General features: G+C 31.8%; 5 protein-coding genes and 1 pseudogene across 5 annotated transcripts; 3 read left to right on the plus strand and 3 right to left on the minus strand.

The window, feature by feature from the left end:
- Positions 1 to 8,316: 8,316 nt before the first annotated feature.
- On the minus strand, positions 8,317 to 15,020 carry LOC107930755 (ribosome biogenesis protein BOP1 homolog). Its single transcript, XM_016862477.2, has 19 exons — positions 14,904 to 15,020; positions 14,718 to 14,808; positions 13,049 to 13,113; positions 12,704 to 12,820; positions 12,475 to 12,629; positions 11,957 to 12,074; positions 11,761 to 11,862; positions 11,400 to 11,556; positions 11,205 to 11,313; positions 11,006 to 11,108; positions 10,730 to 10,880; positions 10,491 to 10,623; positions 10,255 to 10,358; positions 10,100 to 10,170; positions 9,917 to 9,977; positions 9,422 to 9,649; positions 9,232 to 9,316; positions 8,843 to 9,021; positions 8,317 to 8,717 (listed from the first exon to the last, which is right to left on the minus strand). The coding sequence occupies exons 1-19, from the start codon at positions 14,985 to 14,987 to the stop codon at positions 8,632 to 8,634; spliced, it is 2,199 nt and encodes a 732-aa protein (XP_016717966.2). The 5' UTR covers positions 14,988 to 15,020; the 3' UTR covers positions 8,317 to 8,631.
- A 3,444-nt stretch (positions 15,021 to 18,464) lies between these two features.
- LOC107921003 (protein trichome birefringence-like 18) lies at positions 18,465 to 19,455 on the plus strand. The gene is made up of 3 exons (XM_016850857.2): positions 18,465 to 18,574; positions 18,670 to 18,922; positions 19,015 to 19,455. Exons 1-3 carry the CDS (start codon positions 18,465 to 18,467, stop codon positions 19,453 to 19,455), a joined length of 804 nt encoding a protein of 267 aa, XP_016706346.2.
- A 129-nt stretch (positions 19,456 to 19,584) lies between these two features.
- Positions 19,585 to 20,651, plus strand: LOC121224601 (protein trichome birefringence-like 1). The gene is made up of 3 exons (XM_041108095.1): positions 19,585 to 19,691; positions 19,993 to 20,055; positions 20,131 to 20,651. Exons 1-3 carry the CDS (start codon positions 19,663 to 19,665, stop codon positions 20,642 to 20,644), a joined length of 606 nt encoding a protein of 201 aa, XP_040964029.1. The 5' UTR covers positions 19,585 to 19,662; the 3' UTR covers positions 20,645 to 20,651.
- A 3,325-nt stretch (positions 20,652 to 23,976) lies between these two features.
- Positions 23,977 to 24,957, plus strand: LOC107930737 (vignain-like; annotated as a pseudogene).
- LOC107930730 (protein OPI10 homolog) lies at positions 24,038 to 26,694 on the minus strand. Its single transcript, XM_016862448.2, has 2 exons — positions 25,924 to 26,694; positions 24,038 to 25,386 (listed from the first exon to the last, which is right to left on the minus strand). Exon 1 carries the CDS (start codon positions 26,635 to 26,637, stop codon positions 25,948 to 25,950), a length of 690 nt encoding a protein of 229 aa, XP_016717937.1. The 5' UTR covers positions 26,638 to 26,694; the 3' UTR covers positions 24,038 to 25,386; positions 25,924 to 25,947.
- A 37,901-nt stretch (positions 26,695 to 64,595) lies between these two features.
- On the minus strand, positions 64,596 to 67,914 carry LOC107930713 (protein indeterminate-domain 12). The gene is made up of 3 exons (XM_016862424.2): positions 67,212 to 67,914; positions 66,739 to 67,135; positions 64,596 to 65,568 (listed from the first exon to the last, which is right to left on the minus strand). Exons 1-3 carry the CDS (start codon positions 67,387 to 67,389, stop codon positions 64,824 to 64,826), a joined length of 1,320 nt encoding a protein of 439 aa, XP_016717913.2. The 5' UTR covers positions 67,390 to 67,914; the 3' UTR covers positions 64,596 to 64,823.
- Between the last annotated feature and the right edge of the window lie 4,175 nt (positions 67,915 to 72,089).

A 72,089-nucleotide genomic window follows, 5' to 3' on the forward strand; every position in this document is an offset into this window, starting at 1 on the left:
TCTTTTCTTTTTCTTTCCTTTTTGGACCTACCAAGGGCCCAAATTATTATTATCATTACTACTATTATTATTAAATGTTATTATTATCTTTTTCTTTACAAATAAGCAAGATTGAAAAGTAGTATATATACATGAAATGAAATGAAAGGAAAAAAAAAGAAAATAGGCTTTTCACATTTTGATCCTTAAAAAAAAGGTAAAAAAAAAACAATAACAACAACAAACATTCTGTAACAAGCCAAATTCATCAAACCCAAACCCCAAAAAAAAACCAAAAACAAGTCAATTAAGAGTTCATCTGCTAACCTAGCCCAAAGCCCAATTATCGAAGCCTAAAGCCTAAAACCCTAAAAAATTTTAGAAACCCTAGCTCCCCCTAAAGTCTCCAACCATCGCTCCCCTCGCCTTGCCACGTCAGCAAGCGTACCATTTGAGGCCTAACACCTCCTCGTCCTTGCCACCACTACCTCCAAAAAACAGAGAAAAAGAAGTAGAGAAAAGAAAGAAAAAATATAATATTATTTTGTAATATATTTTAGTTATAAAAGCCAAAAATAGTTTGTACCCAAAAAAATAGATTTTTTTATAGAGAATACAAAAAAAACCAAGTTAAAAAAGGTGGTCTTTTTATTTAATCTCTTATTTTTATTTTTCATAGAAAGCATAAAAAACAAGGTTTAAAAAAAACTTACCTCATCGCTTCATCTTCCACCACCATCGGCGGTGGCTCTCTGCCGATTCGAAGGGTCTCGACGGAGAAGGGGAAATCGAAATAAAATAAAAGCAAAAAAAATAACAAAGGTAGTTCATTTTTTCAGTTTCGTCTAAAATATCAAAAATATTAAAATATATAACAAAAGATTCAAGTTTTTTTTGTTTACTTGTTAGTCGCCGTCGTGGGAGGTCCCCTTTCGATTTGAAAGGTCTTCGAACCCTTAGGGTTCATCGAGGGCCTCATTGGGGACGAGGAAATCGAAAGGTTCCTCGCCTTCTAGTCGGACTTCGACTGGGTTTTTAGGGATTTGAATCTTAGATCTAAAATCTACGCAAAAAAGGCTTGAAAGGAGAGGTTTTGGTGATATCCGACCACTGGAGGCAGCAATCTTCGTCGCCGAGGATCGGCGGCTACGGCGGAGACCCATCGTCCTATGGCCGGTCAGAAAGGGGGTTGAGAGAACATAGAGAGTTTTTTTTTAAAAGGTTACAAAGGATTTTTTTTAAAGTTTTTTTTAACTTTTATAAGCCCCTTAAAACAGCGTCGTTTTGGGCTTCGCTTCATAAGCCCAAAATGGCATCGTTTCAAACCTGATCTGAATATTCAACCCGACCCCTCCTAGGATCCACGTGTTTTTGAATGGAGGGGCTAATTGCCATTTTGGTCCTTCTGCCTTTTTGCCCCCTTTTTAATCTCGTCTTATTTCCTTTATATTTGTTTTAATTTTACCCCTTTCATTTTATTTTCTTACATTTAGTCCCTTGACCTACTATTGACCCACTAAGGGTGATACGTGTTCTGGGGTTGGGGAAAATAGCACGCTAGGTACCTATATTTTTCCATTTGGTTTTAATTTAATCATTTATTTGTTTATTGGTTTTTTATTTTATTGTAATTCGGACTTCAAAATTTTTTAGGGTTTCAATTTAGTCCTTATTTTTAGATTCGATCCCTTTACTTTATATTATTTAAATTCCAGCATGTTTAAATTTTTATTTATTATTTTTGCCCTTTAAATTACAAAATTTACAGTTTTACCCTTAAAATTCTCGATTATTTCCTTTGTCTTTTATTTACTTCTTTTTTTTTAATTTGTACTTTAAATTTCATCTAAACTTCAAAGCATACTTATTTCTTTTTAATTCCTTGTATTTTTTATCTTTGTTATTTATATTTTTGCCCCTTCAAATTGTATAATTTGTTATTTGGTCCTTTATTATTATTATTAGCTCTAATTAACATTTTTTATAACATTATTATTAGTTATGATATATTGCATTATTTATGTTCTTATGACATCATATAAAATATTTAAACATATTCGTGTATCTCATATAATGTATTATGTTCGAATAAGTCCATAGTATGTCATATTAGAAGCTTCATTTTCATACATTGTATATTTAGCAATTTGAACCAAGGTGGTGTTCTTTAATTAAGGGATTCGATAAATTGCGCCTCTAACTTAAAGAGTACGATTTCTCTTTGAACAGAAATAATTGAACGCCCCTCCTTTTTAAAAAAAATTAAAAAAATAAATAAGATTTGGGCAATAATTAAACGATGAGCGTTCTTATTTGTAGAAATGGAAATAAAAATGGGAAGTGAGCTTATGAAGCTCAGTGTGAGTTCAATCACAAGAATATTAGTGCAAACAGTAGACAAATCGTACAGACTATTAACTTATATAATGAACACAATTGAATAGCAATTCAGAATATTGGTATTTCAAATCAACTCATCACCATAATATCTCAATGTTCACAACTATGCAAATGCTTATTAATGCAATAAAATTTTAGTTTATCAGAAAAGGTTCCTACCCCACCGCTACTCACCACAATAAGAGTTCCTCAGAACTCCTCTACCTTTACACCACGTTTTGGATGAACCACTAATCATTGCAGATGAACTGCTAATGATAAAAATATATTGATGGATGAATCATTCGTCTGTGCAGATAAAAGCTACTAATACGTTGTGGATGACCCACTAGTCAAGTAGATAAACTTCTGACTAAAATATTGGTGGATGAACCATTCGTTTGTGTATATAAAAGTTGTTAATACGTTGTGGATGAACCATTGGTTAAACAGATGACTACCGACTAAAATACGTGGTGAATAAGCCACTGGTCGAGCCAATAAACTGCCAACTACTTCCTCCGTTCAAATCATCCTACCCCATGTAATGCAACATGACATGCTATAACATATCAATATGGTAGCAATAACAAGCTCATAACAAATATATATATAGTAGCAATTATCATGCTTATAACAGATCATGACAATAGCAAAAAACTTGCTTAACATGAATTTGGTTTAACGATAATAGTAGGCATGTATGTCATGCATTCGGTAACACAGTGATATGGAAAACATTATCAATTTATTAGAATTACAGTGACAGTAAACATGTAATATTTTTATATCATGAATATACAATAATAATTCAGCCAATTAGATCATGGGTTCCAACATTATTCATATTATAAAGGACTTAATTGAATGAAATAAAGCACTAAAAAAATTCAGGGACTATTTAAGGACAAAATTGAGCAATACATAAATTTTTGGGTAAAGTTGTAAAACAAAGGTCACACGACCCTGTGAGGGGGTTGAAGCCATGTGGATGGGTTACACGGTCGTATAGCAAATGCAAAAATGAACCTACAAGGGAGGCACGACTATGTGGCAGGCCATGTGGAAGGATCTTGGTCGTGTGCTTCACGAACTAGCATAAGGTTTCCAGGGCACATGGTTGTGTGGTCCACCCAAGTGGGAGACCCTGTGATCTTAATTCCTAGACACGGTTTGCCCCGATTCGCTTGTAAAAGAACACACAGCTTTCATCGGGAGTCTGATTGTTGTTCCTCACACCCGATTCTGATTCGATTCTCCTAAATTTGATCCTTAAAATGATATTTACACATGAATTAATGGTTGATCTCAATATTCATCTAGATTATCGAGAGAATTGTCAAGAACTGAAAAAGATTGTTTAGTTGGGTTGAAAGATTATTGTCGAGTAAAAATACTATAAAAATTTGGGATTTATTCATCGGGATTGAGATGTGTTTACCAATTTTTTTGGCAAATATAGGAGTGTGGTTGACGTTAATTACAAGCCGATGGAAAAACGTTAGAAAGGTGAGCGGTTTGATTTGAGAGAGCAAAATAGTTTTTAGATTTTAGATGAAAACTTGGTGTAAAGGAAAAGGAAAAGAAAAGGGAAAAAAAAGAAATATAAAGAGAGGATGGAAATGAATTTGACTAAAATCGAAAAGAAGCGAACCGAATTCTAATAGGAAAAAGATGGTTAAATAGTTAGGGTTTGAAAGGGCGGCAAGGGTAAATAACCCAATATTTTGGGGCCGAAAATAAAGAAAATGGAAAGGGGAAAAGAGTGGCTCAAACTTAGGTCACTTAAGTTGAAAAAGTATGCTCTTAACAGTTAGGCCTATGATCTATTTCTTGTTTAGTTTTTACTTTTAATTGTATTTATTTTAGTGTGGTTTTCATCGTGTTTGCTGAAAACCAAAGGAAAATAAATGGAAGGAATGAGTTTTGAATTTAGGACTTCTAAGAAGATGAACTAACAAACATTTAACCTTCAGCCTATGTCTTATTTCTTATCTATTTCTTATAACTAACCTTGTATATTTTGGGGCGTGCAATTAGAGGCTTACACAAAAATTGATTTTTCAATGGCTTAATTGATAACTTATATTTGACCAAAAGCTCAATTGAGTGTTGTTTTCGATTGAAGGCCAACATCGGGTTGTTGCAATAACATAAAGTTCTGACTTTAAAAAAATTAATGTATAATTTTTTAAATAAATTATTTTAAAATATAATGCTTATAAAAATAAAGTATATTTTCAAAAATAATAATAAAATAAATTTACTTGTCAATTTTTTTCAAATATATTTTCATTATAATTTAATTATTTATTAAAATAAATAATAAATATGTGAATAATTTTGTAATATTTCATTTATAATTTTATATGTATTTCAAAAATAAATTTAGATATAATCTTTTAGAAGTAATCTCAAAAGTTTTATTTTAAAATAGTTTTTTTTGTTAAATATTTATATATTTTAAAACATTCTTTTAAGTTTAAACCATGAGTTATTTTCATTATAATTCTAAATTATTCCTTTTTTTTTCTAAATGTTTCAAAAAACTAAAATAATATAAATAATATTGTTTTTTAATTTTTTTAAAACGATGCTATAATTTTTAAGAAATAAATTTTAATTCAAATTTTAATTTAAAAAATGAAAAATTTTAACTATATTATTGTATTTTAATATTATTTATTAAAACAAGTGACTCCAAAAGTTATTTTTTAGAATACGTTTTGTTTAGGGATATCTCGACACGTGTGAATGTTGAGTTAATGGTTTTGTCGAATCACCATGAGCCTGTGTCATGCATGTCAAGAAATAAGTACTACAAAACATAGTTTACAATACCTTTACACTCATGGTGTTGAGTTTAGGGCTTTGAATTTTGACTAATGAATTTATTTGCTCATGACCCCAACCAACTTATTTAGGGTGGGTTTGGATGGGTAATTGGGTACGGTGCGGTGTGTTTAGCTTACTTTTTGTCTCACGCTACAGTATCGCTACAGTATCTAATCTCACCGCCACCTCCGTTCTTACACTAACCGCACCGCCCATCTAAACTCACCCTTAATTAGCTTGACATAGTTAACAATACATAGTTAACAATACCTTGACACGTGTCTATTTTCCATATATATATATATAAACAAGGTATATAGCTTATATTTGTGTTAATTGCCGCACTCTCAATTTTTTTTACATTGAATTATATTTTTATTATAATATTTTTATCAATTTAAAAAATTGTTTTCATTTAATATATAAGTTTTAAATATAATTAAAAATGTAAATATATTGAAATTTCGTTAATTAAAATAATTTAAAACTTCAAGTTTAATCTCTAATATTTTAATTATTTGTAACATTTTTTTAAATAATATATTAAATTTCCTATAATTAATATGTTATTTAAATAATTAATATATTATCATAAAATGATTTAAATATTTTTTTCTCCACTAGAAATAATATATCATTTTTTAGAGAAAATAATATATAAACAAGAGATAAAAAATGTAAAAAAAAAAGAAGTTATGTTAAAATATCATTTAAAAATTATAATATTTTTTTTCTTTTAAATGTTCAACTTTGATAAAATATTTTAAAAATTATTAAAAACCGTAAAAATAATTTATAAATCAATATAAATTAAAAATTAATTAAAATCAGGAAAAATAATATTATATAATGAAAAATAAATATAAATTATTTTAAAAATATTTAATATTTTAAATGAAAGATAAAATTAACAAAATTATCTACTAAAATTTATCATTTATTTTAATTCTTTTAATTGTAACAAGTGTAGTACAAATACAAATACAGTAATCATAAGTATCAAACTATTACAAAAAAAAACATATTGTCCAAGTAACCACCAAGTACAATTAAACTATTACAGCATAAACGGACTAAGAACCGATATAGTCCAAACTAAAATCAACTAACTGGGACTAATTGGACTAAAACTCCCATACATGATCGGACTTAGAGACCAACCTACGCATATAATTTAAAATTTACTGTTATTTTAAAATTTAGTATGATAATAAAATATTATATAAAAAACTAGTCATTAAAATAAGATTCTAAACCAATATTTTTCTTATTTTTAAAATTTTAAATTTAAATTTTAAACTTTGAAATCAAGATAAAATATATCATTGGTGAAATCTAAAGTTGCTTATCCTCTCTATACATTGATGTTTTAGAATTATTTTTACTTATTCTAGAAAAAAAAAATCGTTTTTTGAGAAAAAAAAAACTTTATTCTCTTAATTTTTTAAAACATTTTTTTAATCTATTAGATCTTAATTTATTATATTCTTCATCCATTCATGCTTACAAGTTTTTTTTAATATTAACTTAATAAATATATATATTAATTTTATGATTTTACAATCATGTCAAAATTAAATTTTACAAAAAAATATATTTTAAATAAAATTATACATTTTTAAATACATTTATTCTTTTAATCAATAGTATATTTTATTAAAGGGCACAATTTTTATATTTGTTATTTACTCTTTTTAATTACACATTGTTTTAAAAAAAATTCGCATTTTCATCTAGACCACTTTATAAATGTGCAAAATATGTTCTTTTTTTTCATTGTTTTGTTTTTCTTTTTGAATTCACAGTTATTTTCTTAGTGTTCTATTGAAGATAATCAAAATATGCAGTATTAAAACATTTTATTATTGCTTAATAATTTTTTAAATTTTTTATTTTAATTTAATTAAGTTAATCAATTATTTTAAATTCTATTAAGATAATTTTTTAGGATAATATATTTTTAATTTATTTTCTCTACTTTTATTTATTAATAATTTTGAATGAAATAAATATTTCATTTTTATAATTTTAAAATCATAAAAAGATATTGATTTTCATTTATTTAAACCTATTTTTATTAAGGTTTTATTTTAAATGGCTTTTAATTTTTAATTATTTATACTTTTTTGAAAATATCATTTATATAATTTTAATTATCATTAAATAGTGTAAAATTTTAAAATTACAAGCATGGAATTAAAAATAATTTTGTTGATATATGATTTCTTTATTAATATAAATATATATACATATCTAATGAATTTTTTTAATAAATTTCTTTTACACTATTTTTACACAGAAAAAAAAATTGTTCTGTGAAACTCAGTATTTAGTTTATTTTTCATTTTAACTTTAAATTATTTTGACCATTAAGATAAGATGAAAGTTTATAAATTAATATAATTTTAAAAGTTTAAATAAATAAAACATTAAAATTTTTAATTATTTGAAATTGAAATTGAATTTTAAATTAAATTTACTTTCAATTATTTCACAATCGTACCTGTTTCTTATATTTTGATTCGATAATAATTTATTATTAAATTTATTTTCTTTTTTATTCTTAAGTTAGATTTAAAATATTTTATTATACTTAAATTATAACTTAATAATATTCATGATGTATTTTTATTATATTAAGATAGTATTTTATATTTATTTAAAAATATTTTAATTAACTTATTTTTATATATTAAATAAATAAAACCGCATATATAATATTTTAAAATTTTAAACACAATCTAGATGCAAAAACAAGTTTTTTAATATACTTCTTAATCATTCATTAAACATACATTACACGGGCATGAATTCCATTCGGATAATCCACACCAAACATTAATGGATTAGCTTTTGCTAAGCCCATGTTAGCAATATAGTGGGCAACTCTATTATTTTCTGATCCGGAAAGATACAAGTAACTATAACTTGATGACACATTACTCATGCAACAAAAATAATAATGAATAAAAATTGAGATACCAAATCATGTTAAAAATTAAAGTACAAAAACTAGGGACCAAAACTAAAATTTGACCATTGTTTAATCTAAAAAAAATATAAAGCAAAAAAGCTGTATAATTGTACACCTGTCATGAATGGACTGCCTCTATATACCGAGTATAGAAACAATAACTAAATTGATATTTTTGGTCATTAAATAAATGAGATTGAAATGGAAAGTGTAAATACCACAAATTCAAATCCCACGTCACAATATAAATGAGATCGTCAACATTTATCATACTTAAATCTACATGACGCTTGCGCGGCCCAGCACTCATCAATCAAAATTGCATCAAACGGAAGACAAAGCTAATTATAACAAAATTAAGATCTTACCATAGGTTTTGTAATGAGATGGGGTCTTCTCTAATTAACTGATGTGTACTCAACTTTCTTTTTCACATTGATTTGCATTGCAGTTTAAATGTAATCCTAGTGGCAATAGAGCTTGATTGATGAATCAGCACCAGCAGTGAATAACCAGGGCTGCCTTGGATGGAACTTACAGTCCATTACTCCTGCAATCAACACCACATTTACTTACCTACTGCCCATACATAACTTCAAACAACAAACCAAGTATATGTGCCTAGATTGTCGTCTTAACTTGATATCCAAACCCAGTAGTAAAAGTATAGCTTACCTCTTCCATCATAACTAGTATGCCCTCTCAGAATTTCCAATGGTACAATTAGTGGATTCTGGTTAAGATCTGCATAAACCATGCCATGAAAGATGTAGGCTGTGCAATCATCCGAGCATGATGCAAACAGCGGGTATGAGCGATGGAATGCCACTTTGGTAATGTCTTTAGGATGACACCTGAAATGCCCAAAAATAAATGTGAAGTATAAAACAAAGAAAAAAGAATAGCCTAAAAATTCTCAAATGGTAAATCTAAAACTGCACACTCGCTATAAATAGTCTTAGCATATTGACTTTCCTTACTGCTACCAACTATGATACAGTTAGTTAAATAGTCTTACAGTTAAAAGCTATGTTTCTAGTTTCAAAAGAATCATTGTCACATACTTGAGAGTTTTGTAAGGTTTTGATGACAGATCCATATCAAACCAACACAATTTTCCCTCTTTGCTCCCCACAATTAAATTATCACCTACAGAAGAAACAGGCATCATATATTATTTTAAGAAGACAGCTGATAGTAGGGGGAAAGAAGGAAAAGAGAGTAGCAACAAATGAAAGAGAAAAAAAAAAATACCAGCAGGATGAACAGCAATTGATGAAACTTCACGCAGTTGAGTCTCAAGCTTTTTTATTAGCTTTTGCTTCAACAAGTCATACACACGAACATTCTTCTTTGTTGCAACAAAAAAGATAGAACGAGTAGGATGAAAAACTGATGATACTGGGAGGCCATGGAGCTTAAAAGGGAGTCGCTGAGTAAGCCTTTTAGAGAGCTGATGTATGAGAACTGCTCTTGATTCTCGTGATTAACAAGTTAAGAAACCAAGGAAATGACCAAAAGAATCATATGGGAGCAAAAATCTCTTATGTGCAGAAGCAATATCTTAAGATAAAAAGACCTTATCAAAGATCAGCAACAAGAAAGAAATATATGCAAAAGAAATGAGAAGACTTCAGGAAACACCCCCAAATTTTCTTTTCACAATGACTACTACATATATGACATCAATTGATGCTTAAAATAAACCAAAATTATAAAGTTAATAAGATGAGATAAAAAAAAGGATATCTGCTGGCATCACTGTAGAAAGATAGTCTCCTTTACGATGCCATTCTATTGAAGATACAGTCTGCAAAACCATATCCAAGCAAATTGTTATCATTTTCCTATAAAACCTTCCAACTGATCTCAATTTCAGCATTACCAGATAATTTTGAATACACCTAAAGAGGAAGGGACAGAACCAAGTACCCTATAATGCCTTAGTCTGATGCAGTCATACTTTTCATCTTGAATCCAGCTTAAGAAAGATGACATATCATCTGTGCATTAAATTGACATTTTCCAGAGTCAGACCATATCCGTTTTATTACATGCATGGGAAAGAATATATGTTTCAAACAGACCAGAATCATCAGTGGTAGGTGTTCCAATATGCAGAAGTTCCTTAATTCTTTTCTGTTCCTCCTCATTCCCAAATCCAGTGTTCAAAATAAGTACATCAGCTCCCCTATCAAATATTAGTGTATTAGCATAGAACGCATAAACACTGCTTCGTTTCATAAAAACAGGTAGTGAAAAAGAAGATACAAAAAGCATAAGAGTGAAATCAATATTGCAATTACTATCTAATCAGTCTTACACTGAAGCTGCAAGAACAGGAAGCTCTGGCAAAGGATTCCATGCAACAAGCTGAACGGCTTCACCAATCTCCCAAACTCTAAGACATCTACCAGTCTCTACCTCCCAAATCCGCACAGTTCCATCCTTAGAACCTTTGCAAACAAAAGCAATTATCAAACGCTTGTGTGCTGGTTTTATATTTGTGAAAGGAATCATTTAATACTTTGATAACAAATTGTAGTTGATAAATGTTCATACCGGAAGCAATCCATTGCCCTGAAGGTTCCACAGATATTGACAAAACTGCACCCTCATGACCTCTATAATCAAGATAACATGTAGATGGGTAAGGCCTGAGGTCTTTTCGACTAGGTAACTTGGGCTTGAGGGATTCAGGGTCAATATTAATCTGAAGCATAGATAAGGGCAATTCAGATTAACTTGGTTGATATGAGAAAAGAGTACTGTAGAGGAGAAATCACGATTATGTCAGAAAACCATTAAGATTTCCTCCAAACAGAAACTCAGACTTACACGTTTCTTCCGTACTCTAGGGCACAAGTATAGATCCAAGCATCGTTCAAATGAGTCCTTGATAGCATTCTCATATGCCGGGATGCTTCTAAAGGATGTGAACCTAAGCATATCAACATCATTAGTATGCTAGATCTAACATACAAGTAAATACTTTCAAGTCAAATTGTAATTAACAAATAATGCTTTAGTATATTACTTTTTAGGAATAAATTTAGGGCGATCTTCTTCGTACATCAGCTGATAAGAGTTGATCTCTTCTTGTGTTGGTATGTATTCTAAAGAAGGATTATATGATTCCTCATGGCCTGAAAATTGATAAGAGCAAAGCTTTAATAACAGCTCAAATAGCATAGCAAAATGTAAGTTTAAACAACATGGCCCAAGGTCAAACCTGGCAATTTAGGTTTAGGAGGGGGAATGTAAGCCAAATGCTTAGTCCTATCAGCTGAGCTTGAATCATCTCCCCAGAGGCAATAAAAACGAGGTTCTTCTTTGGGCTGGTCAAACTTTATTAATCCTTTACGAATTGCCCTAACATACTCAACAACCTGTAGACTCACAGGTCAACTATTAAGAAAAACAGAACAACATTGACCCTTATGAACAATTTTGTCTTTCCTATTCCTAGCAAATGATCATTACAAGCTTTTACTTCACAGATATAAATGAAGCTGGAAAAAAGCAGCTGCAGAGGGAGTTGGAGGGACAAGGTTCTCACCCATCATCTGAAACCTATACATGTAAAGAATTACCTTTTTGCTCTCCCATTTTGAAGGAATAAACCGCCTCTTTGGTTCTGGAGCATTAGATAAAGGATGTTTCGCATCATCCCACTTAAACCAATCAACATAAGGCTGCAAGAAATGGCTATGAATTAACCTTGAGAATAAAGCCAAGACAATATCTAAGGCCAAATATCATCAATGCATATGAACATGGGTAACATACCGCATATGGATCAAATTCAGCATGTGGTGCCTTCCCTTTGAGCAATCTACGAATATGTTTGATCTCTTCTTTAGTCAGCTCAACTTCCTCATCATTATATTCATCATAAATCTTGCGCCTGATGGCAACAACATTCAGGAGTGTAAATGAATGTATGATACAATGTGCCATCAGAGTTAAAATGTACTTGGCAAACATTATTTAATTAATAAATAGTTTTTTTTTTAAGTAAAAGAAGCATCCAGTAACACTCATTTTGTGAGACTATAATTTCCCAACTGTAGCTTAGCTTCCATGTACTTATTGGACAAAAAGGAACTGAGACTGCAATATATGTGTATAAAGGCAGAGACCCATTACTGAGCAAGAACGTCATGTGAAATAGAGATAAAAGAAGCCTAAATAGCATTGAAAATATCATAGCCTCCCAAATATAGAAAAAGAAGAGATAAAGGAAATAACTAAAGACCAACTGTTACTAACATAAAAACTAAATAATCAGTAGCAGGAAAACTAACCAATTCTTTGAATCATCAGCACTTGCGAGAAAGGAATCAAGTTTATCTTGTCTTTCTTTCTTTGTTATCTTTCTACCGGCAATGTCATACCCAATATGTTTTTCATCCTTGTACCACTCCAATGGAACATCACCAATTGTATTTCGAGGAGCCACCTTTTAAGCCAAAAGAGAGATATAAGAATCTAAATAAAAATATGATTTCTAGAATACTAAAAGCCATGCCTGACCTCATCTTCAGATGAGTCACTCTCATCAACTGCTTGATGGGATTGGGAGCTTTCACTATGCTCATCTTGATCATGATTATCGTCCAAGAAATCATTATCGCCTCTCTCAATGACATCCTGATATTGTTACTCTTAATTAATAGTTGCATTAACACATAAATATCCATGATAAAGAGATAAAAATGTTTTCAAGCACGCTTAGAAAGTATGCAAGGAAGGCATAAATTTCTATATTATTGAAACAGGAGAGATGTCTTCTGGGTTCACTTGTATTCTTTATCTTTTTTAAAAAGCTAGTATTGTCAAAAAAGAAAAAGAAAAAAAAAAAAAAACAGGAACAGTTACCTCAACTCTCGTCTCCAAAGGGTTCACATTATCCAACTTCTGACTCTCCTGATGACTCATAGTCCCTGGAATTGCAAAAGGAAGTTCTAAAAAAAAGTTGCTTGATATAAATGGTGATTTATCAAGAAAAGTAGCCACCGATAAGAATGAATAAATTAGCTAAAAGATTCAAGCAAAATAAAAAATAAAAAAATCCAGCCTACCATCTATAGACATAATACCCCATCCAAATAGAAGCCAAAGGATTTACTTTATCCACCTTCTTACATTCTAAACTCTAAAAGATTCATGGTTTGACTTGACAGTTGACAAAAATGATAAAGAAGTAATTCAAAAGAAATAAAATAGTGATGCTAACGCAAGTATACATAAAGCATAATGACGTAAGGCCACAGTGGCTAAAATTATTGCAAGGCTTGGACATGATGCACTAGGTGCATATACATTCATATGTTTTCCTAGTTTCTTATAAGCTTTGTAATTTACTAAGCATTGTTGTTGATACTCTTCAAAACATCTAAGTGGACACTTAACAGAAAAGTCCACATTCCCAACAAACAGCCCCACATTAATCCTCAAACAAACTCAAAAGGTATTAGCCTATATTAAAGTAACACACTCTTGTTTCAACAAACAATGCTAGTAAAATAGCCTATCCCCTTAAATCCAGACAATGCACAAAGTCAGAGAAATAGTTGAATGCCCTTCATAGTAGATAAAGGCTGAAAGCCTTCTAAAATCAGCTTCCCTACTTCTGAATCGAAAAGCCAGCAAGAGAAACCAGAATTTTTTTTTCTTTTTCTTTTTTACTCAGCCAATAAAGAATACTTTAATATAAAAAGACAATAGAAAAAAGAACAATAAAGCTGGGACATACAATCACTTGTTAGAAGCATAGCAGACCTCAGCAAAGGAACCAAATGCAGACTCAAAAAGACATGGAACCCGATTACATTTACTCCAACAAAACTGATGTTAAGAAAAAGACCATACAACTAGCAGCTCAAAAGAATTGGAAACTCGAAACTCAATTATATTAAAGTCTCAGCAACCGGGTAATATTGTCTCGGAAAAAAAAAACATGTATTGTATAATTCAGACGCCATAATTGTTTTGTGGGAGGGCAGTAGTGGGCAAATTATTGTTTGATAGCATAGGTTAGTTGAACGCACGAATGGAAGTGTAACTGTGTATTTCACCAAAGCAAAACTTCAACATAATGCACAAGTATCTGACATCACTCAAGGCTGAGAAACAAATTTAAGCTATTCTTTCACCAGTTTCTACAAAGCTAATAACGTAACTTCCAAAGCAAAAGAAAAAAACAATGGCAACTACCTTAGCGATTAATGCTCTAAGAAAACTCTTTTCTCCAATAAAGACAGGGAACTGTAACTATCTTTTTAAGATGAAGCTCTAGGATGCAGACAAAGATTCATACTGAAACTGAAATTATCAAACAATGACAAACCAAGCAAACCTACAAAATTAAAGGAATGCTTGACAGGGAAGTCGGTAAATTAATAAATTTGATCATATAAGGAAAAAAAATAGGCAAAAGCTTTAAAGCAAAGTCACAAAATTGATCAAAGAAAAGGAGAGAATTAAAGCATATTGAACTGCTTTGCTGTTCAGCCCAAGTGAGAGATGAGAGAAGAAAAAATAAAACCTGACAAGAAGCTGACTAAAGGGAGTCCACAGCGGCAAGGGAAGAAGAAGGGACTATCGCCGGCGCGGAAGAGAGAAAGGAAGATGACGTGCTGGGTGAAGAAGGAGTATTAAAGTTAAAACCCTGACCAAAATGAAATTAAAACCCTATTTCTTAGAAAAAAATAAAATAAATAAAACCCTAGACCTCGTTAGCTTTCTTTTTCACAAGGGTGAAGCACTGAAAGCTAAAGAAAAATATGTATCCTTCTATCGTACTAATTTTTCTCATGCATAATCGCTTTTTACCCTAAACTTTATAAAAAAAATATTTTATTTCTTTAGTTGTTATATTTGTGGTATTTGTTAAATCAATTAAAATAGATGATTTTGAATTATACGAGATATATTTAATTTAAAAAATTATAATTTATAAAAAAATATATTTAATATTTATATATTTTTTTAAATAATTAATTGCTAACATGGGATGTCACATTAGCAAAATTAACCGATGTTAATTTTTTATTCAATTTAAGGTGATTTGACAAATAATGTAAGCTTAAGGACAAAAAAAGACGAAAAGTTAAATAAAAGATTAAAATGATTTTTTTTATAAAATTGGAAGCCAAATAAACTATTATGTCAATTTCTTACACCATGGTTAATATATGTAAATTAAATAATTTTAACCAAAAAGCGTCTGGGGCAGTGACAAGGCATATTGCATTCCCAAAATAAATAAATAAAATTCAAATCTTGAAAGGGCAACCACGAACCTTGAAAATGTTTCGTTAAACATACTTGAACAATAATAAATATTAAATTTGTAATACCCTATATCCGACCCAGTTGCCGAACTCAAATATCAGGATGTCACACCACTGTCACATGTCATACACAACAATTAAAAGCTCATTCTCAAAGAAACATCTCCCATTTTAATATTCGTATAGATTTTAAGTCAAACTTACTCTTAAGTTGTCATTCTTACATGCTAAACATAGATCAGATAGTCATATAACAATAGTTTAAAATGCATAAGGTCAATTTTTCATTCTTACATGCTAAACATAGATCAGATAGTCATATAACAATAGTTTAAAATGCATAAGGTCAATTTTGCAAAATCTCAAAATTGACTACGTAGGTATCAATACTAGAATATGGGTATCGATATTTCCTTCATTCGGTATCGATACCAAATGGAAAATCAGTACCAAAACAACATTATGTTTCTTGTCTAAAATTTAAAGTCTCGAAAATTATTGGTACTTTTCAAAAAATATCGATTATTTTACCTCGAATATTGATACTCGTGATAAAGTATCAATACAAAATTACGTTATTGACTTTTTGCACTTTCAAAAACATGGAGGTATCGATATTAAAACTTGAATATCCATTAAATTATTAATTTAGTACTTATTATGGTTCATATGTAGTTATATATATAATTTAAATTATTGTTCATATGTATTTATTCCTTCTTTTAATTCTTCGTACTATAATTCGATTAAAGTATTAATGAGATCTTTTAGTGTTTAGGTTAGAATTGATCTGACATTCGCCTCCTTTGGATACGATCCCCGAAGTACTCACTTATTTCGTTGTAAAACTATATTACAATTTGACATGTATAATTGCGGATACCGCCTTGTCTCTCTATATTTTATTGCAGTATTCAGACTTTGGACGTTAGTACGGAGGCGGTCAGCCTCTGCGGCAACGGCCTCAACAACTTGAACGCCTCCGAACGTACCAACGTCAATAGTATAATTCCTATACAAAAGATAGAAAAAAAAAGGTATCTACAAGTATACAAATCAGGTTGTAATTATAGTTATAACGGAGTAGGTACTTACTCCAAGGATTGTATCTAAGGGAGGCAAGTACTAAATTAATTCTAATTTAAACATAAATAGATCTAATGAATATTTTAATTTGAATTATAGTACGAAGAATTAAAAGAAGGGTTATTGGATAAATTATAATAATAATAATAATAATAAGAAAAGAAATAAAAGAAATTTAAATAAATAAAAAGCAAGAAATCAAATAAGGAAATATATATCAAATCTAGGCATAGGTGATTAGATCACTTTGGTAATCGTAATCAATTGTTGTCTCGAATTTTCTTGTTCAATAAACTAGTCAGTACTCCAGCAGGATCTTCCGATATGTCCACTGAAATATTGAGTTGGCAAGAACTACTTATTTTTCGACCTCATAGTCTAAACCGGTTCAGGGCTAAAGTGTTCACGGATAAACCATACCAATTTTGGGTTAATTCTCATCTTGATGACTTCCTAGGGTTGTCAAGCCTAGGGTTTAGGTTCTTTCTTTCCTGAACAGTTGATCTGTTAAGAAATTTCTGCAAAACAGTTAATTATTCATACCTCTACTCGCTAATCCCCCACAGGAGGATTAGTTCCTTATGGATATAGTAAACAATATAAACTTGAATGAAAGAATGAACATAAAGAACAATTTCAAGAATAGAGTTTAGAAGAAGCTTGATTGTATTGAATTTAAGTGCTGAATCCTCATAGAGTTTGAGAATAATTACATAATCTGATTTCTCCCCAAAAGTAAATAACAAGAACAAGAATAAAAATCTAAAACTTAAGAGAAGGGAAAAACTAAAGACTAAATTAAAGAGAAAGTTATACAATAGAATGAGGTGTCCATAACATGTGTTAGCTAAGTCTATTTGTAAACTTAGAATGGTCGTCGTCCTTAACCTTAGGTTAGTTGACGTTCCCGAGCTTAAAGTTAGATTGTGTTGACCAAAACGCCTCTGGCTCGTATTAATTTCTTGTACAAAAGCGATGTCGCAACACACCAAGTCCTATGTCGCGACATTGAGGGTAGTATGCTCAGCTTCAGTGTGTCTTCAAGGCTCTGTAGCGACATCCTCATGCTGTGCCGCAACATCAAAGGCAGTCTTGGACTTCTTCAGTTTTGCTCCCTATGTTGCGACATCCAATGTTCCGTGTTGCAACTTAGCGATCAGTATCGAGTTAATGCGACTTCTAATGGTCTACTGCACACTCACAAAGTATATTAGCTCATATTTAGGCCTCATTCGGCCCCTAAAGTCAATAAAAGACTCAAATTACACATTTTATTACACTTAACTGAACTTGTTGAAATGTAATTAAAACACAACTAAAATGCTTATGTTCAACTTCCTAAAGTGCAAAAATTAATTTAATCTGCTATACCAAATTACGGCAGATCACCTGCACACTTACAAAGCATATTAGCTCACGCTTAGGCCTCATTCGGCCCCTAAGGTCAATAAAAGACTCAAATTATCAGTTTATTGAATTTAAATAAAGTAATGAAACCTTAACCAAAATCTAACTAAAGTGCTTGTATTCAAGCTCCTCAAATACGAAAACTAGTTTAATCTGCTACATCGAATTACGACAGATCAATTCCTTAGAATAAAAGTAAGACTAACTTCTAAATATAAAAAAAGTATAAAGACTTAGAATAAATTAAAAAAAAGGCCTTTCATAATTTGATTGGCTCCAAATTCCTTTTAAATCAGCAAATGGTTAAACCAAAAGTAGTAAAAAAAAGTTTAGTTATATTTTAGAAAAATAAATGCTTAGTGCAGAAAAAGAAAAAGCTATAGTTGAGGGGTAATTTTTTTTATTCCAAGTCCTTTAACAAAATGAAGAGGGCTTTGTTGGATTTATGTGCGTCGATGGCATATTGTAGTGTTTTTTTCTCCTTTCACATCATAAAATACCGGCATATGCATCCAAACGATTTCCATCAGTTAAACCACAGCTTCCACAATTGCCTCTTTAGCAATCTTTCCAAGTCTGTCCTTCAGGACTATAATTTGGCCAAGTTGGAGTTAAGGTCTCTTAACTTAAGACAAACGTTTATTTGAGTATTTCTCCAAATAATTACGACAAAAACAAAATTTAGCTATGAACTATATATTTATGGTTCAGCCAAGGTGATTTCAAGACAGCTTCAGAAAACCATAGCCTTGTGTTCAAGCAAGAAGTGCCATCAGCCATGGGCAATTCCACCATCATTGAAAGATGGTGGTTTGTAACGTTTGCAAGTTTTATAGTTGTTCTTCTATTGTTCCTCAACCACAGCCCTGGTAACAACAATATATCAGTACTTCAAAATCTAACAATGCCGATTGAAGCTTTCAATGGCTTCCCCATGCACAAGCAATCTCCAATGCCCCCAAGCGTCATTGAGAATGAAGAACCAGATAAATCTTCAAATGAACCTTTGTCCAGCTCTCAATCTTGCATAATTCTAACTGAAACATCCTCTCTCAGGTTCCTTTATCAGGCTTGCAAAACTCAAAACCAGCCTTACCATGTTTGCAAACTGCAAACTTACCAGACTTATCTGATAGTGTGAAGCAAGCAACCACTTCGTTCCAGCAGCCCTCAGGTTTGGGAGATGCAAAACCATCAGAATTGAGTGATAAAATTGAAGCACGAACAGCAGATTCTTCTCTGGTTTCTGTGTTGGAGGCGCAAAATCAAGAACAACCCAAGGACAATGATGACGAGGTACCGGTGACAATGGAGGAAGGAAGAAAATGCAACATCTTCGAAGGAAAATGGGTTTACGATCCTAAGGAAAGTCCTCTATATGATTCAGCGATGTGTCCATTTTTAAGCGAAACAACGAGTTGCAGAAGGAATGGACGACCGGACAAGGAATATGAGAAATGGAGGTGGGAAATTAATGAGTGTAAGATTCCACGGTAAGCAACAAAATTTGACTCTGGTTTTTAAAATAATTTATATAGTTTCTATATTTTATTGTTTTGTTTCCCTCTAAAGGTTTAATGCCAAGGACATGTTGGAAAGGCTTAGAGGGAAGAGTCGTAATAGTTGGGGACTCCATCAACCATAGCCAATTTGAATCTCTTGCTTGCCTTCTGTATTCTGCTATACCTGGCCTATCTTCTTTCGATGCTCGGAATCGGGTCTTCAGGGCTGAGGTAAAGCATATAATTAAAGAAATTGAAAAGTACTTTCACCATATAGATAGAAGCAATTGTTTGTACGTACATGTTCCTCTTTACATTGATTCTTCAATATTGGGTCTTAAGTCTTAACATTTTTCAATAACTTGCTTTGCTTTGGTTTTGTTTGTTGTTGTTTGACAAGAAAATATTTGATTTTACAGTCTTATAACTTGGTTATTCAGTTTGACTGGACTGAATTTCTTGTGGAAGTACTTGTGAACAAGACGGATGGCAAAAAGACTTTAAAACTTGATTCACTTGTCCCTACTGCTAGGAAATGGAAAGATGCAGATATTATGGTGTTCAACACTGGTCACTGGTGGGCGAACCGCCTAAGGTAAATGCATGAATCACGTGCACATGTACAAATATATACATATATGTAAAAAGATAAGTGGTGAAAATTTGGCAGGTGGGATTTTTTTGGATACAAGAGGAAGGTGTTTGCTGATATGAAAATCGAAACAGCATTTAAGGTTGCAATGAAGACTTGGGCTCGTTGGGTAGAGAAAAACGTGGACACTAGCAAAACAACAGTGTACTTCAGGGGTATGTCTCCGCCGCATTTCGGGAAAAACTGGTGCTATAAATCAACCAGGCCCATCATGGATGAGTCCTACAAGTTGACATTCGGTAAATCACTGAAAGAAATTGTAGAGCAAACGCTTCAAGCCATGAGGACACCGGTAAAATACTTGAACATCACAAGGCTCAGCCAGTATCGAGTCGATGCACATTCTTCCATTTACGCAACGAAGCAAGGGAAGTTTTTGGTTTTGAGAAAGCAGAAGCCCCCTACAATGGTGGCGGATTGCAGCCATTGGTGTTTGCCTGGTGTTCCTGATACATGGAACCACCTGCTTTATGCATCTATGGTGTTAGAAAGATCCAAGAGCATTTCTACTACATTAAATATATTAACATGATGGCTCATCTTTTCTTTGTTTTAGCAAATTCATCAGTAAGGGGGCTTTCATCTGCTCAGAATCAATAATAAATTTAGAAAACTGAAGATAAGCCTTTCAATTCCATTAATTTATGCTAAACTTAGATTGCTTTTCACTTCTTACTTCACAATACTGATTCCAATAAATTAATCCAGCCTTGAGAGTCGACTCATTCTATGGGAGATCAGTTTATGGTATCTTGCAGAATGCAGAAGCGCCTTCATTGGCTGCCCAAGGAAAGAAAAAGTTGACACTTTGATATTAAAAAAAAGTGCAATGTGGTTTACGGCATTAGTGGATAAATTTTTAATAAGTGGGTAATTTTTTTTTATCAAATAGAATTATTCTTGCTGGACTATATATTAGTGTGTTTAATTTATTAATGTGTGTAAATTTTGAATGTTATATTTATATTAATGTAACATTTAGAGTTTAGATAGAATAGTTATGATAAACTATGTAATACTAGTTTGTATACTTGGTATCACTTTACTAGCATATACCTTGGTTGATGGTAGCTAGTCAAGTGGTACCATGTATGCTAAGATAAGACATATAAGTCTTAGTTGATGGTTTGATTCTCCACAGACTTACTTTGTAGAATTAATATTTTTAAAAATACTGATACCTTTTACATGAACTTGTAGCTCGTATTTACAGCAACCGAAGTGCTCCATACGGGAGATAAAACGTCCGAGTAAGATAATACCTTCTGTTGAGGTTCCAAGACCAATCTTCCCTCAATCACATCCATAAAAATTCATAAAATCAAACTAATGATATAATAATCCAAAATTCATATAAAAGAAAAGTGTAACTTTTAAATTTAATCATAAATTAAATAAATAAGAAGTTATATTTAAGGCAATTAGACTTAGTTTAGAACTGAATTGAAACAAATTAGAATAAATTATGGCTAAATTAAAAGCCTGATAAAAGTGATGGACCTAATTTGAAAATATCTCAAAAAGTTAAAAGTATCAGACCCCTCTCACGTGAACGTCTGACACATGGAACCATCCACTTTATGCATTTCTAAATTTGTTGGTCCGGTCCGTCTTTTCTTTGTTTTAGCAAATTCATCACTGAAGGGGACCCTAGAAGCCTATTAATTTCAGCAACTCATGCTAAACCTAGTGTTTAGGTTATGTTGAGGAAACAGCCTAATTGGGGGGAAATTTGATAATTTTGAAATTAAATTTGGTGCTTTAAAAAGTTTCCTATTATATTTGGTTAAGTTGTATAATTAATCTCTTCAATTCCATTCTATTCATAGAAGCGGATATTTGGTAAAGACGAGGGCATTTTTTTATCCAATACATTTATGTCCGAGGATTATATATTGATGTGTTTAGTTTAGATAAAAGTACCACAAAATCATGTACACGCATTCGATAATGACAATGTATCGTAAAGAAAAAGAGAGAAAAAAATAAAGAACACACAGATTTTACGTGAAAACCCTTTCGGGAAGAGTCAAATTCGAATGATTACAAGAGGAGTAGACCATGTCTATTTATAGGCTTGTAAAACCATATTCTAATAGGAGTGTAGTAAGATTAAAACACTTTATTTCAATCAATATCAAATAGATGAAGCTTAATAAGGTTTAAAAAACCTTACCTCTATGGGTTTTACTTTTATTTTATTTTACCAATGTATTTTATTTAAATAAGTATTCGGATCACTTAATTCTAATAATTTTTTTTATTGAAAAATAGTTAAATAGTTTTTATACATTATATTAGTGACCAAAATAGTTTCTTTGTTAAAATTACTCGTTTAATATTTGTTTTGATATTTATATATAAAGTATAATAATAAATTTAACTCACAATCTTTACACTTTTATACAATTTGACCCATACTCTTTTATTGGAAGTAAATTAGAAATTTTTTAAACTAATAAGACTAAAGGGTCAAAGAGGCCTTAGTAACAAATTAAAAAAAATTAATTACACCCTTTTAAAATTTATAATAAAAAAAAGTTATAAAATTTTTATTAAAAACTAACAATATAGACCCAATAAAAGAGTGGGTTTTTTTAAAAAACCTTAAAACCATTAGATTTTAATGGGTCAGTATTTTTTTTAAATAAAAATTTTATAATTTTCAGTTTTCAATAACTTTTTTTATAAATTTTATGATTTTTTTAATAAATTTCAAATTTTAAAAAAGGTTCATTGATTTTTTAATTTGTTATTAAGATTTTTTTTTTACCTTTTACCCTTATTAGTTTAAAAAAATTCTAATTTACTTCAAATAAATTAGTAGGAGATATTTCAATCCATCCACTATGATTAATTCTTCTATTTTTTCCATGTTGTTTATGAAAGCCATAAGTAACTAATCCTTCAAATAAAATAATAGGGGTTATTTCCCTTCCTTTTTGAGGAAAAAGCGACAACTATGTTTGTTTTTGCTCTTCTTCAAACTAGTTTACCACCATTCAATATCAATTAATAGGATTGTAACTCTTCCATGAATTGTCTAAGCATCAATGACTTTTTTTTCAAGGTTACATGCGACCCGAAAGCCTGCAAAATCCTAAAATAAGCTCTTGAACACTATCTCAATTTAAATATTCCGATCCAAATTAGCCGTATTGTTCACGTACGAAATAAGAAAACAACGTTAGATCGCCTTCTGTAACATTGTAGTAGCTTAATATTTTTCATTGAATTTTTACTGAACTTATTCATCACTGTTCACCCGAAATTCCAACCCATTTTGATTTTGTTCTATGCTTACTGCACCATGCTCTCCATCACATAAGTCGAGAATTATTTAACAAAGTTGTTTTGGACATTTTTTTCTGTCTGAATTCCCCCTTAAGTTATTCACAACCCTCGCTAATGCTCAGGGAAAGCAACTCTCGTTCCACTATAAACTAAACGTCCATGTATATATTTCAATTACCGCTATTCTGTCATCAAGTGAGAATCCAACAAAATAAAAGAGCTAAAGCAAAAGCAGAACAGCTTCCACGGAACACTACATTTAATAAAAAAATACCGAATCCTATTCAGTGTACCGGCAAATTCAAGGGCACGACATTGATGTGAATATTCAGAACATTCTAATTCAATGTAGTGCTTGGGGTTCTCCACATAAAGGAAAAGTTCGGAATGATTCTATGCATCTCCAGCAAGCCATATCCTGAAATCAACGGACAATCCCCAATTTGAAACTGGCTTTTGTTTATCCAAGAGAATGTAGCATGTTGTTCTTCCTTGTAATAGCCGTTTGCATCCCACAAGTTGTGTCATGGCCTACCAGAAGCATACTTGTCCGAGAGGCATGAGAAATGGATGGCTGAATACGGACGAGTTTATAAGAATGACGCATTAGAAGGAAATGCAATTCAAAATATTCAAAAGCAATGTGGAGTTTATAGAGTCGTTCAATGCCGCAGGAAACCGTGGTTACAAGCTAAGCATAAATGAATTTGCAGATCAGACCAACTAGTTTAAGGCTTACAGGAACGGATACGGAAGGCCCCAGAGACTGAAATCAAGAAAACAGACATCATTTAGGTACGAGAATGTAACAAGTTTGCCTGCCAGCATAGACTGGAGGAAAAGAGGAGCCGTTACGCCCATCAAGGACCAAGCACAATGTGGTAAGCAATATGTAACAGTTAGAGCATACACCTACCTAAATCTTACTTTGATAAACCAAAATAATGAAAAACACGTTTAAAAAACAGGTAGCTGCTGGGCATTTTCGGCTGTCGCAGCAACTGAAGGAAATCACCAACTACAAGACAACTAATTTCCTTGTCTGAGCAAGAACTGGTTGATTGTGATAAAGGTGTGGATCAGGGATGTGAAGATGGTGAAATGGAAGATGAATTTGAATTCAGAATCAGAAATCATGGCATTGCATCAGAAGCCACTTACCCTTACAAGGGTGATGATGGTACTTGCAACAAATCAAACGAAGCTTCGCATGCAGCTACAATTAGTGGCTATGAGATTGTTCCTGCAAATAATGAACAGGCGTTACAGAAAGCTGTTGCAAGCCAACCAGTATCAGTGTCCATTGATGCCGGAGGTTATGCCTTCCAATTCTACTCGAGAGGAATTTTCACTGGAGAGTGCGGAACTAAACTAGACCATGGTATTACAGCTGTTGGGTACGGTACCTCCAAAGATTGTATTGATTATTGGCTTATCAAGAATTCATGGGGCACAGGATGGGGTGAAAAAGGATACATCATGATGCAGCGAAACATCAAAGCTAAAGGTCTTTGTGGCATAGCCATGGACTCCTCTTATCCAACAGTCTAAAACAAAAAAACTTCAATATCATGATTACAATCTTCATCTATGACTAGCCTATCTTAATTCCTGTTTTCTCCACTCTGTTGATGCCCCCATTCACATGTAAGAGTGAGAATTGATTATCTTAGCAAGCAAAAATATGGCAGTTCAATGTAAAGTTGACCCCTAAAATTACTTCTGCTAAGATACTGCTTTAATGCTCAGGTCCTCAAAGAAAATCACACCTAATGTCATGATTACAATCTTCATGTTAAGCCATGATTACAATCTTCACGTCCTCAAACAAGCTGTTAAGAGAACATCCAATTAGAAAACCTTCTCGTGTGGTCCTTTACCCCATTTTAAGTGATAGCTTAACAGATTCCAGTCCTCTATCTTCCTTGGGTTGAAACCAAAAAGGTCACCACAATGCCCAATTCACATCACCTTATCTCTCTGAATATACAAATCATAAGCATTAACAAAGAAGTTGAAGCGTTTTCAGGTTAGACAAAGGAATTATAAAAGGGATAAGTATTAGTTCAAATGTTCATTGAGAATAGATTTAGTAGTAAAGCACAATTTTGAATGCTAACTAGCATAAAAGCTAATTACCAACAGATGAAGAAGTACAGCCAAAATATATAACCACAGCAGACACAAAAGTTAAAGACCTCAGTGATTTGCCACAAGGGACTCCAGACAGAAAAGTATGGATTGAATTTGGAATCAAATCAGTATACTCACTTTTATAGAATTTAGTCCATAAAGCAACTAGTAACATCGAAGCATTCAGCAACAGTAACTGAGACGACCTCTCGTGGGAAGTCATAAGTGATAATTCTACCACCAACCCAATTGTGTTGGATTCGCGTACGATATCGAAGACAGATTTGAGACTAAACCTAGGAAACTTGAATATTTCGATTTTAAAGATCGCCATAAAATTTTTAACTACACTAATTGCATGGTTTACTTGATTAAAAAAGCTACCTTGAGGAAGAAAGATAAAGACAATTACAAGGCAAAACCCTTCAAGAAATCAGAATCACGCTTGGCTTTCTCCTGAAATTTCTTAAACCATCTATCCAAAATGTCCATAGGGACTACCAACTTAGACCCATCAACACCACAGAACGACTGCATAAAGTTGAACAAGTTTTCCCCAACTTTCAACGCCATGCGTTCGATCTTCTTCTCAGCAGCCACATCTAAGGACGGCAACGCAACCAGATCCTCCACCGACACACCAATCTTGGCGGAAGGCGCGGCGGAATCAGGAGCAGTCAACTGCATCTGCCCTCCAGGCTCAGGCCAAATCAGGGAAAGCACGGCGGAGGGACGTTGAAGAGTGACGGCGCCGCAGAAAACGAAGGGAGAACCAGGGGACTGGACGTAGACAGCCAAAGCCTTATCTGGGGGCAAAGTGAAGTTGTTCAAGAGGAAGATGCACATATCACCAATTTGATGGTAGGATTCGCCAACGAAAGTGTTCATATCGAGCACCCAATGGAAGGTATCAATTTGGGTGAAGCTAGAGATGTCCATTGGGAAGCTTCGGTTGGGGAATACCACTCCGAACATTCTTCTGCCTTGTGTCTTTTGCCTTTCGCCAAGCAAGGTTTTATGTGGTTTTCCGACAGCGAAGCAAGGTCTGAGTTTGAGAAATGAGAAATGTCTAGCAGAATCCAGAACAACTAAGAACATGCGACATTGATTTGCTTTCTTTCATTGCATTTGTTGGGGACATGCGACTGGCTTGTCTTTGCCGTGTCCAGGAAAACTGTTAAGTAAATGACAACTCTACAAATGAGGCCCAATGGCAATAGTGTGGGCTATGCTGATACACCACAAGGCCTCGGATTAAAACTTGCTCGTCCTAGTTTTGGACCCCCTAAAGCTACCAATTGGGCTGCTCTTATCAATGTAAGGTTCGAGTAACTTGATAAAGCTGACCTACGACTGCAACTGTCATTTTTTCTTTTCATGTTTGGTTACTCATTTCGAAATAAAATAATATACTAAATTCAACCTCAATTTATAATTTATTAGTTGAATGTTCATCTTTTTCAAAAATAGCATGGGTTCAAATTATAATTGTACCCAAAAAAAAATCATACATTCAGTTATTTTTCTTAAAAACTTATTAAAATTATTAAATACTTAAATTGTATTTTCTAATTTAAAATTTTAAATACATGAATCCTTTCTCCTTTTTTCCAAACTATGTTAGAAAAATATTAAATAGATTAAATTTTAATATGCCTTCGTCCTAAATATACCCTACTTTTATGCATGACATTTTAGTATGTATCGGTAAGGTTAAAACACCTCTTTGAAATTTTCTCCTCCACATCTCGTATGGTGGGAGATTGTTTTGGTTGGGTAAGTGAGGGGCTTTAGGTGGTAGAGGGTGGGGGTTCATGGCCTCACTTTTTGTGGTCCTAGAGTCAATAAGGTGCAAAACGTGTGTGTGTTAGGCTTGGCTGGTACTTTAGGTGTATGATGCACATAAGGGTAACAAAGGTTGCCTGTAAAGAAAATGAGGAGCTTTTTTAGCAATTTCAAAGGATGGTATATAGGAAATTAGGGGTCAGAAGCTAGGAAATAAGGGTCGACGATGTAACTTTATGCACCACCACCATCATATTGGGGTGCAGTGGTAGGTGGTGATCTCGATTGTAGGACCTCGATCTAGCATGTCACTAACAATGTGACAATATCTCTTTTGCCACTTATATTTTGTATATCATAGCATTATTGGTGACTATTTGACTAAAAAATGACAAATATGTATACCATTCGGTGCCAAAACTATTGTCATTAGTGTTATTATTTTATTATATTAGGTGACAATACGTTATCGCTTTCGTCACCCATATGTTGAATGTTATTTCATTATCGGTGACGATATGAATGATTAATGAAAAAATTTTATATGATTATGTAATGTAATTAACTGTCATCGAATATTAATTATACGATGACATTATGATTATCAACACCATATTATTGACAATATGTGACGCATAATGATATAACGTCACCATTAACATTTAGTGACACACCTAATGTGACAAACGTCGTGACGACAAAATTTGTATCACCAAATACTAATAGTAACAAAAATGTAATTTTTAGTGACAATATTTTAGACGCTACTAATAAACAAATTTGTTGTGGTGGTTCAATATCAACTCATAAGATTGCAATTCTTTCATGAGTTGTGTAAAAGTGAGCTCTTTGTTTCCTAAGTTATAAGCAACCCTAAAGTATTTAGATAAAGATTTGAACACCATCTTAATCTAGGTGTTGTGATCCGTTCAACCCCATTGCCCTCCACTTTTGCAAAGAACCTCATGTGTGCTAGCACATATTCTTTGACGAAAGTATCGATTTGTTGCTTAGAGTTCCTCAAACTAGTTATAAAGAATTGTCGAGCCAAGGCAACTTGGCCTATATCTCCTCCAGATTGTCCATGATCTCTTTAGTATTTTGATAGCTCTCATGTTGCTTTTGCAAAGTACTACTAATGCTAGCAAATACATGAAAACAAGCTAAATCATTTGAACCTCTCCAACAGACCTTAGTGACTGCTTGACCTGTCGTCAAATGTAGTAGTTGATTTGGGTCATTTCTGCACTCAAAGAGCTTATTTTCTAGGAATTAGGATTTTATATTTCGTTTTTGATAATTAGGACTTAGGACTAAATATTAATAAAATAAGTGTTTTTAACACATTTTATAAGCATTGTGACCCAATAAGCCGACACGAACCTTAGGTAGTACTAATATGTTCAATTGAGTGCGTAGAATGAAGATATAAAGTACCAACTGATGAGCAAGCAAGGGACAAATAATGCAAAAGCTTCTCGAGATGTCAAAGCACAAAACGAATCACATAAGGCAGGTTTTACATGTTATGTTGCACCATGCAAGAAATGTGGCGCAACACAAGTCGATGTGCTACCCAGGAGTGTCGAGGCTATTTTCGTCCGCACAATCAACTTCATAAGAAGACCTAGGACGTGCCGAAGACCTAATTTGAGCTGCCAGCACTTCTATAAAACATTAGGGGTTTGACATAATTAAGTCATCCTAGACGCCTTCAAAAACCTTAGTAGTTTAATAGCAGGATTAGATTATTTTTATTTCGGCTTTTCAATAACTCTTTTGCTTTTCATCTTGGATTTGGTTTCAATCCAAGAGTTTATTTATTTTAGGCATAATTGCAAAACAACCCCTCAACGTTTGAGGGCTTTTGGTTTTGTGCCATTAACCTTTTTATTTTTTTGATTGACACCCTCAACGTAACAATTTTTTTTCAGAAATCAGCCCACTTTTCACGGTCAACGTGAGTTGAACGTTAATCAAACTATAGGTCAACATAGTAGCCCATGTGGCATGCCACATAAGCACACGACATCATAGATGACATCATCTATTTAACAAAATTTTTCTCTCATTTTCTCTCTTGCCAAACACCATTTTTCTTCTTCAAAACATTTTGTTGGCTCATTTCATCTACAAGAATCTCCATTACCATATGATTATAATCATGATTTTTTGCAATTTTTGTAAACCCACACCACACTTTCAACTTAAAATCATTGCTTTTTTTACCACTGTCAGCTACCATTTTTTTCTCTCATTTTCGCTCTTGCCAAACACAATTTTTCTTCTTCAAAACACCATTCTTCATATTCACTGCCAAACCTTTTTCTACTCAGTCCAAAATATATTCTCTTTCTCATGTCTATATTTTAGACGAAAAATGCTAAAATCATTATCTAGTTAGAAACAATTTAAGTCTCACCTCACTATATTTTCCAATTTCATATACACATTTCATTATTTTATATTTATTTTTAAGTATGTAACATATATTTTTTAGATTCACTTTTAGCTTGAGAATCTGAAATCCTAGGCTCTGAACCACCAAATGTAACACCCCATACCCAACACGATCATTGTGTTAAGATACCAAGATGTCACATTCGTTGCTGAAGCAACTACAGAAATTTCATATTAAATTTTCTTATTATTTGATTATTGAAGATCATTTTACTCATTTTAGTAATAATTGAGTTTATGACAAAACTATTTATGAGTTAAAGGAGTTCATTAAAACATGATATTCAATCCAATGTAACAAAGTTTATAAAATTAACACAATTATTAAAGTTTTACAAATAAGTTCATTAGAAGACTTGCGCTTTCTAAAGTAGTTTACACATTTATGTATATTTCATATTTATTTCTAAATTGTGCCAATTAATCTAATTATTCATAAACTTTTAGCCAAGATTCCAAAATCACGACAATTAACAATTATTTACTTATGATTTTATCAATTCGTTTAGACATTTTCACATGTATTAATCATTTCATTACTTAACCATTTTGTAACATTTCAAATTCGTCTACTATTTTTTCATTTTCCTCATCTCCATTCCTCATCCTTTATGCATATATATATTAGAATCTTTAGCTTTTAATATGACATGCTTATATGTAACATTAACTATAATTCCACTATTAACTTATTTGTTCATATAAAAGCGATCCACTTGTGTCATCGTCACTAAATTATTTATATCATGAGCTACAGAATTTGAAATTAAGATCCTTTTGATGTTCTTGAAACTAGGCTCAAATATATCTTTACCATAAAACTTTCAGAATTTATAATTTAGTCTATCAGTATAATAAATTCTTCAAATCTGCCCATGTTCTGTTGCTTGACAGTTTCAACCTTTCTTTACTAAAATTTATCATCTCTTAGTATGGGGTTCAGATCATGTTTCTGTTTGATTCTCCTGAGAATAGACTCATTAATAATTTAAATATATAAATTTCATCCCCTAATATTTTTTTCCAAAATTAGAATAAGGGAACCAAAATCTATTCTGACATTGTCCCACAAAAACTAATATATCTCAAAATCTACAATTTTATTGCTTACACCATTTCTTGCATACAAAACTAGACTTCATAATATTTAATTTATTATTTGACTCACCCTCGAACTCATTTCTATTATTTTTGGTGAATTTTCAAAGTAGAAACTGTTTTTAGTAAATTTCTCTACTTTTCATTACTTCCTTATACTTTTTATTTATATTAAATTTAATCACTCATTTTTATGTGCTCATTTCTTATTCTTAATGCCTTTAAATATATGTAACATATTTCACCAATTAATATAAATTTCATAAATCAATATTATTCCTTATCATTTCTTTCACATATTAATTTACACTTGTAACATACTAGTCATTTTTCATCCTACACTTCCATAACACAACTATATCATTCTACACATCACTCATGTATATATATTTACATATAATAATTGCATTCCTATCAACTTTTTTAATTTCTTTCTCACTTCTCTTTCTTTTTCTCCATCACATAATATTTAATAAGCACAACCAATTTATTATTTACATAAAAATAAAAAAACTTCGATATGATTTGATAATTAAAAAAAAAATCTGTTGCTAATAATAATAAAAATAGTCTACAATTCAATTGGATTTTTCTAATAAGATTTTTAATAATATAATATATTATTATTACAAACAAATTTATCCTAACAAAATTTTAACAGCACATTATTTACAAATACCAATCTGGAGAAGCTCATAAATATTTTATTAAATAAATGTTTATCAAGATACAAATAAGTTGAAATTAATTTTGATTTCTAGTTTTTCTTTTTCTTTCTACTTTATTACTGTATAAGATTCCGAAATAAATGCAATATTTTTAATCTCTTATTTATTAATTTAACCATCATTTAAACAAATTTGAAATATTAAAACAATGAACAATCACAATGTAATTTTTATATATTAAATGAGATAATAATAATTCCGTTAATAACCAAACCAACCCAACCGTTTTACAGCTCTACATATTTACACCCTTTCAAATAATATACTTCAAAAAACTAAATAGCCAATTTCTACATTGTATTATTATCATACGCAATTAAAAAGTACATTCAAGATCACAAAAACAATTCGAGATCCATTTTTCTATAAGAAAATCACTGCATTTTCTGAATCAATCCAAAAATCCTATCTTCCATCCCAGCTCTATCATACATTTCTTGAACAATAACATGAAAGAAACATCAACAGTTAAAAACCCTACACAATTTTTATAAGAAATAACAAATCTCTTAACGAAGATAAGCAGAGAATCTACATAACTTCAAGTTCCGAGGTACAGCTCGCACTTTGCTTACTAGCATTTAATGCACGATAGATAAAGTAGACTAGAATGATGGCCTATTAGAAATTACAGTAGTAGGAACATAAATTCTTCACGCCGTTTAGGTACTTCATTAACAACCTCTGTATGATAATATTTCAGATCCGGGAACAGTATAGAATATAATCACTTCTTCTCCAAACAGATGCTTAAAAAACATCAGAATAAATAAAAAGCGTTGCCCAATACCTAGACTTTCTTCCTTTAAGGAGGGAGAGTGGCAGGCTCAACTGGGACGAAAGAGTTACTTCATTTGGCTTGAAGCATAGAAACTTAGAACATGAGTATAATGACATTCCCAAATGGTAATGCAAATATATCCAATACAAATAGAGGAACTGAACACAAAGCTTCTAGCCAAACACATGGCTGTCAGCTGGCTATGCTAAAAACTTAAAGATAAAGTTAGAAACGCATGATTGAACCTTGCCAAAACAAAAAGACAAAGAAAAAGGAATATACTTCCATACGGTTTCGCGTTAGAGTTACCCTTACGCTTGTCTTCTCTTTTTCTGGCTTTGGAGCATAGGGTTGAGATCTTTGAAGAGTTTTATTGGAAAATATTGGGCCCCAAGTAGGAAGGAGTGAGGCTGTCGCAGCATGACCTAGCTAGGGTTAGCAATATAGCATCCGCATCTTACTAACGGAAGATAGATCATGCTGGCAGCTTCACTTTTTCCCTTGTAGACTTCTCCTTTGGAACTTGCATTATAAGGAAGTAGCCAACTTTGTCTTTATAAACGCAAGAACTAATAACACATGGAAAACTTGCTGGATATTCTTCCATATTCTTGATGACAATGATTTGAAGTTTGGAAATAGAGCTCAAAAGCTTAAAACAACATAAGAACTGAAGATCTCATGAACATGCTAGACTGCTAACGGAGCTGCAAACAAGCATTTCAAAAGATTTTAAGGAAATGGGATGAACAACAATATTTAAAAAAATGAAGCTGTGAGAGAATGTATAAAGAAAAACCCTAAGCAAGGAAAATATAAACAACTGATTCTTTATTCAAAAGGAAGTAGGAAGAACAAAACAAAAAGAAAAGATGGTGGTGATGCAGCTGCAAATTATACGGTTATTTATAAAGGGTTGAAGAATCAAACGAGAGAAGAAAAAAAGGTTGATGGGGCTTGAACCGTTGAATGAAGAGGTTCATAAAGACATAACCCACCTCGCAGAACAGTAACAAGATCATGAGGACAGCTAAGAGAGAGAGGAGTATGAATCGAGAAAAAGCTTAACAAAGGCTATGGACATAGATGTATCATAAGGGCCTTACAGGTGGTAAGATAGGGCGGCATGGCAGGTGGGGGCTTCTCAGCTCTCATCTCTGGAAATCAATACTGTAGTAAGCCTAGACTGTGTAGTAGAGGAACATAGGGTTCGTACCTCATTTCCTAATATTGACTGTTGCTCATCACTCATCAGAGGGCAGAAGGGGTACTGCAATGCAATTATTGGGATCTATTTCAAAAATTAAATAATTTATGCTAGTAGTAACTAGTTAACTCATTTCTTTTTTTCTTTGAGAATTTCAATGCGTTATTTTGGACTACTTGGAGAATATAATAAGTTTGTTTGTGTCTTTTTCTCCCTCTCTTAATTTTTTTTCATTTCCAGCCTTCGTTCAAAGTTCAGTTGTCAATTCATGTTTACTGATGATTTTAATGCTACTTCCCGTCCATCGAGAAAATAGAAAAAACCAAAGCCCAACAATGTTTGAATAAATTACACATTTAATTAATGGCCAGAAGTATTCATGGATGACCTGTCTGAAATATTAGAAGATTCAAGTAAAAATATAAATTTGGATAAAAAAATTCGATTAGAAAATAGACCAAGCATTAGGTATTATTTTTTTAATTTGAGCTTAGACTAGCCTGGTCCGAATATAATAAATATGTCGGGCCGGGCTTGAGCTTAGATTTTTTTTTGAGTTGAGTCTGGACAAAATTTCAGACCCATATTTCGGGCCTGGACATGAAACACGAGTCAAAATTTTTTCTTGGCCAAACCATGAGCACATCTAAATTATGACCTTCTTTTTTTATCACTCAAATTTATATATATACATATTTTAAATTGAGTTATTTAACTATGAATTTATTCTTTTTTTTATCTCATATGAATTTTTTAAATTCTCATCTAATTAATTTAAATTATTTTATTTAGCTCATTTTCTTTAATTACACTAACGTGAAAGTTTTAATGTTTAAATATTATGTAAATTTAATCATGATTTTAAAAAGTTAATTCTTAAAATTATGAATAATTTCAATTTTAATTTTAATTTTAAAAATTCAAAAAATATAATAATATTTTAAATTTAATATTAAATTATTAGTTATTCTTTTAGCAACTTTCATGGCCTTGAATCATTGAAAAAATTCGGTTCAAGAAAATCATGGATCTGGAAATTGTTGATGAACAGATGCTTAGAGGAAGGGGCAGATAATTTTATAGTGAAATTATCAGATGTCAAAACGCATAATAGATTACACAACCTCAGAATTAAGAGCGGGAAAACAAAGAGAAGGAACAAGAACAAGAGCAAGAGCAAGAGGAATCAACAAAAGAAAGCTAAGGGAAGGAGATGATGATCTGTCCTCATCACCACCGTCCACCTTATCATTAACGACAACAATAACATCATCCTCGATTCAATCAGCAACGGCACCATCATCTCCTTCAACACTGGATTCTCCCACCAGACGTCTGAAAATGACAAGCTCTGAATAGCGCAGCATATTTTACTAGAAAAAAGAAAATTAAACTTTTAGAAGATTAGACCAACCCAAACCAAACCCCTCTCTACAATTCTCCTGTTGATATTTTGACCCTTTTTTGTTGCGCTTTGCAAATAAATCAAAGCCCCTCAAGTATTGCTTGAAAATGTTAAAATTTCAGTGAGGGAGAGGGGGACGGGGACGGGGTGGGGAATTTTTTTTATATTTAACATCAATATAAAGTTTAAATTTATTATTATAATTTTGAAAATGTTTGTGTATACTTATGTTTTTTTGAATTTCTTAAAATTAAAATCAAATTAAATTTATTTGTTAATTTTGAATGTTAATTTTTTAAAATTATAATTAAATTAACATAATATCAATTAATTAAAGATTAAATTTATTATGATATCGATTTTGAAACTTTCACTAAATCTTTTTATGAGTGCAATTAATAGAAATGGATCAAATAAAATAATTTCCATTAATTAAATGATAAATTAAAAAATTCATAATTGTTCATAAAAATATTTCAAAATAAGGTAAAAAATTAAAAAATATATAAATAATTGAGTAATAAAAAAATAAACCCTAGTTGGATGATCTATGTAGATTACCCATAAAGTTTTTATGTTCATATCTCTAAGGAGCGTTTTCAGTTCCACTTCCTACAAGATGTTAGCTTTATTAGCACAGGAAAAACAAATGAAATGATGCAGTTGCCACGTTATTATCAAGAAGTTTCAGCTGAAGGAAGATATAAGGAAATCATGTGAGAGAGAGGAAGATGATGACAGTACTGTGAAATGACTTAAAAGATCAGAGATGGAAAATGAGGTATGTGTGTTAACAATACAATGGATGGCCTCCTGGCTTTTGGTTCTCTTAGCACTGACTTTGCAATGCATGCTCAATCTTTGGAGACTGGTTGCTATTAATTTATTCAAAGACCTACATACACCTAAGTATTGTACCATCAAATTTTCTGGTTAATAGTTCCATATGGACTACCAAGTTCTTTGGGGTTGTCTCTCTCCTGATGCCTGGCTAAGTAAGGCTGCTACTATATTTTTGTTTCTCCTTTAGGACAATGGCAACGGCATTCGTATAGTCCCTTTCGTTGCCATTAACTTTTATGAGCACATGGGTGTGGGAGATTCTGTTCTTGGACCTTGCTTGGCCCAACTCCTACCATGCCTGGAGGATATCAACAAACTCGAAGAGAGAGTTTCCACTTACTCCTTAATTCTCAATTAACGAATACCAATTATCACCAAATTGTAGGTTGAAATAGTAGTTGCTTTAAATGATCAAATAGGTCAATTAAACCATAAGCCCATGGCTGAAACAGTAGGCTGGATGGAATTTTAAACCATGCTAATATATTACTCTTTATTTATCTTAATACTACCATTTTCTTGTATAAAAGCAAAGCATGACATGAAGACGACAAAAAAGATATAACTAGTAAGGGGAAATTAATATCTAGATAGTGAAAGCGCTAGAAAACAATTAAGAAATAGCTTTGTTGTGTTGCCAGCTAGTGTTAACTTTCTGTTACCTTCATAGTAGCCCTTTCTATTTATAAATGCAGCAGCTAGTAGCTAGGCATCTCTGTATCTGACTCTCTGAAGAAGGACACTGTAGTCTACAAGTGTGAATTCCATAGGGCGGTCCCAGTGGCTTTCGCCATTACCCTTTGGTACATCAAGTGCTTGATGAAGATAGGACCTAAAACATCGTCTACTTTGGTACATCACTGCAACAGAAAATGAAACAGAGTCAAAGTTTCAGCCAGTATTACCTTCGGATATGGGTAGAATCAAGTATCTTTGCTTTTTTTCTTTCGAAAATGACTAAAAAAAAAAAGATTACTTATCAAAATGACTCAAATGAAATATCACGTAAAATAATGAAATTTACAGGGTTCGTCGGTGCCATCAGACCCGCCGGTGGCACCACCCCAATGATGGCTCAATCATTACATTTTTAAAACAAAAGTTTTTTGGGTGTGGTATATTTTTTTTAAATACATGTATTCAAGGAGGGAAAAAAGGAAAAAAAATTAATAGGTGGTGTCTATCTCTCAGGCAGCACTAAAGAAATTAAAAAAAAATATTTTGTTAGATTAAAAAAATTGTCAATAATATTTTTTTATGTCATCAGGCTATTTGGCGACACCAGTGTCGACAGATAAAAAAGTAATTTTTTTGTGGTGTCGTGTTGTCTAGCAACATTGGCGTCAGATAGTTGAAAAAGTTATTCTTTTTTATGTCATCATGTTGTCTGGTGACACTGGTGTTAGATAGTTAAAAAAAAATTGTGCTGACAGGCATCAGAGTCAGAGAAATTTGAAATGTTTTGAGTGTCGTCACGCTGTTACACGGCACCGATTCCAAACACAATATACATACTCTCACCAATTCGGCTAAATTTGCATTTGTTTTGGTTTTTGTTGAAGTTTTCTTAATATGTTAAAGAGAGAAAAAGAAAGAAAGAAAGACTTGTGTTTAGTATGAGAAGATAGATTGTATTAAAGATGGATAATCAATTCTATACGTTAAATTCGAAGAAGTAATTTTACAAACAACTGTTGGTGTTGTATTTGAAGCTCATCACAAAGTTGGGATGAGATTTAATAAGAATTTCAAGGTCGAAGAAATGAAAACAAACATATTAGTGCCAAAATAACTTTTCGTAGTGGGAGGAGGATGTCTAAACTATTCTACAAATTTCCATTTTCCTCAAATTCGTGCAAATATGAGGAGATGAAAGTTGTAGATGATGAGTTGGGCACTATGATCACAATTTATTGCTCCACTGGGAACGTCAACGTCAAACCAATTGAGTTGTTTGCGGAGTTAGTTGATGTGGAGCCCATTAAAAATGTCACTCCAATAAGTCAATAATACACATTTGACTTTGATCTTAATATCAGATGAACTGAATAGTCAAATTATCGATGGACATCAGCAAAGGCCGAAAATCTTCACTATGGTGAGGCTACGTATAGCAACCTTATTCAGGGTCCCTATCTAGAGATACATCCGGAGTTGATGGGCATCGATAATGTAACACCCCCGTGTCCTAAGCCATGTACTTCTCAAAATGATTTTAAAACAAGCCAAAGCATTGACATTTTGTTTCATAACAAACCATACAATTCCAATCATTTTCACATAACCAAAACACTTTAAAACACACCAAAACCATATTAAAATCAACTAACTTAGGTGCCTAACCAATCTACCTACAATTGACACCACAATTTAACACCTCAACTTGACTCAATTTGACATTTCAAGTTCATTCATTAAGCATACTTCACATATACCAAATAATCATTTCAAAGCATACATAAATGTCACATACCATATATTTTCACTTTCATTTGCAATTCATCAACTAAGGATATTAAGACACATATAAGCTTGGCATAAACTCAAAATAAACCAAGTTATCAAATCAACATCCAAGCCCTATTACATGCCAAAACACATTTATCATTTAATTTAAATGTCTAACCAATGTACCATCGTTGGTACCATAAGTTAACATCTAATTCAACTCAAACTAATGTCATAAATTCATGCTCTAAACTTACATATTGTAACAGCCCGTTTTGAGTGATGTCAGGACTAGTGGTTTTGGGACCATAATTTCAACGAGTGAATTATTATTTTGTTATTTATTTAATGTCTACGGGATTATGTTAAAGTAGTATTGAAATTTCCTTAAGAAAATTTGATGTTTAAATGGTTAATTAGGTGAAAATGACTAAATCATAAAAGGTGTAAATGTTGGGTTCTATTAGTTAAAAGAATCAAATGGCTGTGAAATCTTAAACTAAAGGACTTGAATGGCAAATATATCATTTAAAGTGTTAGTGGATGTGCATGGATAAGGTTTTATTGAAATTTTGATAGTTTTTAAAGGTTCAAATTGTAATTGAGTAAATAAAACCTAAATTAAATAAAACAAAATTGGTTTTATCTTTTCTAACCTTTTTCTCCATCGATAATTGAAGGAAAGAATAGCCATTTTAGGGTTATAAGGTTCAACCAACTTTGATGCTTCCATGGTAAGTGATTTCGGTTTCATTTTTAATTTTTTTTTATGTTTTTGAGTTCGTTTTAGCTTAGTCTAGCTAGCCTATGGATTAATTTGCAAAATTGTTAAAGGTTGAAAGACTTACCATGGATTTTTTGAATGAGTTTTGATGTTAGTTGATAGATTATTAATATTCGTTGTAAAAATAACATGTTTTGTTAAGTGATTTTTGATGAAATTACAAATAAGGATTAAATTGTTAAAGGTATAAATCCATGAGTTTATTTTTTATGGATTTTTGATAAATATAAGTTGCTTTAAGGTCCCTTGCAACATGGGTTAAGTTTGATTTAGGTTAAAGTGGTTAGATTTTAAGTTATGAGATTAATGACTAAATTGTGAAAAGTTAAAATATTAAGGGAAATTTTGTAATTTTGCATAAAAATGAGCTATGGATTAAATTGAATACAATAAGTACTTAATTGATTGAAATTATTTATTTAGATAAAGATAAACCACAATCGGGCTTAAATCAAGGAAAAGCTAAAGCTTTGGACTAGTTTGGATTACACTTCTACGACCCTAGTTGTCAAGGTAAGTTCGTATGAACTATGATCATTCTTAATGTTAATTAAATTAACTATATACTATGTTGTTGTAATGTAAATGAATCTATATATAAATGTATCCATTTGATGATGAATTGATAAATAATGAGTTCCGGTTGAACCTTAAGAATTCTTAGGATACAAATGACATGTCATTAGGGATTTCATGTTTCAGGTGCTGATCTTGAATGTCCTACCGATGGCTGAGGTCCTGCATTTGTTACGGATTCTCCACAACTCGTCTGAGCAGTATTGTGTAGCTTATATTCTGACCTACAACTCATGTGAGCAGACCCATTTCACAACTCATGTGAGAATTGATGTAAAGGAAATGTTACGATTATATGTAAAGGCATACTGTGTGTGAGCTTTCCCGAGTATCCGATTTAATTCTAGATGGTTCAACAGATAAAAAAAGAAATGAAATAGTAAGTATGCAAATGGAATGAATCATGATCTCATGGAAACATTGATGAGTTGATATGTTTATATATGGAAAACTACTTATCTTATGGTAATTCATTTGTGTAATAGAAAGTATACTAACTTGTAAGTTGATGATGTTGTATAGGCTTATACTAAGCTTAAGGCATTGGTAATGACTTATGGTTATTCTATGAAATATATAAATGAAATGGTAAGTTATGTTTAAAGTTTATATGAGCTTATTAAGCACTCGTTGCTTATGTAGTTACTTTCCTTTGTTTTATAGATTATCGGAAGCTCGATTGGTTGGAAGCTCGTCGGAGACCTATCACACTATCCAGTAATCTCTTCGGTAATATTTGTGTATTTTGGTATATTTATGTTTTGAGAATTATGTTTGGTATATGATGTTTTGTAATGGTGCTTTGGTATATTTATGTTTTCAAGATTATGTTTGGTTGATGGACTTGTAATGATTGTTAAGTTAAGTCATTTTAACCATCTTTAGGTAATTGAAATACATGGTATTTGGTAGGTTTGTAATGGCTTCATAATGGACATCTTTTCATATGTTTTGGTAGCTAATTGAACTACGTTTTTATGCTTGAAATTTGGCAATAGTGGCATGCTTTGGAAATTGATGTTTTGATGCTATTGTGATGCCTTTGAATGGCATATCGGTTGGGTGATTTAGGGTGTTTGAAATCACATGTTTATGTATGTTTGTGATAAGATATAAAAGTAACATATTTTAATCTCATTCTTAAGGTATTTTTGGATGATTAATTGTGTAAATTAGTGAATTTGATGCTCCTAATCCTTTAAATTCATGTTTCTATACTTAGGAGAGCACTTGAGAATGAAAGTAGCAAAAAACGAGCCAAAATCGAATAATTAGAACTATTTCCAGGAAACCACACAGCCTAGGCCTTCCTACACGGGCTAGCTACACGCCCATGTGTCAGCCCGTGTCGATAACGCACCCTGCCTCCCTTCTGCGAGCAAAAACCCTATTTCTAGGCTTTCTGAGCATTGTGAAGTCTGTAAATAACAATTAGAATAGGACTTAAGGGGACGCACAAATAAGATTGAAGAAAAGACTCGAAGAACACCATTAGAATCATCTCGGAAGTAGATCTCCTTCAAGATTGAAGATCTCTACTTAATTTCTTTAGAAGCTTATTTGGGTTTCTTTATGTCTTGTAGTAATCTTAACTTTAAGAAGTTTCTATTTAGGATTATGAACTAAATTCCCTAGATACCTAGGGAAGATGAAACCTATGATGAATCTTATTATTTGATTTCTGATTTACATGATAAATACTTGATTCTTGTTCTCAATTATGTATGCTTATTTCATGTTTTAATAATCTAAGGATATTAATTCATGTTTAATGTGCTTATTTCAGTAGAGCAAAAGTCCATATTTAAGAGTAGATCTAGCATAATTGAGTGGAGTTGCATGCAATCCTAGAAATAAGACTACATAAATCTACTGGATTAGAGTTAAATCTAATAGGAAAGCCATAGATCGAGTTAATGTGACAATAGGGGTTTTAATTAGAAAGAGATTTCAATTAATCAACCTAGAGTAAGTTGTTCTTACTCTCGAAAGATATATTAACATAATTTTGGGATTTCTACGGATTAAGGAACAAGTGAATAAATCATTTAATTCAGGTTCATAATAATAAGTGAAGTCTAGGTGTATTCTTTACTCGGTATTGTCTCTCTTATTGGTATCTTCGGTTATTTTCCTATTTTATTCTCTGTTGCGTTCTTAGTTAAATTAGTTTAGTAATTTTAGATTAAAAACAATAACTCCAATTTGTCGGCTAAATACTAGAAAAACGGTAATTACTAGTACTTTTAGTCCTCGTGGCTACGATATTCCCTACTCACCGTAACTATACTATTGTTCGATAGGTGCGTCTGCCTTAGTCATATTTATAGTTAGTTTAGTGCAAATCAAGATTTTGGCGCCGTTGTCGTGGACTAAAATATTAGGAACACTCGATTTTTATTAATTTAGCCATTTTTATTGCATTTTATTTTTACTTTTAGCTTAATTTTTGTTTTATTTATTTTTGGTAGGTTCCTTTAGTTTATGTCTAGAAGAAATCCGTCGGGACCATTAGTATTTGATAGTGAAATTGAAAGTATAACTCGCAGAAACCGTAGAGAAGCAAGGTAAAGTCAACAAAATATAGTGGAAGAGCAATAGGACGTTATTATTGTTACTGAGGAGATGATTGATAATCAGAATAATTAGCTGCCTCTTGTGGTTGCTGTGAATCCTACAAATCTGAATCCTATAAATTTGAATCCTGCTGAATCGAGTATTGTGAGACCCATTATTGCTGCGATTAATTTCGAACTGAAGCCAAACACTATTCAGATGATACAACAATTTGTTCAGTTTGATGGTTTGTAGGACGAAGATCTAAATACTCATTTGGCTAATTTTCTGAAAGTCTGTGACACTATCAAGATTAATGGTGTTTCTGACGATCCCGAAAAAGTTGAATTTTGGTTAGAAAATACAGAGAGTTTTCGATGAGTTTTCTTGTACACCTGTTGAACGTTTAAAGTGTGCTGTATCTTTGTTGAAAGACTCAGCGTATCAATGGCGGAATACATTGATCGCAATGGTACCAAAAGATCGTGTGGATTGAGATTTCTTTCAGAGAGAATTCAGGAAGAAATATGTTAGTTAGTAGTTTCTCAACAAGAAATGGAAGGAATTCCTCGAATTGAAACAGGGTCGTATGATGGTAGTCGAGTACGAAAGTGTAACAGCCCGATTTTGGGTCTAGTCGGAACAGTGGTTTTGGGACCACAAATCTGACGAGGAAAAATGTAATGGCCTGAATTTTCAGAGATGTCGGAACGGTGATTCGAGATCACTAAATTCGACAAATGGGTAGAAAATATTATTAATTTAGTGAGTATAAGTTAAATGTGAAGTTAGGAAAATTTTTGAAATAGTGAATAGTACACTAGAAATAAATATTAAAATAATTAGAATCAAAAATGAGGTATCGAGACCTTGGGGGTTTTAAACCGAGCCATAAATATTTTTATAAATATTTATGTACTGTTAAAAAGTTAGTATTAAAGTTTCGTTAAGAAATTTTAAAGTTCCGATAATTAATTGAACAAAAAGGACTAAATTGTAACAAATGCAAAATTATAGAAAATGATTAAATAGCTTAAATGATAAAAGGAAGAGGGCTTAAAAGGAAAATAGACCCAAGATCTATCTGGGCTGGACGACGAAGGCATGAAATTAGCAACAAAGTAAGGAGAATTAAGGGCAAAATTGGAATATTGTAAAATTTACTTAATAAAGTTAGGACCAAAGTGGAATTATCTAGATTTCTCTTTATTTTTCTGCATTCTCATCAGAAAAAACACCATAGAAGGGTTTCCTTAAGCTGGTTCTTCCTATTTTAACTGCAGGTAAGTTCAATTCTTGATTATTTCTTGAAAATTTTATGTTTTTGTGACTTTTACAACTAGGCCCACTTGTTGAATTCATTAGTTTTTGATTCTATGAAAGAAGTTGAAAGTTGATATGAATATGTGCTGGAAGTATATGATGATTTAGCATGGAATTAGAGCTTTAAATTGTTCATATGCTGATTTTATTGAAAGAATTGAATAGAAAGTGAATGTTTGGGACATAATAGTAAAAGAGTTTGAAGATAGAGTGTCTAGGTAAAGTATTAATTGAGAAAATTAGATTAATTGAGGGGTTAATTGAGAAAGGACCGAATTGTATAAACTGTGAAATTTGGTGCAAAATGGTAACCAACATTTTGCACTAAAGCAGTTTTGGACAGCAGTAGTAGTATAACTTTGAAAAATCACCAAAAATTTTGGGAATTGAATTATAGGATTAATAAAATATGAAATTAAAGCTTGTTGAGTCTAGTTTCTCATAAAAGAAACGGTGTAAGTAATGGAATTGTAAATTTTGAGATATTTGAACTTTAGTTAGACCGAGTCAGAATGAGTTCGGAATCCCCTGTTCTGACTTTGGAAAATTTTTAAAAATTGTAAAAAAATAATTATGAGTTATAGTTTATATTATTAGAATCCTTAATAAGTCTATTTTCAAAAGAAATAAATGGAAACATCATCTGAATTCTGTAAAATGAGATAATTAATTTTTAGTGAAGAGAGGTCAGAACTGTCAGACATCGAAACAGGGGAAACTTTAAAGAATAAACTGTTCTATTGGCTAAACCAAAAATTCTGAAATTTTTATGGTAAGAATATATGTGTATCTAGTTTCATAGAAAATTTACGGATCTTAATTTGGAGTTCTGTACCTCCAGGGAAAAATAATTTTGTGACTCTAACTCAGATGGGCAGCTTGAATTTTACATACAAGAAAATAGTGAAAGTACGAATAATGTTGTTTAAATGTGTTATACACATTAAGGATGTGGAATGGAGAGGAGGTGGAGGAAAATTGGGAAATATATGAATGATTTGTGTATAATTGGTCATATGTTTGATTATAACTGATAAACGATGAAATATGAATGATGCTTATATTTGTGTATTATTGGTCATAGTTTAAGCTCATGTGTGAAAATGAAGTTTCATAGTATGTGTGTATGGTATATTCGGTATATGATTTGGCATGAAATAATGTCATGAATGATTTATCATGTGGTTAGTTCCAGAAGGAGTTATGTTTAAATACACTAGCTTGCAACTATGGTTGAATGATATTTTTATATCTTGTGTGATGTGCATAAGAACATGTGTGGAAGGATAATGAAATAGTAAGTTCATATGGCTGAAATTTAATGATTAAATGTTAATTTCATGAATTATATAATGTATGATGAAATATATATTTATTGTTGAAATGAGAATAAAATAAAAATGCGAAAACTGAATAAATGATAAAATTGAGCGGAACGCCGGATTTGAGTACTTCTGATCAAGTGACAAAGTGATAAGTTGTAACACCCCTTACCCATATCCAACACCGGAATAGGGTATGAGGCATTACCAAAACATATACACTTGTAAACGTATTTAACCGAGTTATAAAATTTCATCTAAATTAAAACTTTCAAAATAATTAACATGCTTCTATAACTTTTCACAATATATCCTCAAAATATTATAATCATAATAATTAGGGCCTACGAGACCCGGTACATACTCATGCAATTCAATGTTTCATTTCCATTTCATTCAATTTGCAACTTCTCATGCTCACAATTTAAATCAATTCACTAGCAATTTCCATTTAATTCACGTACAATTCAATAACATTAAGTTCAACACTAATACGTATTTACCATTTAACTCAACGTTTTTCGATTATACCATTCAATAATACATTTATGAAATTCTCAATTTTGCAATGAAAATATCACTTTAGCTTAAATAACAACATCATCCTAGTATAAATACACTACCACTTATCCATTTACTTTAATTCATTTGGGCCCATTTGTCACTTACCATCCTTAATCAAATTAGGGAACGGTTACGGAAAATTGAGTACTTCACTTTGACTTTGCTATAGTATAACTATGGTCTTACGTATGATCACTTATTACTTGTCCCTAATCAGATTAGTGTAGGTAAGACTACCACTTATCACTTTGTCACTTGATTAGATAAGTGTAGCTAAGGCTACCCACTTATCACTTTGTCACTTGATCAGATAAGTGTAGCTAAAGTTAACACTTATCACTTTGTCACTTGATCAGATAAGTGTAGCTAAAGCTACCACTTATCACTTTGTCTCTTGATCAGATAAGTGTAGTACTTATCACTTTGTCACTTGATCAAATAAGTGTAGCTAAAGCTACCACTTATCACTTTGTCTCTTGATCAGATAAGTGTATCACTTATCATTTTGTCACTTGATCAGATAAGTGTAGCTAAAGCTACCACTTATCACTTTATCTCTTGATCAGAAGTACTCAAATCCGGCGTTCCGCTTAATTTGATCATTTGTTTGATTTTCGCATTTTTATTTTACTCTATTTCAACACTAAATACATTTCATCATACATTATATAATTCATGAAATTAACATTTAACCATTAAATTTCAGCCATATGAACTTACTATTTCATTATCTTTCCACACTTGTTTCTATGCACATCACACAAGATATAAGCATATTGCAAGCTAGTGTATTTAAACATAACTCTTTTTGGAACTAACCACACGATAAACCATTTCAATGCATAACTTATAAATTTAACGTGGCATAATCTAGCCACTACTTGGCCAAAGCCTAAGCATATACACCAAATATGTTAGCCAAATACACATATAGCATAAGCATTATAAGCATGGATGAGCACAACATTTATTCATGTATCAGGCTTACCAACATGTGTTAATTCATAAACCATTCATGACATTATTTCATGCCAAATCATATACCGAATATACCATACACACATACTATGAAACTTATTTTCACACATGAGCTTAAACCATGACCAATAATGCACAAATATAAGCATCATTTCTATTTCATCGTTTATCAATTTTAATCAAGCATATGACCAGTTATACACAAATTATTCATATATTTCCCAATTTTCCTCCTCCTCTTCTCCATTTCACATCCTTAATGTGTATAACACACTTAAACAACATTAGCTATAATTTCACTATTCACTCACATGTATATTCAAAGCTGTTTATCCGAGTTAGAGTCACTAAATTATTTTTATCCGGAGCTACAGAGCTCCAAATTAAGATCCGTTAATTTTTCCTGAAACTAGACTCACATACCTTCTATAAAATTTTCAGAATTTTTGGTTCAGCCAAATAGTGCAGTTTATTCTTTAAAGTTTCCCCTGTTTCGCTGTCTGACAGTTCCAACCACTCTTCACTAAAAATGAATTATCTAATTGTATAGAATTTGGATGATGTTTCCGTTTAGTTCTTTTGAAAATAGACTCATTAAGGATTCTAAGAATATATATTATAATTCATAATTATTTTTCTTCAATTTTTGATGATTTTCCAAAGTCAGAACAGGGGAACCAAATCATTCTGACATTGTCTCACAAAATTCATTATATCTCATGATTTACAATTCCATTGCTTACACCGTTTCTTCTATGAGAAACTAGACTCAATAAGATTTAATTTCATATTTTATTCACCCTCTAATTCAATTCCCACAATTTTTGGTGATTTTTCAAAGTTATACTACTACTGCTGCTGCCCAAAACTGCTTTAGTGCAAAATGTTAATTTGCATTTTGCCCCAAATTTCACAGTTTATACAATTCAGTCCTTTCTTAATTAACCCCTCAATTAATCTAATTTTCTAAATTAATACTTTACCTAGACATTATAAGTTGTTTCACAACTACTGAAATTCATAATTTTCACATATAACTCTATCTTCAAACTCTTTTACTATTAGGTCTCAAACATTCACTTTCTATTCAATTCTTTCAATAAAATCAGCATATAAACAATTTAAAGCTCTAATTCCATGCTAAATCATCATATACTTCCAGCACATATTCATATCAATTTTCAACTTCTTTCATATAATAAAAAACTAATGAATTCAACAAGTGGGCCTAGTTGTAAAAGTCACAAAAACACCAAAATTTCAAGAAATAATCAAGAATTGAACTTACCTGCAGTAAAAATAGGAAGAACCAGCTTAAGGAAACCCTTCTATGGTGTTTTTGCTGATGAGAATGCAGAAAAATAAAGAGAAATCTAGATAATTCCACTTTGGTCCTAACTTTATTAAGTAAATTTTGCAATATTCCAATTTTTCCCTTAATTCTCCTTACTTTGTTGTTGATTTCATGCCTTTGCCGTCCAGCCCAAATAGACATTGGGTCTATTTGCTTTTGAAGCCCTCTTCCTTTTATCATTTAAGCTATTTAATCATTTTCTATAATTTTTCATTTGTTACAATTTAGTCCTTTTTGTTCAATTAATTATCGAAACTTTAAAATTTCTTAACGAAACTTTAATACTAACTTTTTAACACTCCATAAATATTTATAAAAATATTTATGGCTCGATTTAAAATCTCTGAGGACTCGATACCTTATTTTTTTATTCTAATTATTTTAATATTTATTTCTAGTGCACTATTCACTATTTCAAAAATTTTCCTAACTTCACATTTAACTTATACTCACTAAATTAATAATATTTTCTACTCATTTGTCAAATTTAGTGATCTCGAATCACCGTTCCGACACCTCTAAAAATTCAGGCCATTACATTTTTTTTCCTCGTCGGATTTGTCGTCCAAAAACCACTATTCCATCTAGACCCAAAATCGGGCTGTTACATAAGTGGTAGCTTTAGCTGCACTTATCTGATCAAGTGATAAGTGGTAGCCTAGCTACACTTATCTGATCAAGTGACAAAGTGATAAGTGGTAGCCTTAGCTACACTTATCTGATAAAGTGACAAAGTGATAAGTGGTAGCCTTAGCTACACTTATCTGATAAAGTGACAAAGTGATAAGTGGTAGCCTAGCTACACTTATCTGATCAGGGACAAGTGATAAGTGATCATACATAAGACCATAGTTATACTATGGCCAAGAGGAAGTGAAGTACTCAATTTTTCGAAACCGTTCCCTAATTTGGTTAAGGATGGTAAATGACAAAAGGGCCCAAAATAATTAAAGCAATTGGATAAGTGGTTGTGTATTTATAACATGATGATGTTGTTATTTAAGCTAAAGTGATATTTTCATTGCGAAATTGATAATTTCATAAATGTGTTATTGAATGGTATAATCGATAAACATTGAGATAAATGGTAAATACGTATTAGTGTTGAACTTAATGTCATTGAATTGTACGTGAATTAAATAGAAATTGCTAGTGATATGATTTCAATTGTGAGCATGAGAAATTGCGAATTGAATGAAATGAAAATGAAGCATTGAATTGCATGAGTATGTATCGGGTCTCGTAAGCCCTAATTATTATGATTATAATATTTTGAGGATATATTGTGAAAAGTTATAGAAGCATGTTAATTATTTTGAAAGTTTTAATTTAGATGAAATTTTATAACTCGGTTTAATACGTTTACAAGTGTATGTGTTTTGGTAATGCCTTGTACCCTATTCCGGTGTTGGATACGGGTAATGGGTGTTACAGAAAGAGAATTTGTGTGACTTAGTAAGTATGCCCGAGAATGTATACCATCATAGGTGGTTATGTGTACCCGGTTTGAAGATGGTTTAAACGAAGATATCAATATGTTAGTTGGGATTTTAGAGTTGAAAGAATTTGTAGTTCTAGTGGATCGAGCACATAAAACTGAAAAACTCAGTAAGTTAAAAGAAAAGTAGATTCTGAGGCTCGTGATACGAGTAAACGACCTATGGGAAAGTCATTTTCATCTCTATTAAAGAAATTAAAGGAATTTCACAGTTGTTCATTAGTTTTAATAGGATTCTTGAGGAGAGATAAAGAAAGCAACATTCGAGTTTGAAACCTCAGGCTACTTCAATAGTGGGCGTGGGTAGTGTTAGAAACAGTAAAACTGAATGTTAGCAATGCAATAGACGATATTTCAGGGAGTGCAAATTGATAGACAAATCATGCTTTAAATATGGTTCTTACGATCATTTCCTTAGAAATTGCCCTGAAAGATCTGATAAAGAGAAAGCTCGAACACTTGTTCGAGTAACACAACTGCGAGAGGGAGACTACCCAAAAATAGTGGAAATGCGGGTAACAGTTGAAGTGGGACAAAAGATTCTGCTGTTAGATCTGAGGCATGGGCTCCAGCTACGGCTTATGTGATTCGAGCTCAAGAGGAAGCTTCAGCACCTTATATGATCACTGGTACATTTTCTATCTTTGATGCTAATGTTAATGCTTTGATTGACCCGAGATCAACACACTCATATGTATGCACAACTTTAGTGTCGAATAAGAAAATACCTTATAAGTCTATTGAATTGGTGGTTAAAGTAATGTATCCTTTAAGTTAGTACGTGTTAGTTGATAAAACCTATAAAAACTGTCTTTTGATGATTCAGGATTGCAACTTTTTGGCTAATTTGATGTTATTACCCTTTGATGGATTTGATGTGGTTATGGGTATGGATTGATTAACTCTGCATAATACTGTTGTGAATTGTAGATGAAAGCAAATTGTGTTGAAATGTCAAAATGATGAAATAATATGAGTTGAATTAGATAGAATGGATGGTACACCTAATGTGATTCTAGCTATGTCGGCACATAAACATGTCAAAAATGGCTGTGAAGCGTATCTAACTTATATATTTGATTCCAGGGTTTCAAAATTGAAATTAGAGTCAGTTTCGACTATTTGTGAATTCTCAGATGTATTTCCAAAAGAGTTACCAGGTTTATCGTCGATCAAAGAAGTTGAATTTGCTATTGGTTTAAAAAATGATCAAGTTGCTAAATTTTTGCAAATTATTGGACTGTGTATCTTTCAGGATACGTTCCTTTCCATAGTTGTGAGTTTGCAGTCTTCTATAAGCATCATTACGCTTTTGGTATGTGTTTGGAATTTTCATTAATATTATTTTAAACTTTGCTAACAACTATTTTCTTGAGTTAAATTGCCTATATTATTGTTTTTAAAATTGAAGAATTTATGTTCAACCTTTATGGCACCTACAGTGTTGATATTTTTCCAAATGAGGATTCTGATCTATTCTAACACTTGTCGTGGAAAAGTAAAATGAGAAATTTGGATTCTGCATGAATGAAGTTAAAATTATATTACGATGAATGTGTTACCCATAACATTTTATTGTAAATCATCTTCTATGGTTCTTTTTACCGTTTGAGTAAATCACCTTCTATCGTTATTTTGATAATTTTAAGTTCCTGTGCTTTATTTCATTTCACCAAAGCCGTGGTAGGTCTAATACTACACTTGCTTTCACCAGTGGGGCAGAAGTCCTTGTGGAAAAATTTGATGAGACGGAACAACGAAAAAGATCAATAGGTATTAATTTATCTTGGGTTCTGATATTGTTATTCTAGTGTATCTAATGGTTTTTGATATGCTTCAAGAACAAATTCTACCTATTCTTCTATGGTGTATTTGATAACCAATTTGGAGCAATGGATGTCATTCTAAATGAAGTGTCATTTGCACTCAGGTGATACTTTGACTTTCAGATTTTTTATGGTTTCCTAGAATTGACACATCATAAATAACAAAATATTTTTTATGAGAAAACCTTTCTGCTCAGATTGAAGCTTAACAAATGTTTTATTTAGGTTTAATTTTCTTATGAGGGTGGGAGGGGGAGAGTAGGCTGTGTTAGAGTATATCAACTACTCAAGCAGTTGTGAATCAATTAGGAAGTTCAGGTTGTTAGTAAGCTGTTAACATTTAGTTAGTAGTAGTTTAATTTCTATAGCTGAGTATAAATACATGTATTAAACACAATCTTTATCCAGAACTATGAGTTGGTTGATGTAAATGGTTTTTTTGTGGGAAATTATGTCGTCATTCCATCATTATGGTTTACTATGATGGGCCTAATTTGAGTTGCTCAAAGAATAAAAAATTCTTTAGTTTTCAATTTTTAAGCATCAAACCTAAAACATTAGGCTATAGAAGACTCACAGGAAGCCCAATTCTCAAAAGATGTTGGATAACACAAGTTAGCATGTTGCTCAAAAGAAGCATACACGTGAACAATACTCATGAACTTTGGCACCACATTAAACATCCAACTTGAACTTAAAATATAGGAAACTGAATACTTTATCGATGCGGGATAACACCACTTAACGTTAATCAGCTAGTGGTTCAAATCTGTTAGTTCAAATGGGTGGGGCAATACAACTGCACAGAAGCAAAGTTCATTCTTACGATCCTTCCAGCAATTATGATCTCTTTTGTTTGCATGATTCTGGTAGATGAAAAGGTGTCACCATCTTATTCTACTGCTCTGGATTATTTCAAAGATACTCAGGAGACCATTGTGCCGAATCACGTCTAGTTATTTTTTCCATGCATACCATCTTAAGTTGTGATTCTATTAAGTATGAAGAACGGATATGTTTTCAGTTTTCAAATCACTTCATTATAATTTGTGATCTGAAGACCTTTGCTTCCTCTCTCAACAACCAAAAAATAAAATAAAAATAAGGGAATCTTGAACTTTCCTTATGCTGCACTTCGGCGCTTTCTTCTTTTCCATCATAAGCATTAGAGGTTGCCCAATAGTTTGAAGATTTTGGAGCCTTGCTATGAGAAAATTAACGATCCAAAATATAGGACATTTTGCTGAATTATGATGCATTGTGCTCATGACATACCTTAAATTCCAAACTTCCAATTCTTCTTTTATATTCTAGTCAAAGAAAAGTAGAGGGAAAGCAACCTTCCTAGAAGTTAACCTGCTATAACTTAAAATGTTTGCTGTTTTAATAAAAATTAAAATTTATTAAAATTCATTAGACAAAATATAAATATAAATTTGATTATACGATTACGTGTGAGGAAAGTATTAACACCCTCACGATGTCTGCCATTAAAATGAGTTATTCAAAAATTTGATTGAAATGAGTTTAATTTTAATATTTAAAAATAATTCCCTACAACAATTTTTCTTTTTATTTTAAATGAAGATTTTCATTGTACCCTAAAAGTTATATATCCCTTCAGATAAATAGAATACAAAAATGTAGTTTTATTTCATTTCAAAAAAGATATTCCTTTAAAATGAATAAATACCGAAGTCCCTCTCGGCACCCGATAAAAACTCAATAATTTATCATCACCTGAAAGCATTGCCTTATTTTATTTTTTTAAAAAATTATATCTATAAACATTCTAATTTTATTCCTTAAAATTTAATAAAACTTCTTACCTCAAAGATTTCTACAAAATCACTAATTCAAGAAGTAATTTTAATTCTCTTAAAACTAAATAAAAATTAAAACAGTTAGAAATACATACCCAAAAATGCATCAAGCTATCCGCGTCGATCCGTCCACACATGCCATTGAAACAAATAAAAACTAGGGATTGATTTCGGAATTTCACCTTTTCTTCCTTTTTCCTTCTCTACGTGAAGATTTGGGGTTAAATTTGAAGAAAATGTCTAATTTAAAGAAAAATTAGGGATTTGGGCTGGTTTACGAGATATTTAAAGAAATAAGTCGATTTTGGATATAGAAGACGAAAACGTGTAGGACACGTTTTTTTGCTGATTTAGCTAAAAGCGTACCCTATAGGACTCGTTTTTATTCCCATGTCAAATAAAAATGCATCCTACAGGGAGCACTTTCTAACTTTTTTAACATATTAGCTTCTTTAGTTACATGGTTAAATGTTAGTATTTTATCCTTAAGTCTTGAGTTCAATTATTCTCCTACTTGTATATATATTTTTATTTCAAGCCTTTTTCTTATTTTTAATTAATATTTTTATCATATTAGTTTCTCTAGTTAGATGGTAAACAATAGTGTTTTCATCTTCGGGTCCTAGGTTCAATTACTCTTTTAAGCACATTTGTATTTTTTCTTTCATGTTGTTTTAAGTTTTTTTTTCAATTCATCTTTTTAATTAATAACTCTTTTATTTATAAAATCAAATAATTATTAAAAATATCATTATTTTTAGTAAATATAATTTTTATATGTGTAATATTTATTTTTCAATCCATATAATGGGTTATTAAATTTTAGTATTATATATTTTTGTATGTGTATTTGAAATATTTTACATATAACCATAATGATATTTGAAATAATTAATTGAAATATTTCATATATAAAAATATTTGAAATATCATACCCACAATGTAGATGAGAAAATAATTTTAAATATAAAAAAATAATGATATTTAAATTAATTATTTCATTTTATAATATTAGAAATCACCGTACCTGCAATATAAGTTAAGAAAATAAATACCTGACATATAAATAATATATATAAAAATAAAAATATATAAAAAAATTAGTTGATGTTTTTTTAAAAATAAAATAGATTTAACATAATAATAAATATAATAAATATATTTTTATTATATAATTATTAATTTATTTATATAAACAAAGGAGTTATCAATTTTAAATATTTTTAACATAATGATATATATAATATATTTTTATTATAGAATTACACATTTATTACTTGATTTTATAAATAAAAGAATTATTAATTTAAAATAACAAAAATTAAAATAATATGAAAATAAAAAAATACAAATATTAATAAGAGAAGAATCAAGTCTCAAGATAAAATTAATAATATTTAACACATACGTTGATGTGTCAAAAAATGTGTCTGTGTTTTCGTCTTCTTTTTCTAAAATTAATTTATTTTTTAAAATTTTCTTCAAATTTAGCCAAAATTGGGGGATCTCTTTATTTATTTGGGTAAACTATAAAAATAGTCACTTTTATTTACCTCATATTACATTTTAGTCACTTATGTTTGAAATGTTACGTTTTAGTCACTTATGTTATTATTTTGTTACGAAGTGATCACTCTTCCGTTAAGTTCCGTTATCTCCCTAACGGTAATCCTACGTGACAGTCCAACTAGAATTTAAGTGCCAATTGGATTTCCTAATGGGATGAGAATAGATTTTTAATTAAATAAATTTAATTAATTAAAAATTTTAAACTCTAAATCTTAGTTAAAAAACCGTTTATCTCCCCCTTTTTTTTAGTTTTCTTTTTCAGGTGGCTAAGAAAACTATTATCATCAGAATTTTTTATTCACCTACAAAAACAAATTGTTTTGGCTTTTCATTCTAGGATGTTAACTGAACACAATTTTTTCACATGTTGCAGTCATTGCAGTTCATCTTATTATATAAATTTGTCGACAACCACTTGATTTTAAGTCTTAGAACATAAATTTGTCAGTGAATAAGACATACCTAGACCCTTCATTGAATCCTCTTTTGTTTTTGTAGGTGAATAAAAAATTCCGATGATAATAGCTTTCTTAATCAACTGAAAAAGAAAACTAAAAAAAGAGGGAGATGAACGGTTTTTTAACTAAAATTTAGAGTTTAAAATTTTTAATTAATTAAATTTATTTAATTAAAAATATATTCTCATCCCATTAGAAAATCCAAGTTGTCACTTAAAATCTAGTTAGACTGCCACGTAGGATTATCGTTAGGGAGATAACGGAACTTAATGGAAGAGTGATCACTTCGTAACAAAATAATAACATAAGTGACTAAAACGTAACATTTCAAACATAAGTGACTAAAATGTAACCTGAGATAAACAAAAGTGACTACTTTTGTAGTTTACCCTATTTATTTTTATGTTTTTTTCCTGATTTTCCTTTTCTTCTTCCCAATTTCCCTTTTTTATATGTTCTCTTTTATTTTTCTTGCCGCCGTTTACAGCTGTCGGAGCTCCGATCGGGCACCATCAGAACGCTCCTCTTCACCATCTCTCTTCAAATTGTCGGTTAGTTTTCCAAGAATCCGACCCAAATTTGATGAAACAAAGGCCAAAGCTTCGATCTCTTTCTTTCTCCGATCTCCCTTTTACACCGTCAGATCACCACCGGTCTCCGTATGTGGTACATCGTGCCGTGGTTCGCCTTACCACCGTTGGGATCGTTGAACAGAGATCCAGAGTTCCGAACCCGAACCCGAACTCAAACAGATAAGTCCTTTGACTTTCCTTTCTATTTTTTGCTTCTCTTTTTTTTTGTTTGTTACTGATTTTGGGTTATTTGGTTTTGGTTACTGCTTTCGGTTATTTGGTTTTGCTAGGTTTGGGATGTTGAGTGGAGGTGATGAGTGGGGCAATGATGGTGGTGCCCGAATGGTGAGGTGATGGAGGGTGCTGCTACGGTGGTACCGAGATGGTTGATTTTTAGAGGCTCAGTTTCGGTTGAGGGAGGGAGAGAATGATGATCGGTGATGGAGGGCCACTGGTGATCCCCGAGAGAGGGGCCGGAGGTGATGGAGAAAATTGGTGAGAAAGGCCCCCGCTTTTTCTTTCTGTTTTTGCTGTTTTATGGAAGGTGGTGTTTGAGAGGGATGACAAGAGCTGTTGGTGGCAGGGTAGGGTGGCTGGCAGAGGTAGGGAGTGGCCGATGGGATGGTGGCAAACGGGTAGGATGGCTGGTGCAGGGTCTTAGGGACCAAATTGCAATGGTTGAAAAAGTTGACGGGTTTTTTGTATTTTTCCATTTTATTATTTTTAAATTTCTAATTTTTGAAACTTATTTAAAATAGAAAAGAAAACATTTAAGCCCAAATTCACTTAGGTTGAAGCCCAACTCCCATTCAAAAGGTTCAAATTAATCTGCACAAAGTTTAAAAAAAAAAACAAGTCCAATCAAACCCAAATTTAAGAAGTCCATTATTTTAAATATATGAAGCAGATTAATTCAAAATGTAAAAATGTCCAACAAATGAGTAATTTTGTGGGCTTTTAAAATCAACAATTAAAATTAAGCTAAATTGGACTGATTGTGAAACATTATGTTGAGGCTGACGAAATTCAGTGTCAACAATACCAAAATGTATTATTTTACGTTTGAAAAATATATGGAGACTGGCGTGATGCTAGGGACTTCCCTTTACGAGTTCATTAGAAATGACTAGTAGTGGTCAGGAAATGGGGACCCTTCTACTCATAGCGGACGCTAGCGATCATGATCATCCTTCTCTTTTGTTGTAGTCCCTTTCTTGTAACTATCTTTTGCTAAGTTTCTATTTAATAAATTTTAAAGATTTGATGGATGAAAATAGGAAGTAAGATTGAAAATGGGCTTTTACAGTTATTAGCTTAAGCAACACGGTAGAGAGATGCTTTTGATATATATATAGATACACTTAGGATGAAGAAGGCCAGGCAAATATCTATTCATATGTAGTGCGAAAGTCAATACTGAGCTGTGGTTGTGGAAAAGAGGGGATTTGCAGCAGAAGGTAAAAGAAAAGAAAAGCATGGAAAAGAAGGGTTTGGTAATTATTAGGATTTGAAGGAAAGAGGGTAAAAGTAAGGTTTGTTGAGATGAGATTCCCTGATGGAAGATGACATATGCAAATTCCTGTTGAGAGAGGAAAGGGGGAAGGAAGGGAGGAGGGGAATAGAAGAGAAGCTTTTGGTTTGTCTGTTGTGCTGCAGAGGGATATAAAAGAAAAGAAAGCAGTCTCTTTTTAGTAGGCAAATGGTATGTATATCATGTATTGTACCTTAATCCTGCAACTCCCACATACTTTCTAAAAGCTTGGATATATACCCATAAGCACTGAACTACTTTCATTAATCCCAAGGCTCCTCTCCATGTAGTTGAACTTGAATATACTAGCAAGGATTTGTCTGCAAGAATCTTTATCTTTTTAGCTGGTTAAAGTTGTTAAAGAGTAAGGTGGTAATGAATTGGATTGATCTCCTAACAATTGACTCTTAAACCATTTGTTACCACGCAAAGTTAGGCTACTCTCTTTAGCCTGAGTTGGTGCATTTAACTATTTACAGCTCTTCTGTTGCCCAAATTAATTTCATGCTTACCCTTCAATCTAAACAGTATCCGTGTTTTTTTTTTCTTCAGAAAAGCAAGGCCCCAAACATTCAGAAGCAAATGGAATAAATTGGACTGCATGGGCTCATACAATCAAAGCAGGGGCCTAATATTACCTGAACGTAATATCATGTAACTTCAACCACTAACCTAAACTACTAACATCTGTTGTATCCAATGGTAAAGAGTTTGATCGAGATATGACTTGCGGAGACTCTAGATTTAGACCCAAAACGATTTGCTAACCTAAAGCTGTGATATAGGACGTGCACAGAAATTTATAAAGTATCACCACTCACCAGGCCGAAAAAAAAGAAGACTCAAGTGTTGTTTCAAACTTTCAAAGTTATATCCATCATCTTTTTCACAACCGTTGACATTGTCTTTGCCTTCTCCTTTCGAGTCCTATTCTTTTTTCTTGTTTTATTACTTATTTTTTGCTCTTTTGGTTTAGTACCACTACGTCCCGGACCACCAACACACCAGCACATTTTCACATAACACCATCAACTTAGTAAACCTTTTTTCACTCACGCTTACAACAGGTTTTACAGCCCCCTCCCCCACCCTCCCTCTTTACAAAAGGCTACATATTTGTATGCTATATATATTATATTATCCAATTTCTTTCTTACCATCCCACGAAAAAAAAGTGGTAAAAGGAAAAAGAATTTCTTGGAAATTGATTGCATTGTCAATCTTTAAGAGGAATTTGGAGTGTGAAGAGGAAAAGGGAAAGTGATGTGATTGTATTTGTAAAGAAACTACAACCACGCATATTTAAGTTAGGGCATGAGTATGATTATAAGTAGATTTGAAAATTCATTTTTGTATTATAATTATTTATATAAATTTTAGTGTGTAAAATATTCATTGTTTATATACAATCTAATATATTTATGTATGACTTCGGGTAAATAATTAAATATACCTTCTTCACAATTAGTTTTGGTTTCAATGTTCATTTCCATATTTGTTTTTTCAAATTGATGCCTATGTTTCGCTTTCTTTACACAAAACTATACATGAGACAAAGGATGTTTATTCCTTATGGGATCCAAACAACATTTGACACATGACAATAAAGTTTTTATCATCTGAAAATTAAAAAATATTTTTTATTTTTTATAAAAAATATAATTTTTAGGTCATCCAATGAATATTTTCATGATTTTAATTTAATCTTTATAAAATTATTTAAAAAAGTGGTTTTCTATAAAAAATAATTTATTTAATTTATACTGCATTATATTTACGATTTTTTATAATTTTAAGTTTTTTTATTATTATAAATTTTATGTATTTTCTTTAAATTTTTAGACGATGCCATTATGACATCACTGTCACATGTCAAATACTAGGTTCATCATGCATCAAATATTATCATTGTAATAGAAGCTAAACATAGATACTAATTTTTATAAATAAAAAAACAATAATCATTAAAACGCAAACCGAAACAAAATACAAGTAGCAAAAAGATATATGTATCTTTAAATTTTTTAATGTATTGTGTGGTTTAATAATGTTACCTAAAATTATCCGATTTAGCTTCAAATGGAAACCAAGGAAACCCTGTTTGGGGTTTGGGTTAGTCAAGCGATTGATTCCCTTTTTTAAGGTTGTCTTCTTCTTCTTAGGAGGCCGCTCTCCTCTTGGATCTACTTTTTGTGATCCTTTCAAATTGAACCATAACTTGTCATGTGCAAACACAAAAAGTCGTAGGGAAAAGAAAAGAAGACGACATAGAGTTATTGCCTTGTTTAGTCTTTCATTAGCTGATGAAGCATCTATGCGAGAAAGAACGCATATATGTATAGAATTCGTTATGCTAAATATTAATTAAACTCTATTATTGCAACATTCCTTAGCTTTATTATTATCGCAAAAGATTCCTCCATCATCCGTGGTAACGCATGTATATCAATAAAAAGCTAATTGAGTTTGGATAGACGGCCTTAGATATGATTATTTTTGTAAATGAATATGCAATTATATTGATCCATGCTCGAGTAAAATGATATAAGGTATAATAAGAGAGGAAATCAAGAAGAGGTTAAGGAGAGGCAATGGGAGTTGGTTCACTTGTAGAGATCAAGACTAAAACAAGGATAAGAGAATAAATTGGTTGAGAGGCAAGCCGCAGGAACTGGAAGGGCAGGATCGCTCCACCGACATCTCATTTCCTCCCTCTCGATACTCTAGCTATAGCATATTTATTCTTTGTTTTATTATGCCATCTTAATAGTAGGTAAAACGGTACATGAAAACGAAGGGTACAATGGCAATTATAATGCATGCATGCATGCCATTCCATGAAATGTGTAGGGTCATATCATGATGATGGAGAGAGAGAGAAGAATAGTCGCATCACATGCAAAAACTGAATAATGACTGATGAATATTCTTTTTCCTTTATTTTATCCTATACATTGCATTTTGAAAAAGAAAAATGCATATTCATCCATAATCCGTGAGCATCGAAAGATTTTAGCATTGGATTCTACTAATATTTGCTTTCCACTTTACTATTTGCATTTCAAACTTTTTTTTTTAAATATTCCAAACACATTTTAATCTGTATGGGTCAATACCACGAATCAATCGGCTCTTCTTATTGTTCGGATGCGCTGGATTAATGGTTTAGCCATTGAAATTCTAATGACTAACCAAACCTTTGAATTACTATTTTGAGTTGCTCTAATTTTTAACTATGTTTAAATTATTTTCAATTTAAATCATTCCACTACTTTAGTTTTTGAGTGATGCCATTATAAGTTTAGGTTGTTTCGAGTTATTTGTTAAGATGATTTTAAGTTTAGGGTTTGTTGAATAGGGTTGACTCTTTAGGAGAAGTTTTTGATGTCTCGTCCGCTAGATAGTTGGTTGAGCCCTAACAATGGTCAGATATTGTCATCGAGTCGTGTCGGGGTTTTTGTCTCCTACCTTTTCTGAGAGCCGTGCACATATGTCATATGGTAAGTTTAGATTATCTAAGTTAGAGACTTTGATTTTTTTATTTAGGTTATTGTAGGTTAGCAACATTTTGGGTTTTGGTCACTTTATATAACATCCTTAAAACCCCTCGAGTTAGGAAATAGTGTCATTTTAGCAATACATGTGGTCGAATTTTTGAAGTAAATAGCATAAGAATTAACATTGTTAGTTGAGAAGGTAGATGCATACTAGAGGGAAATGAAAAAACTTGTGTGTTGAGAAAATTAAATCTAGGGTATAGACTAAATCGTAAGAAAGTGAAAAATGTTGGGACAAAAGTGTGAAAATTTAAAGTATAAGAGGATTAAATTGAAATGAATGGAAAAGAGGAATGACTAGAAGTGCAAATTTACCAAAAGTAAGTATGAATCAAGGATAGAATAAGAAATGGTTTCTTCTTAAATGGATAATTATGGACAAATATCTCATATTTGTTGGAAGCTTTTCCACCATTGGATTAAATTGAAAAGTGAGATAAAATGGTGGCCATTAGATTAAAATCATTATATTTAGATTTTTTATGTTATCTTTATTATTTTATTTAAAAAATATTTTTAATGCAAAGATGGAGAAATCCTTCTTTAACCAATGTCACTCACCATTCATGAGAGAAAGAATATTCATTTCTTTACAATCTAGTCCTTTTTCACCATTTCTAACCAAATCAAGCTTCAAACCTTGAAAATTTCTTTGAGGTTTTTAGTAAACCAATAGAGGAACAATATAGAGAGAGCCTAGTTTCATATGGAGACGAGTTATGTTCATGTTGGAGGAGAGAGACAATCAAGTTAGGATTTGAAATCAAGAGAACAAGATATGAATATCAAGGTTTTGACATGTTTTAAGTTTAATTTTGTTAGATAAGTATGGAAGTCATGTTAAAGTAGAGATTTCTCATAAAAAGTTTTATGTTCTTGACATGTTGTTGAAGAAAGAAATTGAAAAGGTGAATCACATGATAAGGAGAAGGGGAAAACAAGTGGTTCGAGGTTGGATATAGGTAAGTACCCATGAATTCTCTTGTTAACAAGGACTAAATTGTGAACTTTGTGAAATTTATAATTGAAATAAGAGAGGTGAAGTGCATAAAATTAGACATGTGAAATAAGATATTATGATGAATTACTTAATTAAAGTGTTAAGTGGTAGTGCATTTGAATGAAAGGTGAAATTAGAATGATATTATAATAATTATTGAATTTTCATGATGTTAAGGACTAAATTGTAAGATATTCAAAAATGACAAAAAAATATTAACAATTTTGAAATGAATTATTCAATTGAAGTGTTACATGGAAGTAAATTTATTTAAAGTGACTAAGTAGTGAACATTGAACTTCGTGGTAAAAGGACTAAATTGAAAAGTATGTGAAAGTTTTATGTGTTATTATTTGATAAGTGAAAATGATGTAGATAGTATGAATTATATGATGTATTATGGACCAAGAATTTAGTGAATAAAATCTTGTGATTATTGGAATTGTAATTTACAATTATTCTTTAAATCGTAAAAATGGGGACTAAATTAAAGAATTGCAAAAGTGTAGTGGAATTGTGAACTTGTTGAAATATCACATTCGTGTGTAAATAATGTAAATCTAGTGATATTCAAGTGCTCATGTAGACTAATGTTGAACTTCGTGGATATAGCTGGTATACCATAGGAACCCGAGCACTTCCGTGTTAATCATGATATTACACTTTAGTGCCTGTGTTTTTAGCACTTATGTGCTTTGTGTATCGTGTTATGTTTTGTGTATCCATCTTGTTCAAACAAGTTTAGCATAGGTTAAAAAGTCATGGTAAGTGATTTTCTAATAACAATTCTTGTTTAACTATGAAGTGATAAAATAGTGAATCAAAGTATATTAGTGAATTTTGTAAATATTGAATAACCTCTTGAATAATTTAATACATTCATGAAATTATAATAGTAACATTATTAATATTAAATCAATTAAATTAATGGTAAGATTTGAATTCACGAGTGCTTACTAAGCTATATTATAGCTTAACGCGTTGTTGTTTAACATGTAGGTGAAATATTAAACTGAAGCCTTTGAAAGAAGATCGTCATCAACACATCTCATCACATCATCAAGGCTTAGGAGAAAGAGTATGAAATTTAACTCATGGTATGGATTATGGCATGTACATAAGCCCAATTCGAGTATCTATGTCTAGTAATGCAAGTGAAAGTACTTAGAGAAGCTTAAATGTTTTGATGGCCTAGTGAAACCGTTTAAATTATGCAATGAGCATTTGATGAAGTATATGATATTTTGAGGTGTTTGATGGTTTAAAATGATTGAAATATGTAGAATGTTTGGTATTGACATTGGCATGAGATGAAAGTGCTTTGGGCATGTTTTAGGGTCCCCTGCAATTGAAGTATTAGTACTTATTGAACTTGTATTAGTACAAGTACTCTAGAGAGCAAAATGAATAGTTCCAAGGAAGATATATTGATACTTGGAATAGTGAGTATCGATACAAGTGCCCTGTTTTATCCTATTTTTGCTCAATTTGGCTTGCAAGGGGCTTGAATGACCTCCGATCACAACCAAATCGTAAGGGATGCTTGGAAATGACCCGAGATACCTCAAAAGAGTTTCAAATAATGATAATAATAATAATAATAATAATAATAATAATAATAATAAAGTGTATAAATAGAATGTGAATTGAATTGACTCGAAGTCCTAATTCTGTTGCTTGGGTTATCAGATTAATCTGGGTAAGGAGAATTACACTTTAAATTCGGGTTATTTCGAATAAATTGTTTGAATAATTTTAAAATTTAAATTATTTTAAAGTACAAATCATTTCAAGTTTATATTTCTTTTTCAATTTGAGTTAAATTATGTTCAATTGAAATCTGGATTGTTAATTTAAAACTTATGAAATCAAATTTTAAGTTTAAGTGATAATTGACGGATGTAACCATACATTACTAATGAATGTATTTATTTGAGAAAGATGGTAGGGCAAATTGATTGAGCCTTTATGAAAAAAATGCATCCAATTGAGCCCTTAGTGGCCCCCAAAAATTAATTGGCCCATTCTGTTAACGGAAACTGTTAGTTAATCAGTTTGACCATTAATCTCGCTGATATGACCGATGGAAGTCACCAAGAATTGTCACGTGATAGTATGCTAATGTGGATATGCTGACCTGACATGCCACACCAACAAAAAAATATAATTTTTTTAAATACTTAATATATGTCTATAAAATGAATTTTGTTGATGTGACATGCCATGCGACAGTTTTTAGTGGCTTCTGTCAGTCATGTCAATGAGGTTAACAATCAAACCGGTTAATTGACAGTTTTTATTAATGGAAAGGGCGAAATGATATTTTTAAGTCACAAGAGTTCAATTGAGTGCATTTTTTTCATAATGGCTCAATTAATTTTATTTTTATTTTTTTACTGAGAGAATTCTTTACTCTTAAACATTTATTTTATGTAGATTTTAACATGTGACATGTATAATGTGCATATAAATTTTTATGACACCATGAACATGTGTTGTGTTTTGATTATTTTACATTATTTTCCATTTTTAATACATTTCCTTTTCTTCTCTTTAACTCTCTCTAGGTCTTCTTAGTTGATATTAATGGAATTTTGGAGTAAAATTTCCCCAATATGTACTAATAATGCTGAAGCCTTGAATACAAAATAGAATTTTGCTGCTATAAATCATATGCATGAACATGTAGGAAGAAGAGACACCAAAGTTGTTGATGGGAATTCATATGCCCTTTGTCCTTTTCTCCACTTGGTATATATTCTTTCAAGGAGTCAACACAAATAATTGTGAAGAAACAAAGAAGATATTTGGTAAGACATATAATATCCTTTTTTTTTCAAATAAAATTTAAAAAATCAACTATTAATTCCACCCATCGAATTGGCTAATTCAGACAGATTTCAAACAACTTTAATTTTATGTTGATCCTCTTAGTGAAAAATTTCCATTTGACCATTAGGTATTTTTTGAGGGAAAGATGGAAATAAAAGAAGATAGGCACAAACACAGCTTTAATACCATTGAACACTAGTCCAGATATTTAATTTCAAAAAAGGCAAAATTAATTTAACCAAAATGCAAATAATAAACAAGTGAACTTTTTTTTTGGAAATTCAACTCCGAAAAGAAAAAAGAAAAAGACCCTGAAGAGGAGATGGTCACAGGCGAGTCTATGGTTTCCTATCATTGCCCTTCTTTTTTCCCCTAAATTATTTTATCTTTTACCCTTTTTTCGGCTTCAACAATCAGCCCATGTTTCGGAGGCAGGCTCAGCGAATCCAAAACCTTGGGGTTTCAACAGCGAGTGGTCTCTCTCAAAGTGCTGCTGCAACTCCACTTCCCCCGCGTATGTTAGCACATCCTTCATGTTCATGCTAACACTAACATTCCCATTGCCGCCGCCACCACCATGATGCTGATGATAGTCTCCGGTCAAACCTAGAAAATCCCTGGTGAAACGGTCGCTGCTCTTCTGCCACGTGGCCAGGTTCCCGGACGCGAAACCAAAGAAATCCATGCCGTTGTTATTGTTGTTTATCTGCGTGGCGGTTGCACCGACGGTGGCAGCCTTTTGAAGCAACGCAGTGGCCGACAAGTGAGGAGAGGTCGACGTGGCAGCAGCAGCAATGGATGGAGCGTTGTTGCTGACATGGAGGCTTTGAAAGGGTGAGGTGATGAGCGTCTTTTGAGGCGGCAGCGCTTCTTGGAAGAATGGCGCCAAATGGTGAGACTCGGGCTTGACATGAAGTGGGTTATTAGGGTTAGGGTTAGATGTTGGAGTAGGGTCGACCCATGGGTTGAGAGATATATGGGTTTCAAAGGGGAAAAGAGAAGAAGGATTCGTGGTGGGGTTGGCTTGGGATGTCAAATGATGGAGAGCTGGATTCGTGGCGGCGGCCACAGCGAGTTGGTTGGCGGAAAGCCTTGCACTTTCTTCAGCTAATGCATCGCAAAATGCCCTATGAGTTATGAAGCTGTCCTTCCTGTATAAAGACGGCATTTCAGAAAGAAACGTTTATGAAGTAATAATCAACTGCATTAGCAAGCAATTTTGATAAATAATAATAATAATAATAAATTGTGGTAATAACCATAAATGAATTTCAAATATAAATGCTAAAACGAATCTAGAAATTATAAAAGAATAATAAATTTTATTTGGGTTAATAATTGGTGTATGAAAATTAAAATTTTTTCTAATAATATTATTTTTAGGGTATATTTTTAAAAATTATAATATATTTTACTACTCTGGTAATATGTAAGACATGCAAGAAATGCATTCTATGATGGAGAATTTTTGGATTGTAATAGAAAGTGAATTTGTGATATTGGTGAACGAGAAAGGAAAAGGAAAGGTTTTAATTAAAAACAAAGGAGAAGCCATCATTGTTGGTCAAATGTAAAGGATCGAGGAGTGAGTACAGATAGAAAGAGATATGCATGACAGATAGTTAATTGATGCGTATACAATACATGCAAAGATGGCTCAAATTTTGAAGAATTTATCAAGTTATGATGGGATATCGTCAATAGTGCTATCTACAATCCATTCATGCATGCATAACCATGAATCTAATCGATGCAGCCAAAAAGAAAATCATAATGAGCTGCAGATATTTTTGTAGTGTTCTCTTAAAGTTAACAATCCCATATGCCTATCCCCGCCCAAAAAAAAAACAAAATTCTCAACCATGAAATCCCAATAAATAAAAGCAATAATTATAATCCCTTTTGCTTTTTCTTGGATATCCATCATTACATGCAAAAGAGCCCTTGCATGAATTGGGTATGATAATAAAACCATGATTAATCAGGCTATATATTGAGAAATGAACCAAAGCCTAAATGCAGTTGAATATGATAACATACTCCAGATTTGATGACTGTTTTCCTTATCTTTTTCACAACATCATTTTCACTTTCAGAAATGAACATGGCAGCTGGTTCAGATTTTCAGAGGCAATGCTTTCACAAAAGTCACCAGTAACAGACACTTGTATTAATGGTGTCCACTTGCTGCCACTGCATTTAATTTAAGTTCCAGATATATTCCACGCATAGCTTACCACTCTTGTGTTTAAAAAAAAACACAAAAATCCTAAACTCAGTTACGTTATATTATTGTTGTTTCAAGTAGAAAAAGGGGTTACCTAGAGAAAAGGGTTCCACAATCACATCTGTATTCTCTTGTTCCACAGGTCTTAGTATGAGCTTTCCAATCAGATTGAACAGCGTAAATCTTTGAGCATTTCTCACACTTCCATTTCTTCTCTCCATGTTTTCTGCAATAATGCTTTTTAATGCCAGTAAGATCACCTAAAGCCCTTGACGGATGGTGGTGGACACATGTAGGTTCAGGGCAAACATAAGCTCTCTTTTTGATCTCTTTGTTGTTTCTTTGCTTCAGTTTCCACGGAAGGTTATGGCCTCTTCTATGGAGTTGAAGGTTCTGATCTCGTTGGAAACCTTTGTTACAGATCTCACACACAAATCTGTTGGTAGCCAATAGTGTCCTCGGAGATAAAGCAATCACTTCAGCATCTGGGTCTGTACTAACACCATCAAAGACTTAGAATGAAATCCTTGGAGGGATATGTGATGAGAGAATTTAACTAAGTCTTACCTGGATTCCCTGGGAGGCTTCTTTTCTTCTTGATATTTTGTGGTTGCTGCTGCGGAGAAATGGTTGAAACAATAGGGATTAAGGCACAAAAGTCTTGAACAACTCTGGTACAAGAAGAAACAGTGGTACTAGCTTCTTCAGACAAAGAAGTGGAATTGGACATAGCTGTGGGAAACATGACAGCTGAGAAAGAAGAAAACTCCAAGCAAGAAAAAACCAAAGAGAAAACTGATCCCTGATCGTTGTTTTGTAGCAAAGGGTATAGCCCAGAAATAGAGAATCCCCAGCTCTGGATATAAACTAAACACGATTTGTCAATAAACAGGAGGCAGTGAGTGGCAAAAGCAAAATATCTCGTGAAGAGATGATGATGATGGGTTATTCTCCTAGTCGCTTTCTAGCCATGGATTGCTTGTCTGAACGACTCTGCTGCAACGCAATTCAGATACATACATACATATGTTTATATATGTATCTCTTTCCTATATAACAAGCTGAAAATTGCTCTCTCCATGCTATCATATAGAAAATACAGACAATAAGATGTTGTTTATGTGTATATAAGGATTCACAGATAGATTTGAGAGTGAGAGCAGGAGAGAGAAAATAAGAGAGAGTTTTAAGTATCAGGTTCCTGTATATAATAGAGTACACAATGGTGAGGGTTATACTGACTGACCAAGGAGAGAAGGTTTGGTAAATATAGACAAAAAATTTAAGGAAACATGTCTAATGTTATTGATAAGGGTTATATTTAATGTGGCGTATTCTTTTATTTATCATCGTATACATCATATGATAATATACTTATATAATTTATACACTATTAATATACATCCTAAAATAATATATTGAAAATTTATCTTAAAAATAAATAAAAAAGAATCCCTTGAAATAAGAAAAGATAGCCGAAGAAAAAAGCTAAGAAATCTAGAAAGGATGCAATTCAAAGCAATGACTAGGAAATACCCCAGTCCCACTTGACTTGGAAAATAATAATTTCAGTCAATTAGTATTTATTTTAATGGTAATCTGTGTGTGTATATCTTTTGAACTCTGACGTTGGTACTTTCTTTCTGTCTTTTCCTTTGTCCCTGTTATAAAACACCCAAACCCTAAAAGGGGGGGGGTTGATTTGAATGGAATGATAATATTAAAAGTAAGGATATATAGCTTTGCTTACCACAAGAAGATGATAGCTTAGAAAAATGAGAAGCTTAGGAGAAATAAATCAAAAAGGTTGGGGGAGTAGTAAAAGGCAAAGGGCTAAGCTACCTAGTTTGAGAATTGCGATATAGCCCTTCTGCTCTCAAGTCTCTCAACCTTTTTCTAATAATACCCCACAACTAACATGATTGATCAATTCATTAACTCACTCTCATCACCACACATTATTGGAAAACCTTTTATTGAATCATAATGTAAAAGCAAACTCCTATCTTCTCATACAATATTATATATATGGCTCTTACTTGTTTAACAATATTTGATATTTTTGGCTTCATTATGTTATTACATGCATATGTTGTGTTAGGTTTAGACTAATAATCTGATAAAATCTTTGGTTGAAGTTTGGGAATCTTAATGAATATCTTTTACATCCCACTATGCATGTTTCTCTCTCTCTCTTTCTTTTGTTATTTTTATTCTCTCACCATATCCCCTTGTGTGTGTTAGTGAAAAAAAATGCTCAAGCAAACCCCACCAACGGGAATTTGGAAGGCCTCTCTTTTCTTTTTCTCTCCCTTCTTTATATAACTTTATTTATTCCAAACCCAAATGTAAAGCATGGGGATCATATAGCATCAATTTGACGATTCTATCCCCCCCCCTCTTCATTTAGATTTACCTTTTAAAACTATAGGAACTTGAATATTAGTAGGAGGGACCAAAACTGATATCATTTCATTTAATCAATGAGAGCCAAGGCTCCTACCTGCATGTAAATCTATAAAGGGAGTAAGTTAACAATGCACATCCATCGTTATTATTTTTATTTTATTTTTTATTAGAGATTGCAATAACTTTTATATATATATATGACCTATTTGTGTTGTGAACTTGCTGCATGGTAGGTAGTAAGGAATCCAATGAGATATGGGTCGGGGCGGGGCTGAGCTGAGCTGAGCTGGGCTGGTTTCATTCAGCTTTAGAGTGAGATTCATATGCTCATTTCCTTTTTGGATAAGATGAGATTTATTTATGCTTTCATTGATTCACCTTTTAAGGCCGGAAAGTCTTCTGTGTTTTGCTTGGCGTGCATGCTATTATCATCACCATTTAACATTATAATATTATGTTATCTACTCCAATCCAATTATCTGTTTTTTTTTTACTTAAAATTAAGTTAGATTACCTACAGCTTTGCGTTGAATTGATTATTTGTATATATTAAATTATAAAGTAAATATTTGAAAATCATAATATATTCTAAGCAAGATTTTTAGAACCAAACCGATGGTCGAGCTGGTTAGGCCACCGGTTCATAGGTTCGATTGAATAAATTATTAAAAAGAAAAAATATTTAAAAAATATCTAATTTAATCGATTTTTTAGCTTGGTTCAACCGGTCTGTATTGGTTTAAGAGTCAATTGATATGATGCCTCCCTTGGATTGATACCCCAACTGGTTCAAACAACCACAACTCTAAGCTCTATATTTTGTACATTTAAAATTTAGTCCACCTACTTTAATTTTCAAGAATTTAATCCTTCGACCTCTTGGATTTAAAAATCTACTTTCAGATTATATTTAATCACGTAACATTTTAATTGAAAAGATAACAATATTAGCTATTTGAACTAATTAATTACATTGTAAAAATATTAAACTAATTAATAACATTATAAAAATATAGAGACCAAATTATGTTAGAAATTAAAGTATAAAGATAAAATCTCAAGATTAAGCATATTAGAAGGACCAACACTAAAAATTAACCACTTTTATAAAATGTAAAAGAAGAAGAAGAAGAAGAGAAGCATTGTGGGTGTATGCCATGTGTCAACATGAGAAAAACCCTTGGACCTTACTTCTTCTTTTTTTTCTTTTTTTGCATAAGGTATCCACTGAATGACTAACCTTTTGTATCCGATAGGCCCATTAAGAGGGTAAACACTAGCCACAAGTTTAAAGCTACTCCAAACCATATTTTAATATGGTATAGATTACATAACTCAAAACTATATTTCCAAACTAAAACAAGAATATATAAAAGATTTTCTCAAGATTTACCTTAAATCGTTTAACCCTAATGTTAAATCGTTCAATTAGTAAGGTATAAGTGTGTGGATTTGATTTTCTTTCCTTGTGAAATTATGCTATTAGTCACTGTACTACGTGTAAGTTGAGGATTTAGTCTACATACTTTGATTTGATCATTTTTAGTTCTTGAATTTTTAAATTTCAAAATTTCAATCCTAATTCAAATAGTAGATGTTAAATTCTGCTATTTCGAAAATCTTACGTTGGAAACATATTACACGTATAATGCAATGTTAGATTACTATTTTCATGAAATACTCACAAAAAAAGCCACATCATTTTAGTTAATGGATTTAATGTTACCATTACAGACATGATTGAAATTTCTAAGTTCCAAAATTATAGGGACTAAAAATTATCAAAATGAAGAATAGGAAATAAATCCACAATTTACGTATGGTACGAGACTAATACTAGAATTTGACCTAATGAATTTAACTATTACTAATTAGGTCAAAATTTAAATTTCAAAATTCAAAATTACATGAACTAAATTCAGATCAATAGTAGAATGTAACATTAATTTTTTTCTATCCAAAATGGGTAGAGAAGTTCCTCTTAAGAAAATAGCAAAAGCAAAAGAACGGGAAGGAACCCATTTGTATCGGTGTAAAACTAACATGATTTTATATAAACTTCCATAATTCTTACTATTGATATTTTAACAATCTAACCATTGAATCTATCCATATAAGTATACTTGTCATGCATACAAAATTTCAAATTGATCTAAATTCTCTATCATGTCAATCTAAAATAGTGTTTATATTAATATATATTGAACGGTTGAAAGCTTTTTATATAAAACAAATAGTTAAATATTTTTTCTTTACTCCAAACTTAACGTGTATGATATTTATGGGTGAATCGTTAAAATATGAAGTTAATTTTATGCAAATGGTGTTAAAAAATAGAGAAGTGGCAAAATAGAAAGTTAAATAGGGTGGTCACTGACTAATATATTAGCTCTTCCCATTGCTAGTCTTTTCCAAACCTAACTTTAATTGAATGTAAGATTCGATTTTAAAATCTTGACTACAAACAAGTACCTAAAAACATTAATGTTAACAAACAATTAGACTAATGGAATGCAAATTGATTTGGGCATCCATGACCATATGAGGAGGAAAAGAATAATGGTGGATGCTGATTATAGCTATTCAAATATTGGATGTATCGAATCTCCACTCATGGGCCAAGAAACCAAATATAATATAAATTCCCCGTAGTCGAATACTCATGTAGACTTACTATATATAATCTTGAATTGGCAATGCAAATTTTTATTTTGTTCTGATTTACTACTATATATATTTATTTTTCTATGTTTTGCATGCAGTGAGAGGGGGGACTGGGGAAAGAATATGGATTAGGGAACCGTCCAAGGGGCCAAAGGGGGCCCATGCGCTTTTTCACGGGTTCCTTCTATTACCATGACAAGATTCTCGCATGCAATTTTGGCTCTCTTGCCCCGCAATCTCACAAATTAAGTATTTCTGTGCATCAATGTTTTCTTTTTGGGGGGTCTTTTTCTGTGCTTTACAGGAAATTTTCTTATCATTTTCTCCTTTGTCTTCTTTATCTTATCAATGATTCTGTTTCCCATTTTTAGC

This window comes from Gossypium hirsutum, chromosome D12, assembly GCF_007990345.1.
Source record: "Gossypium hirsutum isolate 1008001.06 chromosome D12, Gossypium_hirsutum_v2.1, whole genome shotgun sequence".
Taxonomy (NCBI): domain Eukaryota; kingdom Viridiplantae; phylum Streptophyta; class Magnoliopsida; order Malvales; family Malvaceae; genus Gossypium; species Gossypium hirsutum.

Excerpts from the sequence above, each read along its gene's own strand:
- LOC107930755 (XM_016862477.2), bottom strand. The coding sequence starts at position 14,987 with ATGAGAAAAATTAGTACGATAGAAGGATACATATTTTTCTTTAGCTTT. Across the intron at positions 14,809-14,903 it reads TGAAAAAGAAAGCTAACGAG|CACGTCATCTTCCTTTCTCT; the intron begins GTCTAGGGTTTT and ends TTCTTCACCCAG. Across the intron at positions 12,075-12,474 it reads GCTGATGATTCAAAGAATTG|GCGCAAGATTTATGATGAAT; the intron begins GTTAGTTTTCCT and ends TGTTGCCATCAG.
- LOC107921003 (XM_016850857.2), top strand. The coding sequence starts at position 18,465 with ATGCATCCAAACGATTTCCATCAGTTAAACCACAGCTTCCACAATTGC. Across the intron at positions 18,575-18,669 it reads TTGGCCAAGTTGGAGTTAAG|CCAAGGTGATTTCAAGACAG; the intron begins GTCTCTTAACTT and ends TTTATGGTTCAG. Across the intron at positions 18,923-19,014 it reads AATCTCCAATGCCCCCAAGC|GTTCCTTTATCAGGCTTGCA; the intron begins GTCATTGAGAAT and ends ATCCTCTCTCAG.
- LOC121224601 (XM_041108095.1), top strand. The coding sequence starts at position 19,663 with ATGCTCGGAATCGGGTCTTCAGGGCTGAG. Across the intron at positions 19,692-19,992 it reads ATCGGGTCTTCAGGGCTGAG|GAAATGGAAAGATGCAGATA; the intron begins GTAAAGCATATA and ends CCCTACTGCTAG. Across the intron at positions 20,056-20,130 it reads TGGTGGGCGAACCGCCTAAG|GTGGGATTTTTTTGGATACA; the intron begins GTAAATGCATGA and ends AAAATTTGGCAG.
- LOC107930730 (XM_016862448.2), bottom strand. The coding sequence starts at position 26,637 with ATGTTCTTAGTTGTTCTGGATTCTGCTAGACATTTCTCATTTCTCAAA.
- LOC107930713 (XM_016862424.2), bottom strand. The coding sequence starts at position 67,389 with ATGTTTCCCACAGCTATGTCCAATTCCACTTCTTTGTCTGAAGAAGCT. Across the intron at positions 67,136-67,211 it reads AAGCCTCCCAGGGAATCCAG|ACCCAGATGCTGAAGTGATT; the intron begins GTAAGACTTAGT and ends GTGTTAGTACAG. Across the intron at positions 65,569-66,738 it reads TGTGGAACCCTTTTCTCTAG|GAAGGACAGCTTCATAACTC; the intron begins GTAACCCCTTTT and ends GTCTTTATACAG.